Source organism: Chelon labrosus, assembly GCF_963514085.1.
Source record: "Chelon labrosus genome assembly, chromosome: 21".
In the NCBI taxonomy this organism is placed as follows: domain Eukaryota; kingdom Metazoa; phylum Chordata; class Actinopteri; order Mugiliformes; family Mugilidae; genus Chelon; species Chelon labrosus.
The window spans coordinates 4,348,661-4,411,190 of NC_140354.1; the positions used below are offsets into that span (position 1 = coordinate 4,348,661).

At 43.0% G+C, this 62,530-nt stretch overlaps 4 protein-coding genes across 5 annotated transcripts; 1 reads left to right on the forward strand and 3 right to left on the reverse strand.

Annotated features, from left to right (window-relative positions):
* Nucleotides 1-1,911: 1,911 nt before the first annotated feature.
* znf652 (zinc finger protein 652) lies at nt 1,912-15,544 on the reverse strand. Of its 2 annotated transcripts, none has more exons than XM_084571277.1 (6): nt 15,157-15,544; nt 9,560-11,063; nt 7,988-8,135; nt 7,625-7,740; nt 5,274-5,418; nt 1,912-3,546 (listed from the first exon to the last, which is right to left on the reverse strand). In XM_084571277.1, exons 2-6 carry the CDS (start codon nt 10,595-10,597, stop codon nt 2,924-2,926), a joined length of 2,070 nt encoding a protein of 689 aa, XP_084427403.1. In that variant the 5' UTR covers nt 10,598-11,063; nt 15,157-15,544; the 3' UTR covers nt 1,912-2,923. The 2 variants fall into 2 exon arrangements, with proteins under 2 accessions (XP_084427403.1, XP_084427404.1); XM_084571278.1 differs by lacking the exon at nt 15,157-15,544 and adding an exon at nt 15,034-15,128.
* Nucleotides 15,545-16,051: 507 nt separating this feature from the next.
* Nucleotides 16,052-19,514, reverse strand: phb (prohibitin; the record flags this gene model as incomplete). The annotated part of the gene is made up of 7 exons (XM_084570827.1): nt 16,052-16,958; nt 17,073-17,168; nt 17,268-17,384; nt 17,880-18,022; nt 18,266-18,427; nt 18,789-18,882; nt 19,434-19,514. 7 exons carry the CDS (start codon nt 19,512-19,514, stop codon nt 16,746-16,748), a joined length of 906 nt encoding a protein of 301 aa, XP_084426953.1. The 3' UTR covers nt 16,052-16,745.
* Nucleotides 19,515-20,185: 671 nt separating this feature from the next.
* On the forward strand, nt 20,186-31,164 carry LOC311506342 (uncharacterized protein). The gene is made up of 6 exons (XM_084570259.1): nt 20,186-20,495; nt 21,350-21,533; nt 21,883-21,986; nt 22,084-24,825; nt 25,295-25,503; nt 25,608-31,164. Exons 2-6 carry the CDS (start codon nt 21,350-21,352, stop codon nt 25,699-25,701), a joined length of 3,333 nt encoding a protein of 1,110 aa, XP_084426385.1. The 5' UTR covers nt 20,186-20,495; the 3' UTR covers nt 25,702-31,164.
* An 81-nt stretch (nt 31,165-31,245) lies between these two features.
* On the reverse strand, nt 31,246-55,273 carry vat1 (vesicle amine transport 1). Its single transcript, XM_084571459.1, has 6 exons — nt 54,197-55,273; nt 48,412-48,619; nt 38,065-38,235; nt 36,779-36,868; nt 34,653-34,894; nt 31,246-31,561 (listed from the first exon to the last, which is right to left on the reverse strand). The coding sequence occupies exons 1-6, from the start codon at nt 54,620-54,622 to the stop codon at nt 31,289-31,291; spliced, it is 1,410 nt and encodes a 469-aa protein (XP_084427585.1). The 5' UTR covers nt 54,623-55,273; the 3' UTR covers nt 31,246-31,288.
* Nucleotides 55,274-62,530: the final 7,257 nt, after the last annotated feature.

Sequence of the window (62,530 nt, forward strand, 5' to 3'; positions counted from 1 at the left end):
ATGCTACATTAAGTGGTTAAAAATACAAAGGGGAAAAGTATATTGATTTTTTTTTTTTAAAACATCTTTAAAGAATATACAATGTTATTTTTTTCTTAACTACCCAAGAAATTTAGTAGAAAGTGCATTCTATATAACAAAGAAAGGAGGAGGAGAATCATTCTGCAAACTGAAAGACAAAACGCGACATGACACAGAGGAAAAACTCCAGGAACGGACATAAATGAAAATTTCAGACATCGCGTGGAGGGGGCTAGTGTAAAGTCGCCAAAGCAGGAGGAGCATCGCTTTCACTTTGAAGGGAGCAGAAGTGGATTTCTATGGAAGAAAAAAAGAAAGGAAAATAAAGAAAAGTCCTTTGTTTGCTATGGTCCCTTCCACACTACACACCTCCACCCAGGATTCTCCTCCTTTCCTTGCCTAAAAACATCCACTCAAAGTAATCACCTCCACCCTTTCTCCCATGCAGCCACAACTGCACTCTGTTCCACAATGCATTGTCAGTCCCTCGCCTTCCCTGCGCCTCACTCACGCAGCAGTAAAGTGCAGAGAATACACACAAATGAAAAGGCTTCCAAAAAATAAAAAATAAAAAAAAAAATAGACAAGCATCCATACTGCAAAATTCTGAATCACAGCCGTGGACATGAGGGGACATGGGGATGCAAAGCAAATATTTTAGCATTATTAAGACCCACAGAAATGGCAGGATAATTGCGGGTCCGACCCCCCCCCCCCCCTTCCCCAAAATAAGTTTAAACTACTGAGCTCAACCACTTCGAACTGGATAGCACTAGAGTGGTCATGTTAAACTTACTGCTATTGTCCATATCAGGTATCCCCATATTGGGGCACACTGTGTAAAAGCAGCTTTTGGTACAAGAGCACTGGGAACCAGACACACAGACTGGTGGAGACTAATGCATGCACACATAACACATACACACCCCATCTCTCTTTCTTTCTCACACACGCACACAAATCTCCATGTTCCCCCTAAACCCAACATCAATCTGGGTGAAGAGGTAACAAACCAAGCAATCCAAATTCTGCCTCTCAACCAAATAACATTCACACTGGTAGCCATTACATTAATAAATGTAATTTCTTGCGCTGATCTGATCACACACACATTCTATCTATACACGAAGTATTAGAAGTTGTATGACCACTGCCTGTTATCCTGACATTTCCTATCATGTGCTAATAACAGTATATCTACACGACAGAACCATTCATTAGCTTAAAACTGAGCAAATGATCAGAGAACATTAAAAAAAACAAACAACATATGAATGACTCATCAGCCATCATTCTGCGTAGGCAACATTCAACAGGTTTAGACACGCGTTTGCCTGTGTGGATCAAAGTATGCCAGTACGATGAAAGTCAAAAACAAACCTTTACATTACAAGAACACCCCACACCAAACCGTGGAATATAGGCTGAGAGGAATATGCATAATTTCCTGTTAAGAACTTTGAGGAAAAAAGGTCCCAGTTGTGTATACTGTGAGTGTTAAATGACCTTTAACATGGTAACCCGTATTGTTTCGACAGCAGCGAAGGGAGGTGGGGTAAGTCCTGATGGGGCCATGTGTTTGGCCCCTCACAGTGGCAGTATTTGACAGTCATCCATTATCTAAAAGCATCTGTTGACCAACAGTACTCAAAGCTGAGGTGGCACTGATCACAGCGAGTAAATCAGTGACCAGATGGTCTTTGTATCTTTGTATGTGCTTGAATAAGTGTGAGGGTTCCAGGGCATGTCCTGCATAACTAGAGTCGTCTTGATCACAAAGTGTCAAACTTCAAACCCACAGTAGAAAAGCCAGGCTGGCAGACATGTTCTATACGATACAATACATTGTTGTTTTGTATTTCATACTTTTGTAAGTCAAATGAAAAAGTAAAATTAAGAAATATTTTATGTACTGGAATGGAAAGCACCATTATAACATGAGAAGACTCTCCAACTTTACAAAATCTTTTTCCAAGTGTCTTTTACAAAAATTCCTCCCCTCCTTCTTACTGTAACCTATGGCACTGCATCTTGCACTACTGCTGTTGTCTCTCTGACAGAAAGCCTCAGTCTTGGACACAGAAAGGCTCAGGTAGAACCAGTTACAACATTCATTAAACATTTCAGTGGAGCCCAGGGCTCTGCAGTACAAGTAGGAGGACAGGTGGAGTATTGCTATGGGGAGGACCTGCACAGAAAGCTTAAGTCTTTCCCAATGTTCCTTTAGTCACAAAGGGGACAGTCCGATGACACTGATCTTTGAGGATTGTGAAGCCCGGGTAATGCGTGTCAGCTTCCATCAGTAGCTTTTGAGGGAAAAGAGATAGTTTACACCCATCAATGTACAGATAGAGAACTCACACCAAAACCATTTTCTGTAGAAGAAAATGTTCAAGAGAGAATATCTAGAGGCTGGAAAATCTTTGTCAGTGGACATGGGGTTTGTTTAAGTAGAGGTCTTAATTGAATGATGTGTGCACTGAGGGTGCAGGAGTCAGAATCTTTAGCTTGAATTATTTACTTGTTTGACAAGAACATCCTTGTATTATGGCATGTCTACACAGAAAGCGCTTCATCTTCATATTTCAGTCACCCATCTCAAGCAACAGAACACATTCATTTTTATAAATCAAGCTGTCAACGCAGGCTTGGGGCTCGATGCGTGTGTTTTATGCTTCAAGTTGATTTTCTGCATTTTATGCAGTGCTTGTGTGTCTGGCTCTGAGCACTTCCAAAACCTACTGTGTAGACAAACGTTACTACTTGCTGCTCTGAGACTGCTGCTCTGCTAACCTCTTACACCTCCTCTGTAGACATGCCTTGCAACTAGAAAACTGAGGCAGGAGTAGAAGAAAGGGAACAAGGCGCGGTCTGGTGCTGGCCTGCAGACCTCGAGCACAGTTCAGTGGTGCTGAGGGGCTCCGGGGCCTTTGTCAGCAGGGGCCATGTGGTGCAGGTAGCTGCTGTCTTCATGCCCACAGTGGTTTAAGGGCTCACTCTTAAAAAGAGCTGGGGGAGGGGGGAGGTGAGAGACAGGGGGTACTGCCAGGTGGTGGTGGGGATGAGGTGGGGCATGTTGGGGTGTGTTTGAAAGGTGCTGTTGGGTTGCCGAGGGGTGGGGATGATGGTGAGTGGGCGTTGAGTGGAGCTGCACATGGGAAAATGTGTGTCCCACAGGGCCTTGCGTAGGAATGGGGCCTCCTGTGGGGTTGAGGCCCAGGGACGCCGAGGTGGTGGCAGGGGTGGCAGCTGAGGGTCCGGGGCCAGAGGTGGAGGAAGAGGAGGAGAAAGTGTTGGCAAATATGCGGACAGGCACAGTCGGGCCGCTCGTCTGTAGAACGACAGGGCTGGTGACCCGGAAACACTTCTCTTTGTGTGCTTTGAGCATGTTGGAGAAGCGGAAACGCTGTCCGCAGACATCACAGGGATAGGGCTTCTCGCCTGTGTGGGTGCGGCGGTGGCGCTTCATGTTGGGCCGGCTGGTGAAGCTCTTGCCACAGATCTCACAAATGAAAGGCTTCTCTCCTGCACAGAATCATAAAATAAAAGACCAATGTGAGAGGAAGACAGACACTCTAACAATTAAAGAGAGAGGATGTAGTACTAAGAGATAATAACAATACGGATCAAATATCAAAAGAGATGGTTACAACATTTTTCAGCTGATTAAAGCTTTCCATTCAACAAAGTTAACTTTTTTTTCCTTTGCAGAAAGTAACAGCTCTCTTTAAAAAATGCAAATACGTTGCCATCTTGAATCGGGGGGTCTTTGCTGTCAGTCCGCCCACACCGCAGGAAGCTATTACAATTCACACTTTGAGGAGAGGAGATGTGAAAGTGAACAACAGCAGCTCCGTTGGAATGCCGCTCTCATTAACCTCCCTCCATGGAGCCACTGAATGTGCCTGCTGCCACCCACACAGCCATCTATTAACAGGCTGCTGAAGGGCTCTCTAAATGCCTTATTCTGGCATGTTATGTGTGAAGCTCCTCTATGCAAAATGAATATCCAAAGGTGACAGCTAATGTGCTAGTCTTCTGTAACTGTTAGATTTTTCATGAATCCTTGTGAGTGAATGTAATCTGTGTGCTTGGAACCAAACTTTGGGTGTTTAACATGTGCGCTGCCTATTACAGAGAATGACTGGGTGTGTCTCCTCCTGTAGGAGGCTAAATTGGTTGGTAGGAGCAGGGAGAGGAGAGGGTAGCATAATTACACATCACAAATAGAACTGTGAAGGCCAACGGAGTGTGGTGTGTCCACCCACGACAGGCACGGATACAGAAAAACAGTCAGGGACGTGCAGGCATCACTGCTCAGTTTGGTCTTCGAAATAGCAATGCTACACAGACAGAAAATCCGAGGGATGTAATACAGCATGTCTGACTAGTCATTATGAGCCGCAATATATGCAAGGCTCTTCTTTCATGTTGAGTGTCCCTCTCATTACATAAACTGGGTGAAGTCTCCAGCTCCTACCACTATAATGTTCATCTTGGCAACTCCCTGTGTATATTCTTTTTAAGGGAGTGCATGGTAGAACATTGTTTTTGAGCAAAGTTTTCAAGACTCGCAACATGCAGAGTCAAAACCTTATATCCGTTTAACAATGAGTAATAAATAGTTTTTTTGTGATAATATAGTTATGTCTGTGAAGTTTCTCAGTCATCCAGGTCATGGTATATCCAAAAGTCATTTAAAAAAAGCATTTTTTTAAAACACCTTTTGGATATAAAGCCATTTATATGGTTTTACATTCCTAATGAAAAATAATTGCTAACACTATGAATTTCAAGCAAGGCAGACTGATAAGGGATTTAAAAAAATAAACTTTGAACTCTTGCATGATTCCTACTATTTCCTACTATGAACAACAGTTGAGCCAACTTATTTGTTAATTTACCCTACTGAGACTGTATTTATCTGACTGTATTTGAATAGAAGCTTTAACCATAAATAACATTACAAGAAGGCATTATGTCTAGATTAGAGTGAACGAGTGCCATCAAACATGCATCAGTCTTAAGGCTTTCGTCTGACCAGTTAGTGACATTTACTGAAGAATTTTAAACCTAGTTTCTCAGTTTCCTATGAAGCTTCCAGGGTTCATGGAAAACCTTCTGAAGTCACAAATATCTAGGTCTGGTTTCCTCTTGCAGAGGTTCTCAGGGTAAAAAGGCCAAATGGAACAATTGTTCTGTGTTGCGTTCCCCAGACCAAGGGTCCACCAAAGACTGAACTCATGTCTCACCTGTGTGTGTCTTCATGTGCTCATCAAAATACTGTTTCATGTTGAAGTCTTTGCCACACCACTGGCACATGAACTGCTTGTGTCCGATGTGAATGCTCATGTGGGAGCGCAGCTGGTACTTGTACTGGAACCGCTCGTCACAGTTCTACAGCGGAGACGACAGGCATTCAGATAACATGCACACACCAAAAAAAACCAAAAACATCTGGGCAGACACACAGGAACCTAGACTCCAATTTAGACTAAACATGTGTCATATGCCTCTTATTCTATCAAGTCAACTTGTAGACAATGGTTTAAAAATAGATTGTTTCATTTGACAAGGTCAAAACAATCCAAAGCAAGCTTCTCATATTTGACAATTTTTTTGTATCTTGGTCAAATCAGTCTCTCTGTCTACTTAAAGCCTTTGGGCTGTGCATCTGTCCAACATCATAAATAATACAGTTTCTTTTGAGCATCAAAAAGCACATATGTTAAGGTTATGTGACTTAATTAGAGTCTTGTGTACACTGTGGTCATGTAACTAGAGTACACAGGCTGTTCCTGAGATACAGGATATTAAATAAATGGGGTTAGCGCAGCAAACCAACAACAACCAGATTATTTGGGTGCATGTAGGAACATTGCGTTTCTACACTACTTGCTCAGGTCTTTTCCTGAAGAGGGGTATTTATAATCTCAGAGGCACCACCTGACTAAATAAATGTCTGTGGGAAAAATCTAGCAGTGCCCATATGACACTAAAAAAGGCCACTGCAGAACAGCCTATATTTTACATACATTAAACAGGCATATAATTACATACTACAGTGCAGGAGAACTTCAAACATTTAATTAGAGCTCCTCCACCCAAACACATGTTCTCTCCGTGTGCTATCCATTCAAGCTTTCGGACATTACGAGGCTTTGGGTGGGGGTAAAGAACTCCAGCACTGCTGAGCAAAAATAAACTTGAAAAATCTGACACATAACATAACGAAATGCATTCCAAAGAGAGGCCAGGGGCTACACTGAACATTTAGTTCTGCATTCATGTTATGTTATGCTCCAGTTAACTGGTGAGCATTGTGTATGTGTGGTTCTCTAATATTTGACATGGTTTGACTTTAGCACCTTTGTACAAATCGGCTGAAGGTTCAAAATACAGGGAGGATGGCAGCGCTATGAAAGGTAGCAAATGAATTAGCCACCTATTTTCAGTCAGTCACAAACCACATGCCACTGAGGTTTGCCTGCAGAACACGTGAGTGAACACTACCTCCAGGCTGCTTTTTAGCTATACAATGAGAAATTCATTGAAACTGTAACCTCCTTTCACTACAGACTGGACATCCCAACACTCAAGTACTGAAATCAGCTCTAAATTCATACATTAAGGAGGAAAAGAGAGTATTAGTGACATTTAAGTGTGCTTGTTTAGGAAAATAAGGATTTTGGGCTCACAGTCAGTCACTATACACTCACTTGCCAGTTAATTAGGTACACAAGTGAAAATGAATGCATTCTAATATAACAGTCCTGCACTAAATCACCCCCTTTATGACTGTTCCAATGTTTTATTATGTTGACTTTGTGTCAGAAATGTAGTACGGATATAGTTTGTGGCGCAGCACCACAACCTAGTCTGGTTGTCAAATAATAAAATTTATTTGGTATAATAGTTGGTACAACATAACACAATTCAAAAGTACTACAAATCACAACCTTCGATATGAAAACACAGCCCTCTCAGGTATTTAAAAACATAATGAATATCATAACCTTCTGGAGGACTGTTATATTATAATGCATTTGTTTTCACTAGTGTACCATATGAACGGGCATGTGAGTAAGTTCAAATATACAAGTAGTTTTGAGCGGGAAGATTAAAGATTAAAATATGACTAGTGGGAGAAACCGGTCATTCAGTTGTGGAATTTAAGATATTTAGAGTGTCTAGCTGGGAACTGTAATTTTAAAAAGGGTACAGTATTTATGTCTTCTGTGTTATGGAGATGGACAATGACCTAGAAACATGTATTTCAACAGCAGCAGTGTTTTTTAAAAGAAAAAAAAGACAGCAAGACAAACCACATTACGTGGTAAAATTCCTCATGGTTCCTCCTCCTTCCCCTTTCACAATACATGCAGCACAAAAGTAATATATACAATATATGAAATTGGGATTGTTTATGTGACACCAACACCAAAAGATGTTTTTGGTCTGTGTTCTAAGGAGAAGCCATTCTTTTCTCCTGGCCTGGTCACCTTTTTAACACCTGCTGCACACTCCAATTATCTCATCTAGAACCTCAACCCATCACTGGATTTCATGTCACAACAAAAGCACCACAGTGTTTGCACCTCACCTCACAACGGAAGGGCTTCTCTCCAGAATGTTGGAGTGAGTGAACTTTTAAAGACATGCTGCGTTTAAATGACTTTCCACATGTCTCACAGGTAAAAGGCATGTCCTTAGTGTGAGCTGGATGAAAGAGAGAAGAAAACAGCACTGAGAGAACCGACTACAACACGCTTCAAATAGGATACAGACGTATAAATGATGACTATCAATGTTTAAGTGCCAAACTGTAGCCTGTCTCTGAAAAAAAACTTGCAATACAATGTAATACAAAACAGGAACTCAACTGTACTGAACTGAAATCTGTGTGGTGGCTCACACCCACAGATATCCAGGTGAGGGAAGACGTGAAAAAGAGGCCCCGACTTACCAACCATGTGCTTACGGACATGAGCCATAGTGTAGAATTTCTTCTCACAGATTTCACATGAGAACTTCTTCTCTGCATAGCCGTGCACGATCTTAATGTGCTCATGCAGTGACCACAGCTTCTTAAATGACTTATTGCAGGAGACACACTGAGGACACACAAAAGGAGAGCAAAAATGTAAAGATTAAGCATCCTGTTGTTTTACATTTTCACTTGTCACGAACAGTTTCATTATATTCCAGCTCCCTCTGCTGGGGAAAACAAAATCAGCAAGGACTTCATTTGCTGAAATTCCTCTAGATCTTCTGGTGGCATGCGGTCATGACGTTAGGGAAGAAAAGCAAAGATAAATGTTTGAACTGATCAGCGCTTTGTGTGGAAAAAAATTACACCATAAAAACTTATATTAAGTATTCATAACTAAACCCTGTGTTCTGTAAAAATTAATGACAGTGAAGAAGGCACTAAAACTAATGAATCCCCCTTGAAAAAAATCCACAATTCTATACCGAGGTTCGACTATAAGCTCTGACTTGTTCTCTATAGAACATTGAATTGTTTTAAAGCCATTCCATAGCTTTATAGTTGGGGTTTAAGCATTTCTGAAAAGAAATTATTTACACACTGCAATACACAAGTATTGACACAATATGAAAGACACAACAGCAATTTATACGAAAAAAAGCATAATTTTGGTCTCATCAGATCAAAGAGACTTCTTCCAGTTAGTTTTAGAATATCCCACATGCCTTCGAGCAAAGGCTCGCCAAGATATCATGTGAGTTTCTCTTTAACAGTGTTTCTCTTTTTTTCCCCAACACCATACAACTGTTGAAGCCTTGTGGAGCCAGTTGTATGTACGTCGCCATGAACGCTAGCTCCTTCAGAGTTGCCGCCGGCCTGCTGGTTGCACCGCAAGAAGTCATCCTTTTCAAGACAGATTTCACTGTGCCGTATTAATTATTCTGATCCCATTCTTTAAATAAGGATATTCATTCATGTATCATATTGTGACAAACTTGCTTGAAAATATGAAAATATGAAAAAAGCTTCAGAGCTTTTAACTGCGAGTTATACAGATGAGTTGTTGAGACCGTGTTACAGAAAAGTTATATCAAAACAGTGTTTAGTGTGTGGGTATTGCCATCTTTGTGTTGATGACCATAAACTATTTATTAATGAACTTCATTGTGGGATCTGAGCAACTGCTCAATTTTTATTTTTATTTTTTTACCTAGAGATCAAGGCTAAATTAAACTATTCAAAGTAGCTGTGCAACCCATGAGTACTGATGTGCTTCAGTTTTACAGAAGTAAAAGTGCAACGTGCACACTTCAATGAAATACTGTCAATGACGGCATGGATGGAAAAAAAAAAAAAAACCCCTCTCTCTATTTATTTTTCCATACACTATTTTTAGGTGGGATTTTGGCAACAGAAATTTGAGTTTCTTTCTTTGTCAGTACTCAGTAGTGAGGTCAACTTATAATGCTCTTAAACATATTACTGAATGAAGAAACAAATAAATCTGTAACATTTATCTAAATTCATTGATATGATAAGTGATATTACCTGGATGTTCTTCTCACAATCAGTCTGCTGGTGCAAGGCTAGCTCACTCTCCAAGACAAATTTCTTGCCACACTTGTCACAAATCTGCATTCGTCTGTGTGTGACGTTCATGTGCTTCTCCAGGTACCAGCGCGTGTTGAACACTCGGGGGCACTTTTCACACGCCAGCATCTCCTTCTCCTCCATCTCTGCTTTGCCTCCCATCGCCGCGGTACCGGCAGAGGAGGGAGCTGACCTCGCTGACCTGCGCTTGTTCTTTTGAGGCTCCATGCGCTTCCGCCGTCCCCTGGTGGTCATTCCAGCAGTGGCGGTGCTCAGAGCTGTTCTGAGGCTCTTTCTCCGTGGCTGGCTGGGAGCTGCTGCGCTACTAGCTCCTCGACGGGTTCTCTTTGAGCGTGTTCTTTGACTTTCAATCTCCTCTTCCTCATCGTCTTCCTCCTCTTCTTCGTCAGGGCTGTCGTCGTCCTCCTCCTCCTCCTCCTCCTCTTCCTCCTCATCTTCATCGTCGTCATCATCGTCGTCGCTGCCAGCTCTCTCTGAGTCCTCAGCTGTGGTTCCGGTTTTGTTGTCACCTTTGGATACATGAAGTGTCTGGTTGTTCAGGTTGACCTCCACAATGATCTGCTCCCGCTTGAAGCCGTCCTCGCCGTCCTCACCCTCTTCTTCTTCCTCCTCATCTTCCTCTTCATCTTCAGTGTCGTCAGAGGATCCCTCGTTGCCTGCTTGTGACCCCTGCGTCCCCACCTCCTGGCCAGCTACTCCCTCTCTGAAATACTGCTGATGTTGTTGTGGAGTCACATGTTGAGTGGGACCAATGTTCTGATCTAGGGAAGTCTTGGCTGCCATTTTATTGTCCACTAACACAGAATAAGGCTTGCCACCAACCTCCCTCTTGTAAAGCTTTCCCGTCAGGTCCAGGTCTGGGTTAGCAGAGTGAAAATAGGACTGGGACACCGGCGCCCTACGTCCTTCCTCCTGTGACATCCCGCCAAGGCTAGGGACGGAAACCTCCTCCTTGAGGCTCTGGCAGGATTTCATGAGGAGGGCTGGAGATGACGGATGCACAAGGCAAAGCAAAAGAACAAGTGTTATGTAGACTAGCCTACCCTACAAGGAGGGGCAGGGGACGCCACACCAATCCCCCACCCTCCTTTTGCTGAAGAGACAGGAAGGAGGGGATGAGGTGAGAGACAGTCAGCCTGATTCAAACAGAGCATCCATACTTTCCAAGGTAAGAACCGCAGTTGGAACGACATACAATCGGTTCCGTATTTTGTTCCATATGCTTAAAATTCAGAATGCAATATCAAAGGCTCAAAATGTACGTGAAGCTAAGTTCCACTTGAGTTATTACTGGAGTTGGTGGCAGCTCTCAGATTCGGTTTCTCTGAGGGCCACTGGGGACTTCAAACTGCAGAGCAGGTAAAGATGAGCTGAACGCCATACGCTGAACTTCTGCAAGGACCTCTGTGTCTTGCTTGTACAGCCATTTACTGTGCGTTACCTGTAAGACAAGACAGAGAAGAGACGGGGGGGAATATAGATGAGATAAGAGAAGGAGCTCTTCCGCTGTTTTGAGTCACAAGAGAGCCTGTGACCTGAAACTGCAGCCATATTGCGAAGTTTTCAGCAGTGAGTGCCACATTTGCCCACAACTGTTTCAGTGTTGTGTGTAGGAGTCTAAACCACAGCTTTCACAAAGTGATGCGAGAGAATTCAATTTCACCAGCTGAGCACGCTAAATATTTTTAGACCACAAGTGAAACACCTCAATATAAAATATATCACAGACAGTGTTTGTTTCCTAGAATGACATATCATTGTGCATATTGTTCGCTTAAGGGCATATTTGCAACAATTAAGCTCCAACAAGGCACAAAGTACTGAAAATAAGTCAAATATCTTCTTAAACATGGCCAAATAACTGTATCTGCATGAGTCTTAAAACAGAAAAACCTGTTGGTAGCACAATATGAGTTGCAATGAACGATGCACAAAGATGCAATCTATAATGTGCATATTATCAATTATCTGCATCTTGAAGCTATAAATAAACAACTGCTCAAGTCAAAACTAAACTTAGTCACAGTAATGTCCATAGTTTCCCCTAGAAACAAGAAAGTTCTACTCAGATCGATGGAAAAGTACAGCAAACACGAGTTTGCCTTTTGCTTTAAACATCACACACCTCCCATTGATTGTTAGAGCGTAGTGTAACCACAGCTTAGGAGCTTGTATTGCATATACAACCACAGGAAACTGTATTTCAACCTTTCAGCAAAGCCTTACTAGTGCACTTTCTGTAAACTACAGTAATACCATCGAGTTCATACAAGAAAAACTAACAAACAGCGATGTATTATTTTGGGACTTTTGCAACATTTGTATATTCCAGGCCTTTGTGCACATGTACGTGGGTGGTTCCCTGGCTGACAGTTGGATGACCTCAAACAACCTTACACCTTACTAGCCATTCTGAGTGTGCACCAGGGCGGCTCACTCACTAGAAAACCTCTCTGAGCAATAAGCAAAAAAACATTTCCTTTCTTGGAGACGACAAACATCCTCCCCTCTGTTTCTTCACAAACATCTTATTATTCTTTAAATAACTGACGCTCAACTGTTTACAAAGGAAAACACAAATAGCCTGAGACAGACCAGCATGCTGAGACACCTCCACCTCATTCCATGAAGTCAGATTTGTTTTAGTTTATAATTTATAGCCACGATTAACACAAAAAGTCAGAGTGTAAGAATAAGGGCTAAAAGTGTGCAAATGAGGGAATTCCAAGAAACTTGATGAGCGTAGAGCTACATAATTAAGCAAAACACTTGCCGACTCCTTTTTATTCAGGGTTCAGTCTCTTTTACCTCGGATTTAGACTGAAGAGAAGCTGCACCTGCTCAAAATAATCTGCTATAATCTCAATAAAAAAAAATATATATATATATATATATATTTCAAATGACATATCTCAACAACTTAAACAACTATTTTACTCCCTCACACTTTTCTTCCACTTTGTTCTTCATGTACTTTTTCAACATGCACCTGAACACTCAGTCTAAATTCTGGCATAACTGATTCTCAGTAAATGTGATAATTTATCTTGTATATCAAAACTCTTTTCTGTGCCTCCTGTCACTTAATTTGGTTCGACCTCAGTTTGCAAGCACAAATGAAAGTAATTTCTGTACACTATTCAAACATGTAAGACACACCTGTCTTCCTGTGCATGCTAACTCTGATCCTTTCTGAGAATTGGACAGCAGCTCTGAGAGCATTAAGACCACAAGGGGAGGGCAAGCTCTGCACTGACAGAGCAACTCAACTCACATGGTTGTCCTAGACACAAAGCCTCGTAGATTATCCTGTGGCTAGATGACAGAGCAATATAAACTGCACAAGAAAACCGCTTGAAACTGACATCCAATCAGCCGGTTCCCTTCTTTTTTAATATATGTTTAAAACACACGTTTATAGGCTTGAAAGAATATACAACGGCTAACTTTCAGGATGTGGTTAATATTATTTTCCTAAAATAAAACTAATAAAAAGTGCCAAACACGATCAAAAACTCACATGTGCAAATAAACACGGTGTGGTTATACAACCCGTACAGAGTAAAATCCATCCGCCCGCTTATCATTATCACGATGAGTCATTTCGGGGTTTCACTCACAGTGAAATAATGCAGACCTTTGATGTGGGAATGAAGTGGAGCGCAGACTTCTCAAAATCACTGATAATTAGTCGACATAATCACCTTGTCAGATCTAGAGGTCAAATCTATTGAAAAGAAGATTATTGATGAATGCCTTTGTTTTAGTTTGGACAGTTTTCAAAGATGAACTTTGCACCCTGATGAAAAAAAAGAAAAGAAAAGAGTGCATCAATGAACGTCTCTCTGACAGCCCGTTTCAGTGATCCAAGGCATTACTAATGCTCTGACAAACCTGCCAAGAAATCAAAGTTTCTGCAGCAGTGGCAAATTTATAGCCTTCCTCAATCATCCTGCAGGCACATGAGAAACCAAAACTCATTTCATATAGGGTAAGCCACAAAGCCAGTCATATAACGGATAGATGCTACTGTGGCTTCATATTTACATGACACAGGATGGGAGCGTTACTGCAAAGGTCCTATACAACGCTCAAACCAGCAGCAATAAATGGTGCACATGCTCACAAGTGCGTGGCAGAACTGTGACAGTAAAGCAGATGGGACTTCTGAAGTCAAAATGCGTCACGTTTACCTCTCATTACATGGCAGCGCTACTCAAATCCATGCACCCTCTCAAGTCTAGACCTTAATGAGCTTTCCCTTTCGCAGCTTGTAAAGGACCGTGTGAGGGTTCACATTCCTCACTCTGTCCAAACTCATAAGACCTTAACCAGCTCACTGTGTGGTGCACTGCAGGGGTGCTCCGTGCCTCTGTAGGTATTTGGACCTCAAGCTCATAATCGGGTCTTGGAGCAGTATCTGTGGTTTTTGATGTAGTACATATCATCTGAGGTATTACAGAAAAGTGGGCGAGTAAAATGTCAGCTCCTGTCTCTGCTACAACAAGTTTTTTACAGCAGAAAAAAAAAGAGATTGCAAAGTTGTGAAATTTACTTCAGGCTTGACTCCAATCTAAATATGCAAAGACAACACGGGAGCATTCCTTATTAATTTGTTTAAACTCTGATTTGGACTGAAACGTGACTAAAATACAAACATGAGGAGTGGTTCTAGTAAGCTTACAATTTCTGACAAACGTGATTACAAAGTGATTATAGACAATTTTAGGAAATATTCCATCTCGTTGAACGCAACATACTTCCAGCTGTAAGGCTTTGAGTTGATGCTGAGCAGTGCATCAAGCAAAGAAGGGGTTAAAACAAAAAGGCAACATTGTACAACGGACATCAGTAATGTTGTGCAGGCCTGGCCAACTTAGGCTACTTAGCTAGCTAGCAATATTCCATAGGTACTAACCTGCACACACATGACAAGCTAACTTGGCTACATTAGCTCAAGGTGCAGCCATTACATGTTTTAGTGCTTTTAGGGTTACTATATCTGAAGAACAACCACGCTACCTTGCACAAGCTATAACATCTTAAGGTTAGTATTTGCTTACATGCATTCGCTAACATTTGCCAGAGTACTTTCACTTTTTTTTTTAACCCAAAACCGCTCAGATTGGGGCTAGTTAGCTTAAAGCTAGCATTAACGTCAGATATTTAGCTTTGGCGTTACACACACAACATCGCTGCTGCATTTTGAAGGGAAAGTGTGACAGTTATCGGACCCACATGAAGCGAGACGAAAAGCCGTGGTCACGCTTTGTTATCAACGTATCTCTCATGTCGTCAAGATAAAATGCGCCGTTCTTCTAACAAACCCCAGACTGCTGTACAGGCAAACCCACTCAACTCGACACTGTCTGTCACAAAGTCAGTGCTAGCTGCGCTCGGACAATTCTCACCGTAGCTTCGGCCACCGGCTACCGCCGTTCCGTGTGTGCTTTTCCCAGCAGCTGCCACGCTTGTCATTCGTGTAAGTGCACAAACTGAACTAATATAGCGTAGTTGTCGGTTTGCTGCCTTACCTCCGTCGAGGGCGACCTCCCTCCTGCGTTCGTGCAATCAGAGTTGCACAGATTCAGGGTTGCACGCGCACTTCTCTCGCTCGCCCTCCCTCTACTTTCGCGGATGTGCATTTAGAGAGGGCAACGCCAGTGGTCTTTGTGTGCAAAATGTGGCAGAATATTTCTCGATGCGCGGTGTGGGCTGCGGAGATACCTGCGCACCGGCGTCCTCAGCCCCGCTACGTGGCCCAGCCAAGCTCTCGCGCGTACCACCGCCGTCCCGCGCTCATCCCAGGCATTCAGGCCGCTGTCTGGGAGGCGCGCGGCAGCGTGTCTGGGTCTGGATTCCTGTCGTCTCCCCTCCAAACCAGACGGGGCACGGCGCGCGCGCACGCGCTGAGCTGAAACCTTTGATTGATGAAATCATAATGAGAAGACCCCGAGGACCGTTTTATCTTCTCACAGGACAAATTCTAAACCCGCAATTACTCTGTTCCATTTTTACCGCAGACTCTTCGTCTTTAAAAATAAATCTATTCACTATTATGAGGTTGTTTTTTAAAATGTACTTTTTTGGTCTTGACACTCCACTAAGTGTCCCAGTTTTTTGTGTGAGGGTTCATAGGAAAGTGTCCAAATTGCATAGTACAGATATATTAAGTATTCGTGTTCAGCTAAAAATAGATGACGTGCATAAAACAATAACCCAAAATTATGCAAAACTATACATCTGAAAACATTTAAAATAATGCCATCTAGCTTCATAGTTTAACATCAACAGTCAATGAAAAAGGAAAAAAAAAGCCCTAAAAAAAATGTATTTCTGAAACATCATCCTAATGACTATTCTGATTATGCTCAGAATAGTGTACGTTCACCTGTAAGTCCATGACCAACAACACTGACCACTGGGAGGTAGAAAGACAATTTTATTTTTGAGCCATTTCTGAAACATGGGGCATACACTTTCTCCACACCAATTAAAGACACAGCAACAACTGTAAAGAATGAAATCAACCTCTGCCGTCCCATAGGCACATTCCAATTTATATGGGGAGACAATATCATTCATGAATAATTTTCAAGATAGCAGTTATAGTCTAGTAAATGAATCCTCTATCAAGTAAAACTAGTTAAATAAGTCATGTCTAGCGAGTTATATCTTAAGTGTAGTGAGTATAGTTACAGAATAATGGCATTTATAATCTAATCTTTTAAAGGAATCACATGTTTTTCCTTGATTTACTTTCCACAATGCAGTGCTTTCATTCTGAAACAACATAACATGAATCGTCAGAAAATTGCTTTGGCAATTCTCATCAAAACAAAGTACTATACTTGTACAGGTTGCCACAGATTATCAATTAACCCATTTACTTTCTCACATAGGGGGTGGGACTTCATATATGTATCCATCACAGACCTCTCACTTTGTCTCCCACCTTGCTGCTATACTGCAGCAGAGCCGAGTCCAGAGTTGGTTAGAGAAAGAGTGGGAGGAATGTATGTGAAGCTGGAAGAATCTTTTACTGAATCCTCCAACCACCCCTTCCATGGCCCATGTAATAACTGGTGACAGCAAAAGTGGGTTAAACAAGGGTGAGATGCTATCACTGAGGCAACTGGAGCAATGTGCCCTGTCCTGCGGGCAGGTAAGTGACATTGCGTGAACGTGAGAGCTGGAAGGCGATGTCTTCGGCTGCCTCCAGCTTACGGAGCTCTACCAGACCATCACCAGCCGCCATCAGAGAGTTGGCAATGAGCAAGGCAGCCTGAGAATCTCCCTCTGCTGAGATGATAGCCGCCTGCTTCTGTTGTTCTGCCTAAAATGATAAAAGAAGAATTAGGGTGGTTCAACATTTATTCAACAAAGACTTAAAGACTTAAATGCACAAGTAGATTAAGGTTAAGGGACTGGCATGCCAAAAAAATATTACCTTTTCTACAACGAAACGGGCCCTCTCTGCCTCCTGCTGGGCAACCTGTTTCATCTCAACAGCCTCTGTGAACTCCTTGCCAAAGGTCAAGTGGGTCTGAAAGAACACAATTGTTTAGTCAAGTTAAGAAGATAACACAACCAAAAAGATAACAAACATTGTTGCAAAATATGGCAGAATTTTATACTTTCATACCAGTGAAACATCGTCCAAGATGAGGCCGAAAGTGGAGGCTCTTTCTGTAAGGTCCTCACTGACCTGGCGAGAAACATGTTCTCTCTGAGTGATGAGCTCACCAGCATCGAACCTGGCCTGTAAGAAAGACATATGTTAGTTTGGTAGGTGATGATTTTATGCCCACAGTCAATCCTTTGTGTCGCTATATACTAATTTTCCAGTTTATTAGGTAAACTAGGGAAAACAAATAAATCTTAGTTTATGTTGAAAAAGCGTCAGAAAGGTGGTAACCGGTAATCAGTTTAGAGGATGTACTTTGTGGTGCTGTTAAACTGGATTGAATGAATCACTAAAATGGTCCTGTTATTCATCACAGACCACCGGCTATTATAAATAATGTGTCGCTAGAACACAATACAATTCGGATGTACTACAAAACCACAGCCTCCAAAACGAATACACAGTTGAATCAACAGCTCTCTCAGTCACTTCATACCATAACTTTCATGAAGACAAGATTTAGTGCACGTCTGCCATATATGAATGCATGAATTTTCTCTAGGGTAACTAAAGAGCTGGCAAGTGAATGTATACACATATACACAAACGATCTTAAGGATTGACACTTACCACTACAGCCTTCAAGACCTCTGTGGTGATAGATGGCAGCACCCTCTCATCATAGTCCTCACCAATACTGGTGAAGATGCGTGGTAGCTGGCCCGTGACCGGTCGAAAAAGGATACGCAATGTGATGTTAACATTCTGTAGATCTGTGGAGTGAATGGTGCAAAAGTAAGTCATATTGTACATATTGGAATATAAGTGAAGAAGATTGTCCCACAGATTAAAATATGAACATATTTAGCTTTATATTTGGATAACCATCTCTATATTTATTATAATAACAAAAGAAGCAAATGCTGCATTTTCAGAGAAAGCATAAATCCTACTTATTTTATAAATGCAGAGAATGTGCACTGGCAATAGCAGGACACGGCAGATTATACATGTACCTTTGCTGCCTGTAATGACAGGGACGTTGCGTGGACGGGAACGGCAATCAAAGATGATAGGTTTCTGAACCCAGGGAATGATGAAGTGTGTCCCTTCACCAACAACAGTGTCTTGTACGCCTCGAAACCTGTCGAATATCACTGCCCGGTGCCCTGCATCAACTGCCGCAAGAGGGATAGTCAATCTCTCATACTTGGTGCAAACGTTTTATTGAGATCAAGCTAATTTTGAACATTCAATGCAGATGAATTAAAACCTAAATTATATTACTTAGAGTAACATATTTAACATGGCAGTTGTGTAATTTCATAGCATAACTTTTAAGAACACACAAACTAATTTAACAACAAAAATGTTTGACAAATATCAACCTAAATCTGTTATTGCATATCAAGGGAGGGAGTTTGTGTGTTGTGTAATAGCCGCAATGTAATATTATTACTACAATAAGTACTACCACTGAATAAATAAATGCAGTATCATTTTCCAGACTGTAACACATTTAGTCTGACCAGAACTCACCATTAAAAAGGGCTGAGTTGACAACACCTCCACCGATGGCTAGGGCAAGCCCCAACTTTCCAATAGACTCAAATAACTTGGCCATGACAGAAACCTGAGGGCAATTAAATTAAGACAAGAAACATTAACATCCATCAACAACTTTACTCCTTTGCAAAGGAACCCAACTTAAATGTTTGTGACGGTCCTTGAAAAGCCAGATTAAATCACCACTCTCTAGTAACAGTACGCTCTGGCCTTGAGCTCAGTGTTGCCAAGGCTGCGGGTGTTAGCTAGTTTAGCTCACTAGTTAGCATTAGCTTGTCGGCTAGCCATGAATTATGATAGTTGGCAAGCCAAACTGACAAACCGAGTACTGCAGTTTAGAGATTATGACACGGACAACTCTCTCTCACGACATGTGACGTACATTAAACATTGATAAATAGAGTCGGCCAAGTACAACTAGCACGCCGGGTGACTGCACGCATGCTATCTGTGACGGATAGAAATGCGAAGCGACTGCTTGTGCTCGACTTACGCAGATCTTGTGATATAATGTTAATTAAAGATAACACGTAAGTAATGTCTTATATTCACAATGTAATGATTAGTTAAACAGCTAAAAGCATATTCAGTGTCACAAACATGCATGTCATAACTCACCTCAGTTTCCTCAGATAACTGTGACCTCCACCGGACACGACGTACAACACATGAAATATCTGCTTCACTGCGCCTGCGCATTGGATGTAGCAACGTAGCATCTGATTGGACAGACAACAGACTTCTTCTTCTACGATTTGCGTCAGAATAGTTGGAATTAAATGCAACGGCGATTTGCTGCCATCCACTGGTTTTAGAGTCTGTGCCACAAAGCCTTCAGCCTGGTTCTACAGTCTGGATGGTCTGGATGGATTTCACAAAATATTCAGTGAAAATATTGATTGAAACACTACACATTAATTTACACTGGCTAGTGATGCAAGTTTGGACAGATTTGAAGTTTTTACCGATTCTTCATGATCATACTCAACATTGTATTTTAGAGATGTTCTTACCCTGCCAACCTTTTCCTGCCTGAGGTCCTAAAAACATAAACCTGAAGACAAGACTGTTCCTGTCTCTAGAGGGCCGTGCCTTTGCTGTCAGGGAACCTAAACTCTGGAATCCTGACGTCTGCCTGAGGCTCTCTCAATCTTCAAGTGGCGTCTTAAAACAAATTTCTCCCTAATTTTTATATTTTATTTACCCCCCCCCCCCATCATCATCAACAACAACATTAATAATAACCTAATATATTAGAATTATAATTTTTACAAACGCTTTATAATAATAGTTATTATTATTATTATTATTATATAATACAGTAGCAGAAGTAGTGATAGTAATTAAGAATAGTAAGTATTAAGGTATTCAACGGATGTGTTGACATGGAAAGTGGGGTTCAGCTTGCATGACTTGACACATATAAGAGCCACGCCGAGGGGGAATTCTTAGTTTCTCGGAGACATACATAGTTGTAGGTAAACCAGCCTGTACACCTGCTCACCCCTGACTCATCTGTATACAGGACGCATACATACAGTCTGGAACGACACTTGGTCGCCCCCTAGCGAGGAGGAAACATATCTCATAATAGTTGTGTAGTTTCACTTTTCCTGCATGGCTCGTCAAGAGTGACGATCTTTGAACAATAGCGAGAACCCGTCGCCAAACATTTATAAGGTCAGTAATCGTTGCAAATCTGAAAGACGTCAAAGGTGTTTAGGAATTAGCGTCAGGCTCAAATGCAAGACTCGTCGATGGTGCGATAAGCAGATTGTCAGTTGAGATGTGTCTGATTTTTTCCACTTCCTTGACACACTGCGCTGCAATGTGGCTTCCTTCTAGCTTCTAGATGCATGTTTTGACAACGCAGGGCCGTGCACTCTAAACAGTTAGCGCCTATTTTGTCCGGAAAGGATTTCAAGCAAACATGTTTACTTGAAAACGTACCAGTGTGATTATCTAACGTGCGCGATAAGCTGCGTCTAGTTAATGAATAAGAGCGGTTCGGTCTATGTCAGTTATTTGCAAATAGATTAACAGTCAGTGGGATGGAGGAAGAAAGGGAATCAAGGGGCGTTAACTTCAACATCTGTCACAATCATAGACTGTAGGTCACAGTCTATAGGCCGCACGATGATCACCATTGCCACTGTACAAAGATGCTTACGGTAAAAGACACGCTTTTGCAGAATTAGGGAACATTTAAATCAGTTTGATATTTACTCATATTCAGTAAAAAGTTTCACTGGTGACGATTATGGGCATATTTTAGTATGTTGATGTAATGTCCTAGTAACCCCCAATAGAGGGTGTTAGATTATTAAATATGCTTCTCTTCCTATTTGCAAGGGTGGGGTCTTTGTATGGTTGCCCGATCCTAAAAGCCTCATGGGTAGGCCTACATGTGGTGTTTTGGCTCTTTGTCAGCGTCATGCCGATGTTCACTCTCACCACTTTTATCTTTGTGCGGACATATTTGCGTTGCCTCGAGGGTTTCTACTTCGCAGCACTGATTGTGTTTCCTCCAGCAGATGGCAGAGCAGGGCAGGACTGTGAGGGTGACGGGCCTGCCCACAGACATTGATGATGACAGGCTGAAAGACAAGCTATCCATCTACTTCCTGAGAGCCAGCAATGGAGGAGGGGAAATAGACACTGTCACCATCGTCAAGGCAACGCCTGCCTCTGCTCTCATCACCTTCGAAGACAGCGGAGGTCAGTAGGGTCAGGCTGTGTTCGCGTCTCTGCATTTAAAGTGTAAGGGAGGGGGATATTTTCTGAATAATTAATTGATTCTATTACAGAGGCAAACTGGTGTGAAAATACTTTTTATTGAACTTAATATATTAATGCTTGGATCTCACAAGGTGTCTAAATATTCCAGGATTTAATTCCAATCATTCACAAAGTATTAGCAAGGTATAGCACTACGTCTGCTGTCACCAGTGATTTACACTGAGCCGGATTGTTGGCATGCAAGTCAGTGGAGTGGTCAACGGTAAAAACGCTTAGTCAGGATGATTCACAGACTGATTGATTTCCCTCTGATCACCCCCTCACACAGTGGCACAGAGAATTATTCAACGCAGTCGGCACATTCTGGAAGTGGACGGGAAGAAGTATGAACTCACTGCAACTGAACATCGTGAAAGCTTAGATCCCGATCAGGTATTGTTACCCACAAATTTGAGAAATATGTCAACAGATATTGAATATATAGCAAAGTTCCCATGTGTTTATTGTCTGTCCTTTTCCGTCACCATAGGTCATCTTAAGTTTATCAGCAACTGTTGATTACAGCAGGCTTCCTGGGGGAGTCATGGCTTTAACAAACCTTCGTAAAAGCCACCCTGATGTTCAGATAAACTATACTGATTCTGAGGAATGCTGTACATTGAGAGGCACCTTTTCCAAAGTGCAAGCTGCCTTAGCACAACTACTAGGCCAACCTGGAGGCCCAGAGTTAGCGGGAAACAAAGACTCCGCTCAATCTGCCTCCAGTGGTTCAGAGTCTGTTCAGACAGCACAGAAGCCTCGGGAGTCAGAAGATAGGAGCAGAAAACATAATAAGCAAAGAGAACAAAGAGAAAAAAATCTCACTGACAAGCCATCTGATGAGTACAAGTCAAGTTCAAATAGAGACCTGACATCTGGTAGTTATGGCTGGGAAGGTATTGGCCAGACAGACAGTGCAGCTCTCCAGCTTCCTACGACATCAGCGGAGGACTTCTCACTAATTGTAGATGCAGACATGTTCCAGTATCTGGAAAAACACTGCCGGAAGGAATATCAGCATATCCTTAGTGAGTATGGCATTGAGGTGGTGGACATGACAAATCAGGGACTGACCACTTTGTATCTGCATGCCTCCGCTGCAGCGAGGGAAAGAGGTCGAGAGCAGGAGCGCTTGAAGTTGGCAAGAAAGGCAATAAGTAGGCTTTACCAGGAGAATGAGTCCAAGATCCGTCGAGCCCTTCTACCTAAAGTTATCTTGTCCCCTAGTGGAGAGCTGCAAAAGGCAATAGAGCACCTAACTGTCAGACTTCCAAAGCTTATTCTAAATGAGGATGACCAAAATATTTGCATTATCGGGAGCAGTAGTGACGTGTCTGACGCCAAACAATTTCTTCTAGACCATGGTAAAGTGAGAGATAAAAAAGAGAGTGTAGCAAATCTTAGAATTCCAGTGTATGAACCAAGCCAATCAACTTATTTGGATGAGGAGAGAGTCCATTTCCCTCCGTCCTCCACTCTAGGGTCCTCAGATGATAGAATGTACCAGATGCCGGAGTCAGAGGAAGATGATAGGAGAGCTGAAGGAGCCAAAAGGTATAAGCTAGCTGCTCGGTTCAAGGACACAGGGCTGGCTGCTTTAGGCAGTCGACCAACTGACTTCGCCTTACGAACAAACACATCTCCAGGTAGACAACCCCGTCTTGGGCCAATGTTCGGGCATGATGTACTGTCAGAAACAGCAGGGACTACTGTTGAAGCAGTCTCCAGATCACAAAACACCGGAGGGGACATTTTGTTTAAGAGTGAGAGATATTCTTTGCCTTCATCTGCCTCAATGCAGAATAAAATCTCTCTGAGCTCAGATTTACTGGATGCTCGACCCAAAAATGTAGCATCCCCCTTCAGCACTACTCAGGCCAGTTTGTCAGGAAGTACTGCACCTGCTGGGTCTGGATCCACCTTGAAGCGAGCCAGCAGTTTCTCAGGAAGGCCTCAGCAGAAGGATCAAGTTATGAGTCAAGATGATCCCAGCACGTCCACAGTCAGATCCAGGGGCAGGTCTTCGAGTTTTAGCACCCAAACAGGAAGGGACAAGCAGGAAGTCTATACTGCAGATCTTACAGTCTCCAATTTGATGTGGCAGTACATAAAAGAAGCTTACAGCACCAGAGTGGAGGACCTGACTTCTGATGTCCAGATGAAAGAGAGTCGCCCAGAAGGTGCCAAGGGCCTGACTGTCACCTTAAGAGGCGCAAACCCATCCAAAGTGAGTTCATGTCAGCAAGATTTACAGAAGCTGCTTGACTCAGTTGAATCAGACTTCTTTGTGCAGCAGCTACGCTTGTCAGAGCTGGGTGTCACTGACGCAGAAGATGAAACCTTACAGGCTTGTTGTTCTGAGGTACGGAGCCGCTTCAAGAAGGTTACTATACAGATATATAAGAAGACCTTATTTCTGCTTGGTCCTAAAGAGCTGTGCTCACAGGTCGGTGCTACGCTGCGGGAGGTATTTTCTGGCAATTTGGTCCAAACACCTGAGCAGCACCACTTATCTAGCCAGGCTACCTCCATGTGGAATTCACCATCTTCTTTACAAATGAATGAGGACCAAAAAACCAGTCTGCACTTTAACAGGAATTCTCAGGTGACGCTTGAGGGCCAAACAAGCAAAGCTGATGGCAGTGGTTGGACTGGGGAATGGAAAACAACATATGGAAATGACTTTGGTGAGAAAGAGGCTCTTAATGGATCTATTAGCCAGTCGCTAGCGAGGAAAGAACATGTCATTAAGGAGAAAGTAAAAACTAAAAGTACACTTGAGATGGATGGTCAGAAGCCCGAGACCTATGTCAACCACTCTACGACAGGAAACGATACAAGCACGAAACATTTGAATGGTGTCGGGTCAGTGACAACCTCGACTGAGAAAGAGAGAAGCATCCCTGCCACCCAGACAGACAGCATAGGGCAAAAACAGGCGGGGGTCCAGAACACCTCAGAGGAATCCAGCTCAGGCCAAGGAGGCCTGGGTTCCCTGTGTGTCTGTGGGGAGAATGGGACGCCGATGACGAGAACAAAGTGTGGGGCTACCATATGCTCAAATTGCCTGGACAAGGTTCATGCCAACTGCAGAGTTTGTCAGGAGGCGGAGCGCACACCCTGGGGCATCCAGGGCAAAATGAACAAATCTAAACTACACATCAGCATTCCAGGTCACAGCAAGGACGGTGCTATCAAGATCACTTACTCCATTCCTGATGGTATCCAGGGGGTGAGTGGCTTACTTAAAACATATTCTCACTGATAAACATTGTATCTGACGGAGGCCTTGTGATTAATGTACTGTTGTGCATATTAAACTTTTTAGAGACATCAAATTAAGAACACATTGTATTTTCTTTGGTATCTTCTTTACTAGTTACTGTACCTTGATAATAATAATAATTCAAAATCAGAATAGCTTTTTATTGTTTTTATTACTAAAGGACAATGATGTGTGTATGTACAGGAATAATTGTAGGAAGAGCTTTGTGATGAATTGTCTGTTGTAAAATATACATGTACATTCGTTGCTTCTGTTGTAGTTGATTTGTACAGGATTTAGCTAAACTTCAGAGAGGACTACTATGATTTATGTTGTCCTGGAAATTAAACTGCCACACTGATGCATTTTTTTGGAATTATTCAACAGTATCTGTCTGTTTTTTGATGACTGTAGTCTTTGTTTTCTATCTACTCAGGATGGTCACCCATCTCCCGGGAAACCATTTCAAGGAGGCATATTTGAGGCCTTCCTTCCTGACAGCGAGAAGACAAGGAAGCTCCTGCCGAGGCTGGAGAAAGCCTTCAGGCAGGGACTCACCTTCACAGTGACAGGCAAAGACGCAAGGGCCAGGGTCATTTGGGACTGCATACCACACAAGACCAGCTTACAGGGAGGCAAATCAGGGTGAGTGAGGCCAGTGATGATGTCTAACAGAGCTACGCAATTAAAGGTCACAAAACACAAGTCTGTGGATCTGTGACGAACAGTCTTCCTTTTGTTTCTCCCAGGAACGGTTACCCAGATTCCACTTACTTGACGCGCTTGTCTGAAGCCTTGACCTCTCACGGGATTGCAGAGTCACCAGCTAAGTCTCACAAATAAAAAAATGCAGAGAAGAAGTTCTAATGTTGTTTGATGCCATTTGCACTGTATTTGTATATTGATTAGTGTCTGTTGTAGCCAGTTAGTGATTTCTGATTGCATATCCACACAGCAACTCAAATCTAATTAGTTATGGATGACATTGTATATATTCATAATTTTTTAAAAGTTTTTTTAATTACTTACAAGAAAAGTGACTAAAGGGACCACCTAGCATTGCTGAATATTTTCTTACAGTTTAAGCTTATTTGATAAAATATACACTTTATTTTGTACAGTGTGCACAGTACTGTAATGATTTACATTTTATACTGTCCATGCTATGTGATTGTAATCTGAACTAGTAAACTCTGGCGAAAAAAACTCTTTGCTTTCTGCTCAGTTTAGAATGGGCACAGAAAGGAAAAAAAACACATTTCCTGTCTTTTTTGTTATGCTTTTTTTATTAGTCCTGGAAAACATGTAAGGCATATGGTAACATTACACACTGAAGCGTTACAAGCTCTAAAGGCCATGTGGACAACATGGCACCACGCAGTAAACCCAGAGTCAAGCACAAAAGCAGCATCAATTCAAAGGGTTTAAAAAACAAAGTCGAGACGAGAAGTGTGTTTGCGACCAGGAAAAAAAAAAAGCAACACGAGGAAGAACAGAGCAAAAGAAGTTCTAGAAATCAACCTGTTGGGTATGCCTTGTAGAAAATGACCAGTGGAGACAGAATTCTAACAGGAGCTGCGTAGCAGGATGGATGTGAGTTTCTAAAGCATTCCCAGAGATAGGTTAAGGTGTTTCTTGAATGTACCAGCTGGCCATGGCAGTGCCCATGCTGAAGGAAAGGACAGGAACTCAGGTGGCACAGGGGGAAGCGGACTGGCTCCAGTTGACATGACTGGCATTCTCCTCCCTCACACCACACTAGTACATGACCACTAAACTAATATGAAAGAGACAGTGAGCTGTACATACACACATGCCTTATTTTCTGATTGACAAAACATGCATTCTAGTACTGTACATGACAAGCCCAGCCAGGTTTGTACTTTCTTAGCATCTCTGCACGGACTGCTAAGGAAACAATAGCTGCAGGCAGATGTGGTTGTTTGGGTTCTCAGTGTGGATGAGTGAACACTGTGGCTACTAAAGCTTACATCAAACAAGGATGGCGTAAAGGAAAGTTTGTGCAGTGAATCGATGATGCTGTGTGTTAGTAAATGCGAAATTAAGTGGTTTCTTACATGAGGAAAACTGCTGTTTGGAATGACCTGAGAAACCATATATAAGATAAAAATTCACCTCAAAGCTAAACAATGGATGCTGGCGAGGGACTTCAGCTAAAAGCCAAGACAGACAGAGAAAGTAGCTATCGGAAATACTACACTCACTGTGTTTTTTCTGACCTAAAACTATGAGTGTCAGTTATGAAATTTAAAACTGCAAACGTTCAGAAAATGACCACTTTGTTTCCTTAAACTTTGAAACACTGTTTTTCTCCTGTGCATCTCTGAGTTGCTAAGTACTCTTGCATAAGTGTCTGGAATGACTGGGAAACCATTTCAAGATGACTTACAATTCGGCTTCACCGTGGTGGAAAAGCTCTCAGACAGCAGGCCAAAGGAGGAAAGGGCGGTCTTAAGTTCGACCAACAGATCCACTTGAACCCCAACCCCAGACATGAAGCACCCGCCTCACTGATTGAGTTCATCTCAAAGGCATCTTAGCTCAGAAGAACCAAGGTGGGGAAAAAAAGAAAAAAAAAAGGATCTAATCTGTTTTCCACATGCAGATGAACACATGCAATTTCAAATTCCAGATGTCAATTATATGTTTTATTTTCTATGAATGTGTGCGCAGAGGAAAGGGGCTGGTATGGAGAAGAGTTTTGGCAGACTGATGGACTGTTGCACAGGCCAAGAGGCTCTGCAGATGCAGCACAGGAAAAAGAAAAACGACTCCTGACAATCCTTGAGTGAACCGAGATCAGCTGTAAAGCGGAAATGTAATGTCTGGGGCAGGCCTGGGCTGAGCTATCGTCAGCCAATAAGCAGGGGTTTTGTTCAGCTGAGTTACAGTATTGGCATCCCTGCGCAGCTGTGTGAAAACATCTGCTCCCTCGCTTGTTATATGAACCATTTGGAAACAAACTGAAAGAAACAGAAATCCAAAGAGTGGAATAACACGGAGCTTTGGATTTGGAGGGAACTTGCAGATTACCGTATGTGTATATGTGTTTGGTGGAGTTTTGAGTCTTCTATGCACCTTGTCCAGTTCCTTTTCACTGTGATACTGATATTCTAGTTGTAAACACACAGAGGAGGAATCAACCTGTAGGAGTTGACGTGATGCGAGAGCTGCTAAAACACAGTGAAAAGGATATAAATACAAAGAAGGGGCCTCGGATTGAGGTAAGATGTGCGCAAGGAGAGGAGAGAGGCACAGTGCAGGCCTACGCTTGAGCAAGACTACAACCAATCCAAAATTGTCTTAAACCTTTTGTAAACTGCAGCACCCATGAGGATTTGGGACACAAACCTGACACACTGTAGCAACTCATTTGTATTTTCATTTTTTCTTCAAGGTTGACGGAAATGCATCCAAAAACATAATGTACTTCATATTTCTTATGCACTGTTAATATTCAAAGCATTGACAGAGGAATATACATACAATTTGGCACACATGGTTTGGACCAACAGAAGGACTTTGTCACATTTATAAGGAATGCAGGTTGGCAGGTCCCCACATAAAGAGTATGAGCTTTGAACTTTAAACCCTTGGATAACAAAACAAACCAACAAAAATATAAAGGTAAATTAAAATAACATAGTAAGTTTTTTTTTTTTTTTTCTCTTACTGAAAGCGTTTGTTTCTCACATGGCACTCGGAACAGAAGCACCGTCCACAGGTTCACAAAGGGAGCCCAGCAGATTAGAACAGAACACTAACCAGATGCTGACAGGACACAATCACTCCCCACACCAGCGTGGCGCTCGCACTCCAGCCCAGATCACTCCATCCTGCTCCTCATTTTACTTCCCACAGTCAAGGATGGATGAATGCTTTGATTTTAGCTGCCACCCAGGAGAAGTTGGCCAGGGCAGGGACTGGCAAGCTGAAAATGAGGGGACCTTTACATGAGTGTGTGTGTGTGTGTGTGTGTGTGTGTGCCACCTGTGCTTTCAGTGAGCTTTCGCAGATACACTGGAAGTGGATGATGGGAAACAGGCTGTAAACCTGGAGCAAAATCAAAGCCTGCGTGGGACTGGAGTGTGACTGCCATGCTTGCAAGTGCATTAAGATCAGCGAGCAGAGTGCAAAATACTAATACCAACTGTCCTCATAACACAGGCCTCTTATCAGACAGGAGGGAAAGATAGAGTGAGAAGGGAGGGATGTTTTGGAGCTACATAATATTGTAGCGGAGTAGTGTAAGGGGGGTGGGGTTGTGGGGGATGTGTGGCAGGGGTAAGGTGGGTACTTTTTAAAACTCGACAAACGACCTGAGGACACACACATCTTCACACACAATGGCACACCACACACAGCACACGAGGGAGGCCACTCATGCTAACACAACAACTTTTTTTCTATCTTTTTTTTTTTTTTTTGGAAACATTTTGTTTTTTTGTTTTTTTACAAAGTCACTAGTCACCATCTGAGTCTTAACACTGAGGCCGGACTCAGAGACAGGCAGCGAGGCAGGCAGGTGGGTAAATATGTGCGGTGTAAAGTGGATATTCTCATGCATGAAATATTTAGAGTCCATCCAGTAGGATTTACGAAGGATTATCCTTACTGATGTGACACCAGTGAGACAAAATTCATACCGTCCATTAGAGGGAGCGGTGCGCTATTTAAATAGCACACATTGTCAATATTACATTGTAAATGTCAGGCTGTCAGAAAAATAGGTTTTCTACAGCAACGCAAGAAAGGAACTGATTCACCTCCTCAATTTGGCATCAGAGATTCTTAATACTTTTTGCACCTGTTGAAATACCAATCGGCAGCACCGACTGTTGGCAAATACAGAGTTAGGAGAGCAGAAAAGAGAAACGCAGGGAGAGGGAGTCAGAGAAACAGACCACAGTGCCATCTCTGACGAGGCTGACGCCTGTTGCTATGCCAACCATAGAGAGGGAAATGGAAAGAGGAGGGTGAGAGAGACAGAGAGAGAGAGAGAGGGGGGACTAGAGAGAATGGACGGGAGGCGAAGTATGGACGCCAGCTTGAACTGAATTCTCCTCTCAGGTCAGGGTGATCGACAGGCGAGTGGCCGCCGTGAAAGGGGGAGAATGCTATGGAATGCCTCGAGGAGGATCTGGGAGGAAGAATTTACAAAAAAAAAGAAAAAAAGAAGAAGTGGAATTCACCTTCTTAACTTGCTCATTTCAGAAGCTTCACTGTCTCAGCGTGACAGTGCCTCTTTCATCACATTCAGAGTGTGTATGTTTGTGTGCATGTGTGTGTGTGTGTTTGTGGCTTGTTTGAACAGAAACAAATTCTCTCTTAATTGGCACTGAGCACTTCTTGCCAACAGTTGGTCAGCTAGAAAAATCTGTAACTAAGGAGGAGGAAGCTGAGCAATGATTTCTGCCTCTCCATTCAATACTGCACAGAAAGGCTCATTATGAGGGAAATTCATATTCATGCTAGTGCAAAACTGCAGCCACTATTTGAACTTGGGAATTGGTGGGAACCCGATGCAATTTTGAGTTTTTTGCGTCCCCTCAAAAGGAGACTGCTTCGTCCAAGCTTAGACTATATAAACGATAACTGATGTCGTAGCATTAACACCATTGTCTGAGCAGTCAAACATCTTGATCGGAACCATGATGCAAAAATCTCACAGGGAGGTGGAGCGCATCAGCCAATCCTAGGCATCTCTGACTCATCCTCGGTGACATAACTAAGCGTTGGACACCGAGAGAGCAGCGTGTGGGTGGGTGTGGTTCTCGTTTATCTGCCTGCCTTTGTGCCTGCCTGTGGGTCCGGCCAGTGGGTGGGTCGGGGTGGTGGTGTGAGAGGTGTGGGGAGATTCAGCACAGTGAGGGGGGAAGTGGAGGTGGCAGGTGGAAGTCAGAGCAGAACAATTTAACACAGTGGGAGTCGAGGTGCGGAGGGGCATGGGGGTCGAGGGTGGGGCCGGAGTGCGAGCGGGGATAACGGTTGTCAAGGGAACAGTGATTAGCCCCAGGCCTGGGCCATACCCACAATCCTATATGGGTCTCTTGTCTCTGTCATTTGGAATAAGGAGCATCTTTCGAGGGTTGGGGGCGTTTTCTATTAATCTGAGGGAAGTTTGGAGCTTACAAGTGGTTATGATTTTTTTCCAGAGATTAACAGGAGAGGAGGGGGAAGGTGGGTGAAGCGAGGCCTGGGTAATCACTGCCATTGACTGAAGAGGGGAGGTGAAAGACTGACAAAGATGTGATCATTTTTTAAGCTATCCATCTAACTCCTTCCCATCCTTGCTTACCCCCCCCCCCCCCCCCACCCCCATCCATCTACATCTATCATCCCCCACCCCACACCCTGCTCCCAGGACACAAACTCCCTGCTGGTCTGCTTGACTATCCATCCCTCCCTCTCACTTCTCCTCCTTCTTGGCTTCTTCCTTCTTCTCCTCCTCCTTCTTCTCCTCCTTCTTGGGCTCCTCTTTCTTCTTGTCATCCTTCTTCTCCTCCTTCTTGCCATCGTCCTTCTTCTTGTCCTCCTTCTTCTTGTCCTCCTTCTTCTTGTCCTCCTTCTTGTCCTCCTTCTTGGGCTCCTCCTTCTTCTCCTCCTCGGGCATCGGCTCCGTGGTGAGGATCACTTTGCCGATGTTGTTCCTCTCCTGCATCTTCCTCATGGCATCGCCCACCTGCAAGAGAGACAGAAAGACAAAAGCAAATTATGTAAGGCAAGATGACAGGAAGAAATGTGACAGGAGCGCTGGGAAGCTTTTAAATGCGCCCGGCAGCCTGAAATGCGCACAGTAGTAGCCAGTTTCTTGCACAGCAACATGTGCTTCTTTGCCTTCTGTGCCTCTAATCTTCCTTTTTGATGCCACAGCTTAGAAGCAAATATTGCAGGCTTGCTCGTCAGCTATCCCTTTAACATGCGGTATATGAGGAATTACATTTGTTTAGATGAGACTTTAATAATCTCGGAGGGGAAATTAAATTGTTGCAGCGGCACACAGCTGGTAAAAAGTGACTGGAGGTAATAACACAAGCTGCAAACAGATATTTTCAATATTAGGGCATATTAAGGATATTCTGTATGTATATAATAAATATAATGAAATGTCTTTAAATTTGCAAGAAACTGGGTGAATGATGTATGGAGCTATGACAGAAATCTTTATTTAATGTCGAAATAGAGAGAAAAGTATTCCAGCCCATGTTTTCATTCCTCTGCACTGTAAGTTAAGGAGAGTAGGAGGAAAGGTTCTTCATTCACTGACATTTTGGATATCACATTTTTATCACACATCCACAGATACGACGGAGCAGTTTTTAGTTGCTGCACATAATTGTGGCTGCAACACGCCCCTTCCAGCGTATGAAATGAAGGACAAAATCCAGAGTCCTTTGTCTGTACAAATGCATTAAGAAAAAGTTTGACAGATATTTGGTCGAAATTCCATCTCCATGCTATTGCAGTTCAGCCAGGAAACACTATACACACGGATACAACAGGAGACAAATATCTAAACAAAGGTGAAAGGAAGTATCATAACTCATCCAAAGGGGCTCCCTCAGTTCTTCACACAAAAACAGAGACTTTCACAAAAAAAAAACACTAAAGCTGGACTCAAACCTTAATCTAGTACAATTCAGACGGCTAAAGCCTTAAATCCAATTTAAGAATTTTACTTACAAGGTGTGTGCATTTTAAACACCATCATCTTTCAATGAAATTGATTTAAGAAGGAATTTCTTTACTGGCAAGTAAAAAACAAGATTACAGTGGCCAGTAAAATGTGGTAATGTTCACATAGGGATGCTGTTTTATATCCTTTATATCCATATCCTTTAAAGGTGCATGTTCACAGCACTAGTCTGTCCATAGTGAAAAAATCTCTAAAGAACTCAGCCATACACTGGGCCATTTTACTAGGGGACAGATACTGTTGTAGTGACAACCCCCAAACTTCCTAGCAGTGATGGATTGACTACCTAGTCCGATCCATCATAATGACGAGTGGAGAATCCCCGCCAGATCTGCCCCACCCTCCTCAGGACCACTGAGCTCTGTCCACTGTCTGTTCCTTTTTCTCCATCACATCACCCTCCCTCCTTTCTCCAATCCCCCCATTTGTGCGAGGCGGGCAGACCACCTAACGACCAATGCCACGGCAACAGGGCCATCTCCTAGCAACGTAAAGCCTGGCTGAAACGTGGCCCTGACGATTCAGACACATGGGAAAGAGGGGGAGTGTGGGAGTTCGAAGTGGAGGGAGAGAGGAGAGGAGAGGAGGGGAGGCGGAGGGAGCAACTGGTATCCCTCGGTTGAAGAACATGCACTGAAAGGGAGGGAGGGTTGAGTCGAGGAATTATAAGAATCATCTTCAATGTGAATGAAAGTCACAGTGAGAGGCTCTTTTGACGACTCCACCCACTTCCACCCTTCTCTGTCTAAGATCTGACAACCTCTCTTGCTCCCGGGCATCTCAGACAAGAGTCTGCTATTTGTGGCACGATCATTATGCTCCTAGGGACCGGTGCAGATGTAGATAATGTATCATGAGAGACCACAGGAGGAAGCATTTATGCTCATTTCCAAACATTACTCAAGCATGTTTATTGATTAATGGAGCAAAAACTAAAAGGTGACAGTGGGGGAAGGGGAGTGATGAATAAGAGTCAAGGTGTGGCTTTTGTACCCAGGTCATAATGATTGATCAAATATTAGACCGAATCAACCAACAGCTTTGTGTCCCCTAGGAGGAGCAGCATTAGTGTAGGCAGACATCAACCAAAACTTTACACCGTGATTTGCTCCAAGCCAGACTCACATGTTCCTTCTTCTCTCCTCTCTATAGACACACTCCTTCCATGTTTCTTTCTCATACATCAGGGCCCCTCCCTAAGACCAACGCACACACTGACTAAAGGATGTCACCATAGCAACAAGAGAGAAAGAGCAAAAAAGATGCACTGTGAGGAGGGAGAAGGAGAGAATACAGTGAGACAGAGAGAGACAGAGAGGGAGTCAATAACCTAAAGACAGAGAAAAAGAATCAGATATAAAGAGCAGACAGATGAAGAGGCAGAGAAAGAGCTTCAGATGGCGGAGAAAGACAGTGGGTGTTTCTATCGGGCCACAGTCACACAGCCGAAATACTGACCGGCACTGACTTTGACAACAGAAGATGTCAGCCTCTGACTCTCTCTTTCTATGTGTGTTTTCACACTCTCTATTCATATCTGTTAGCAGTGTTAATTTTGTCAGCAACAGTCTCAGTCTGTCTGGCTGAGTGAGTTATGCTAGAGGACACACAGGGTTTCTTGTGGACAAACTGTTGAATGTTAGGCTCACTGAATCAGGGCCACACCCAGCTCCTGCAGATCCTGACTGGGATGTAATCACATTTTGTGAAAATGCCTGTAATTCAGGTGTAAGTGCAACCATGTCACACTGAATCATCTGGTCATTCAAACTGAGGTGCACAGGGATGGATTTAGTCACGCTAACAATCAGGGGAAACAGATCTGAAGTCAACACACAGAGCCTTTATAATGGAAACTTACTTTTGAGTATGGAATCAGCCAAAAAAAGATTAAAACAAAGACATGCACAGTTCAAATTCCAGCCAAAGGAAATGTTTTGATGAATATATTTCTGACTGGAATGTCGGTTGTAGGGTGGATGATAACAATATGATCTTCTGTTGGTTAACCCAGGCATAGTCCACACTGAAGAAAAATCATAATCCAGGCGTAGGCAGGAAACAGATAGACACAAACCTGCTCAAGATGCCAAGTGGAGTCAATGCGGGGTTTGACCTTTCCCTGCTTGTAGAGATCCAGAATGGTGTTCATGGCCTGGCTGATGAGCTCAATCTCCCCGTCCAGGTAACCCAGGTGGAAGCCGCACACTGACTTGTTCCCCTGGATCAGACTGAGTGTGTGGATGGAGAACTGGTGGTACCAGTTCTTGGCCACGGCGATCAGATTCTTCTTCTGGCCTGCCAGCATGTTAGCCGCACCTGACAAAGAAGGAAAGTGAAAGGACAGAAAGAGAGTTAAGAGAAAGCCTAGGAAAGACTTTTGATCAGGTGAGTGTCTTAATCCCAAGGTGTAATTAATTCACTGATGTAAACTCTGGCTAATTCACTGTCAGACTATCTTTATGCTCTACCACTTTATCCCTCTTTCCTCATTGACCTGATTTGCCCTTAACCGATCATCAACTTCTCTCTTACTGGTGAAACAAACACTCAGTGAATTGATAGAAAATGATTGACCAACATTTGGATGATCATTTACCAAGGGAAAGTGGCAAACAGACTGCTGCTGAAATCAGAATGTGACATTTTGTCTGTTGTATGTCACAATATATATTCTGCCATTGTTAAAAAAATATGTAAAAATCGGACGAAATCACCTCCAACTTTGTATCATTTCAAAGGCTAACAATTATATTTATAAAAAAGACTAACAATAGAATTTTATTCTGCCTGTCAGTTCTGGTTTATGTGTTTGTCACACCTCCGTCTCCCTGTATACTCACACTCTCACCTACACCTTCCACCTTAAAAACCTGTTTAGCACTTCAGCTGTCGCTGTCACCATATTGCCTTTCTATCCCCCTCCTTCCTTGTTCACGTAGTTGCCAGTGCTCTTGCTGTCTCTGTCTCTCTCTAGGGGAAACAGGGGGCACAAAGCGTGCTCTGAGAGAAGAGAGGGATCCAGGCTGCTACATTCAGACACATTCCAGGTTTCGTGCAGATAGAACGCCCATTGTTCCGCCACGCATACTTCTGATAAGCTGGAAGAGAAGCAGCCAGCAAAGGAGGACGGGGAGGCTGGGGTGGTGGGGCTCTATAGGGGTGAGAGAGGGTGAATGGGCGAGGGTGGAGGGCACCATGCTGAGTAGTAGGTTTCTGAGCAACATGCAAAGGCAAGGCCCTGTTCTCCATGGATGCCGACCCCGCCCACTGCATGTGTGCTGGTTCCAGCTTGGCACTGCAACAGAGCGAGCGTAAAGCGCTTCCCACGGATGACACTGAGGACATGGACTTCTACTGAGAGGCCACACTGCCCACTGCAACGCAGTTTTCTCTGCGGCAAATGTGAAACCCACAGCTATTTCATCTGGTCTATTGTCCTCATTTACTAATATACAGTTTCCTCCATCTTCAGTTATCTTTTTATTTAAACCAACTAGGATTTTTCAGCTGCATTTCTCATGTAATATGTAGAGAACAGCTTTTTGATAATGTTAATATATATATATATATATATATATATATATATATATATATATATATATATGTTAATATGTATGAATATATAAACGACCCCGATGAAGACCACGAGCAATAACGTCTCAATCTAATAAAGTTGTTCCATTAACTACAAGTGCTGCTGGAGTCTTGACCTTCATACAATTTCTTTTCCTCCTCTATGCACCCTGGTAGCAGCTGAAGTCGTGCCAGAAATACAGCGATATGTTAAAATATCCTGCTGATGAAAGAAACAACAACTGTGACCTTAGCTATTAGCCAGCATTAGCCCTTCCTACAATGCCGTAGAACAAGAAGCTGAAAGAACCACATTTGGTAAAAGGCGTCACATAAAAAGTTCTGTCACGTTTAAAAACTTAAAATCGGGACCTGCTTGGTTGGAGATTTTTGGTTATTTTTTAATCCAGGGGAGGTATTTGCTTGTGAAAGTGGAGGAATTACTTTACTTTAGCACATTAAAAGGATTCTGAATTTAATTTTGCGTGGAAAACTGATTAAACTGGCAAGCATCCTTCCTCTGAACAACTTCAGCTAATGTATTTATTGCTAACTATTTCTTCCCATTTTCCCCAGACAGGCACATCGATGGCTGTACAATGCTATACTATACTATATTATACTTACCATAGGTAATAAGTTTGCCCATGGGCTTCAGCAGGTTGTAGGCCTTGTGAGTGTCTGATCCTCCGAGAGGGTCCAGAATTATGTCCAGCCCTGGAGCAGAGGAGAAAAGAAGGGGACAGATATCACTGGTGTGAATTCGGAGAGCAGCCTGCCAAGTCTCCTCAGCAGCCTCCTCTGCATGCCAAAGTTCACTAGGAGTAGTGAGCGTAGCCAAATTCTGCCCTGTTTACACGAAGAGAAGCCCATACGTATCCCAAAACAGGAGAGGAGGAGAGTGGTATAAGATCCTGCTTGTTTTCTGTTTTTTCATTCTTGTCACTGATAAGATAAGAGGGATGAAATGTTTCTCCATCATGTCAGTTCCATTCCTAAGTGGACAGAATAACAAACCAACCTCTGAACAGATGGCGAAGCACAACAACCTAACTATGAGGGTTTCTTTGTGGCTTATTAATGTCCAGCCATGTAGGCTCAGACTTAATGATGCTCTTCTGTGCCAGACGGGACTCCTCAAATTGGGCTGGCCCTCCTTGCTCTGCTAAACCCTGGCTCTATTGATCGTGGGAGGCTCACAGCAGGACTCTGACTTGACCACAGCACAGATGAATTGACAGAGCCAAAGACAGAGAGAAAGGTAGCGAGCAGGGCTGTACATCGATCCAGGCGTCTAATTAGATACATTCTGTCTAAAGTGTCAGTCCTCACTCTCTCCCTATCTGTCTCAGTAATGTCTGCCTATCTCACTCACTCTTGCCGGTTTGGAGAGGGGACTATGAAATGAGCTTTGGAACACAGCAGCAGGCGAAATGTGAAACAGGAACTGGACATTGTTTAGCTTTTCTGAAAAGCTGCATTTTCTTGTGCCCCTCGTAGGGAGTCCATTAACATAAAACTCTGTGGATACATTATTGGTTGTGGTGAGAGTCTCTGTTCAGTGAAATGAGTTTGCTTGGTAGGGATAATGACTCCCTACATGCTGTCAGTCTAGTGCACATTGCATCCAGCTCCTCGGAGAAAGTGTATGAAAATGATCTCATCTCACTGTCTTCAGTTTGTTCAACACCGACCAGCGAACGCTGCCGCCACATAGTATTGCTCTGCGCAAGTGGGAATATATCTATCTGGATTATTTGCCTTATGAAACAATCTCAACGGGGAAGGTGTATATTACAGTAAAAACCTAACTTTATTGACAGCATGCTTGGGCCAGTTATTTCCTATTATTTACAATCACACGAAGTCCATATTTAGAGCACGTTCTCAGTACAGATGGATAGTTTTCTCACCTTTTGGACTGATCTTGCGGACTTCCTCCACATAGTCCTTGGTGCGGTAGTCGATGGCGTGCGTGACTCCGCCCTGGCTGATGGTCTCATGCTTGCTGGCTGATGCAGTGCCGAACACGGTCACATCCTTCACCGTCTTGCACAGCTGAGTGGCTGCAATGCCCACGCCACCTGGAGAAAAAAAAGAAAAAAAAAAAGATATACATTCCAGTATATGACTTGTAATTGATTCTAATGAAAAGTCAACAGGCAATGATTTAAGCCTGACTGAGTGTGATTGTTCAGGGCGACACAGCACGGAGCTCAGTTCTAAATAACCGAGCACCCAAGAATTCACATTCACAAGAATACACATATGTTCTATGGCAGGTAAATGCGATTTGCATTTTTTTTTTATTGTCCCAAACAAGCAAGTCAATAACAGGGTGAATGTGTTTAGCTCAGGGGTATGTAAGGAGCGCATTAAACACAATCACATTACCCCGGCTGGCCTGGGGAGAATGGACGCCCACACACAGATGCACAGACACACACACACACACACATCGAACTCTGGAGAAAGTAGCCATTGTAGCTGGAATGACACATCTCTTTTACTGATTCCCTCATTCAAGACAAATGCCACATAATAAAAAAAATGCAGCTCTGTTTGTTAGCACAGGATAACTGGATGATATTCTAACGCAAATTACAAGCTTTTTATAACCATGCCAGCTGAAAACTAAATGCGCTACATTGTCCAAGACTTTAAAGACAAAGTTTTGAATATATGCATTTTTGCTCACTGTGTGTGAAAAGGGTGCACATAGTTGTGGTAAAGGGCCTCGGCCAGTGTTTGCTAAAGCAGCCAGAGCAAGGAGTAATAGGTTACTGATAAGCAGTGGCTTGTTTGAAATGGAGGCCGACTTGAGGACTTGAACTGAAAGGCATCCATAAAGGTTATTCATGCCTGACCAAGCAAGGCGTACATCTTATCTGATCCCAGAGAATAAAGCAACACAAGGCAACATGTGCGTTTAAATAACATCCATTTTTAATGGCGTAGCTGCGCTGCCAGACATGCAGCAGGGTTTGGGGAAAATGAATGATTCGCTCGCTCGTGTGGCCACCTAAACTCAAATATTTATGTACACCCTTTAAGATTATCCGTGAGGCAGATAGACAGGCACATGAATGAGAAGGTCTTTACACGTTTGATTGGACTTTTTGCAGAAAATAACCAAATGTTGACATCTTTAATCTGGGAAATCATTCGTTATTATCTTTATATTCTGTGAACAAACACACAGACAAAGTTGCAAAGTTTTTCTATACACAGAATACATGTTGCAAAGAGAGAATGCTGTGCACGGTTTGACATTAATGTTATTGCAACCCACATTAAAAATTATTTTGATGCAACTTAATAGTTTAAATTTAGTACAGTTTCCTCTCCAACATCCTGCATGTCCCGGTCTTAAGCTACACTATCATGAAAAACCGCACTGACACTGGCCAAAAAATGAAATACGATCTAATTCTAAGATTAAGCAGATTTAAATTATCTCTGACCAGGAGCTTCATTACAGAGGCCTCTTCCTTTGCTTGTTACAAAACTTGTACCCAGAAGAAATTAAGCTATAGGCAGAACCTTAATCATTTAAACACACATATTTTCAGTTCAGCGCAGAAATTCATTTGTGGCGTTCATCTTGAGTCCACGTGAGATGAATAGACCACTCCGCATTACTATAATCACGCCTGCTGACACTCAGGGTAGAACTGATGAGAAAACAAAATCAAGGCTGTTGCTGTTGGATGTGAGTGCTGTCACTGCTGTGTTATAACAGCACCATCTCTCCTTGTCCTCAGCGAGAAACCAAGTTTGTGTTGCCAAGGAAACCTCGGCCAAATTGCCGGCAATGACTGAGCAAAGGGAGCCATTTTGTTTCCTTGACTGCTCTTGCTTTGGGCATGTAAGAGTCATTTGATAGCAATCACAAGTTTGTCATCAGTTCATGTTTGACGGAGAAGCGTTGCTGTTAGCTTCGGATAACGTGTGAGGCATTTAAATGTGATAAAGTGCTCATCACTAACATAAATGCATGTTTTTACACGTGAAAACACTGCACAGCAAAATGTGTTGTCTTCTTGCTTCTGACACATGAGGAAAACGCGAGCATCAGTTTATGCGAGGTGGAGGGGAAGACAGAAAAAAGTGAGAGGGTTTTGAATATGTGCTGTCTGAGTGGGAGGTTTAAGAGCGGCTTTTACTAAATGTCTCTGTCACATAGTAGCAACCCTCTCATACAGGTGTTAAAAAGCGACAGGGTGATGCATGCATCCTTTAATCACACACACTCCCAGGCCGGCTCTCACATATTAATAATTAACTAATGCTGTTGTCATAAACTCAGTGATTTCCCTTCTGTTGCAGCTTCATGGAGAGAGTGAGCAACGTGGAAGAAATCACCCTTTCATTTTTATAATCATATTAAAAAATGAAAACCATCTTTTCACTTTACTCCGTCAGTAATCTTTTGTAAGGGTACCGAAGAAGAATGTACCTGTTCCTGAATCCCGTGAGTATAAACTCCTGATCTTCCATCACAAGACTATTAAGCTGTGCCAAGAACCCCTAACTGCACCCCTCACTTCACAAATACACACTCCCACACAGACACACATCCATACATACGCAGATCACACAGAAGAGACGAGCGGGGCTGCTCGCTCTAGCAGTCCAGAGTGACTTTTAATCTTCAAAAATATATTAACTTAAAATACTAAGCCTGTTGTTTGAGTTTCTGTTCTTTCCTAATTTATAATTTCATCCTACACGTCTATGATTTTAGAGCAGAATAATCTTTTTTGGTGGAGACAGAGTGTGATTTAAGACTGGCCACAAACACTTACCCATTGCTCAGGGAAGAGAAAGCAGCTTAAGCAAATTCTTCCAGCTAACTGCATTTGCTCTCCTCAAGATTCAATTGAACTGTTTACACTTGGAATCGGTAAAAACGTCAAAAAGCATCCACCACATATCTATTTTGTTTTCGTCTCTCTCTGGAGAAACTGGATACACAGGAGGGTTTTGTCTTTCCCCCCGAATCCTTACATTCTCGCATTTTGGCACAAATTGCACTTGGCTTCCATAAAATGCCTGTTAGGAGAGAAGAGGAATTTTCCCCAAAACACAGAGGAATCCAGGCTGACACTGAGGCCACTATTATTGCTCCACACCCAACAGATCAACAGCGAGGGGTGGGTGGGGACATCAGGACCGTTTATCATATTATACAAATAAAAAAATGACATCTGCCTCCTCTTCATCTCTCAATCTAGTTACATCCTCCTTATCAGCTTGGGTTTCTTGTCAAAAACAAGATGACAAAAGATCGTCTGACAGTATTACTCAGCTGCATGAGCTAGGCGATATTCTCAGGTGCAAGGAGGGGGACGGATGGTGACCATATGGTTACTGTCAACACTATAAAATGACTGGTCCCTTGTTTCTAAGCTCTGTGCTGTTTCTCCTTTGATAGCGTGCATGTTTCTGCACATTTCCTCAAGGACTTATGTCTTTCTTAACCCATCATTAGCTTGTGGTGGCAGTGGCTCCGAAAGAATGAAACTCGAGCGTGGACGCAGGCATCTTTTTTTACCCAAACTCGCCGTGGCAGTGTTACAATATCAACAAGCTGAACTGGATAAATGAGCATTTTATTGCTGCTCGAATAACAGAGTTCACATTTGAGTCCTGTAACGATGGTAGGAGCTGTGGTTTGCTGTTTCTGAACATGCATTACACTGAATTATGTAACCTTGGTGTTTTTCTGGGATGACTGTGTGTGTGTGTGTGTGTGTGTGTGTGTGTGTGTGCGTGCGTGCATGTGTGTGTGCGCACACTGTGGGCTTGAAGAGCAGTTTATTGTGCTCTCTCTGATAGTGGATTTCTCCATGTAGCAAAGAGGAAGCCCATTTTTAGTTACCGGGTGAGTGAAAGAAAAACAACATCCTTTGCTAATGTACAATTTCCTGAATAAGGATTCTCACACTGCTAACACTAAAACAACACGAGGAGAACATAATGCACATGTTCAGACACAAAATATATCTTGGAGATAAACCTCTTTCCTTCCTGCCGTAAACCTGCCTGCAAAATCAAACAAAAGCTGGTGCACACTCCTCCCATTAACATCCACACATACAGACAAACATACAGACACATGAACAGGTGTCCTGAAATAGGCTTCACGTACACCTGTGGTGGTGGTTTGGGTGGGGGTAGGTGGGGTCATTCGTCAACGGCTGCAGCAGTGAGAGTGCGAGCAAGCGATGTGATTGGCGGCTTAGGTCGGAGGTTGCCCTGGTTTCCCTCTCCTATCAGTGCAGCTGATCTGCCGCCGGCAATGCCAGGCCTGGAGAACGCAGAGACGGTTCAACCACGCAGCCCCGACTCCCGCTTAGTGGTCAGAGTGAATTAGCATTCTCTAAAGTAGGGTAAGACCTCCTGAGCAGACAGACTGGTAGGAGAGGAGAGGAAAATATTTTCATGGCATGGACTTTTATCATGGCTTCCAGGAACAACAGATCCACAAAAGCATGAGATGTAAGTACACATGAGCTAACGCCGAAACAGCAAGGGACTTTGTTAGCTTGTAAATAATGAATGAGGACAATAATCCGAGAGGGAGTCCTGGGACAAATAAGACACACAGAAATAAAAAACAATCTTTATTTGCTTCCTTATAACTCACAAGTCACTTGCAATCATCCAACCTCCAAAACAGTTTTTGCCTGTCATTTATCAATCCCATCTGGAAATCGACTGCACACTGAGGGCTCATGTGCCTGAGGCCTCGCCTGCAGGTCTGACAGCAGTCACGAAGATCTACACAAGGATTCTCATTCACAAAACCCAAGAGATCTAGCCACCTGTTCTGCTCACTTTCATCATTTAGAATACATTTACAGTACACCGAGCCACACGTCGGCTGCTTCTGACAACTGCAACAAACATTACTTTGCCCAGTTCCGCAAGCAAAAGTCTTTTCCATGTTCTGCACAGAGAATATGACTGACTGAGAGAGTGCTTCTAACGCAAGATACCCTCAATCTTTAATTCTTTATTTAAAAGCCACTGGGAAAGTCTAAGGCTAACATTTTGTGTGAATAAAAAGGTCGCCTAAAGATGACAAGAAATATGTCCGAAAGCTCAAGATTTTGTTGTTTAGGCAATTTCACTTTCAGATTCTTGGGAAAATGTTCCGGTGCCACCCGTGGCACGTTTGATTTTTTAATTATTATTATTTTTTTTGTTTCTGGTTCCAATGTATTCTGACTTTGCTACAGCTGGATTTGTGTCTCTAAATCAGACAGCAAATAGGTCCTATCTGCCTCATTTCGATGTTGAACAATGAACGAAAAATGAATTAAAAGAAAACTTTTAAACTTCAAACATCAGTAAAATGACAGGCTGAGCTCTACGGATTACCGATAACAAGGATTTAACTCTTCAGCTGTGACTACTGTCACCCATCTCTCTGAAGGTTGGATTACATCTACATCTGCAGCAGCTGGAAGCCCCTCACTTCAAGTCTTCCCAGCTAATGCTTAGTTTCACCTGGTGTAACTCTATCCTATACACAGACCATCCAGGAAGAAGCAGCTGCAGAAGCCAGCATAATTGGCTGGTGGGAAAAATAAAATCTTGCATACAGACCTCAAACACACTGCTGTGGAGCTTTATGAGAGGAGATGATTGATAACATGTGTTATTTAGCAGGCCAAAGCACCTTACGCTGTCATTAGTGAGTGTGTTCCGACAGTAGGGGAATATCCAATTGGAATTTCTGGCTGTGTTGGTGCCAAAATATCACAAAATCCTGACATGCAAGGGGGGACGGCTGGAGCCTGAAGCAAAATCATCAAAAAAAATGGATGATACACACTCCAACAGCACCACCTAATTCCTATTATGAATTCCACATCTGCAACACAATGCGTGGTAATTAATACTGGCTCGTAGTCACTCGAAGGCTCATAAATAAAACAGAGGTAGACGTCAGCACTGGAAGCAGTGGAGCTCCATATGTATGCAGGAATGTGTAGTGTGGGTGTGGTGACGGGGTGGCTGGCCAGGGTTCATAAACATTAGGACCAGTTCAGGGAGAGGTCAGAGGAAAGGCAGTTGGCCGGGTACAGTGGAAGACCCACGAGACGCGTTCAAATGTCGCTGGACTCCTTCTCACCCACCCAGGCCCTCTGGGGAAAACAAAAGGGGAAACGTCTACACGTTCCCCGATGACGGGGAATAGAGCACGGATATGGGGAGGTCAAGCAGAGGGAGCGGAGGATACGGAGGGCCAGAGGGGGAGGAGGACAACGGAGGATGCAGATGTGCGGTGTGGTGGAGAAGAGAGGCACGATGGGAGGAAATACAACAAGCTATTGTTTGGAGAGAAAGGACAGGAGCGGACCCACGAGAGAGGCAGCTGAGGACTATTCACCAGAGTTGCCTTACGCACTCACATAAAGGCATGACTGGCTGATGGAGTCTAAACAGCAGTCTAACATTCTTAACTGGTCACCTGATCCTCACGGGCAAAGGTTGCCATACTTTGGAGGAAATTCCCTCTTTATGTTGATGTGACATAACCTGGAGAGGCAAAGGCAAGAAGACGGCTACCCATCATCCCTCTGTTAATACCTTCACGACGGTTCAGCAGGTTGTTTGCAGAGTTGCTGAAGTTTATATCAGCAAGATGAATAAAACACTCAATCACTGTGTATTTAATGCAAACATCTACAAAAAAAAAAAATGGAAACAGGAAAAAGGAGCTAATTTGGCTCTGTTCAAAGGTAACTAGATCCATCAATTGAAACCTCTTAAGCTCACAGATTTTGTTTGTTTAATCTGGACATGTGTAAATATGACTAGTCACCTTTTTACCGGGGGTTATGCGCCAGACTACTTCTTGGCAGGCACCGCTAACTTCCTGGATTCTCTGCTAATGCTGGATTTAGTTTCATATTTACTGAGCAGATCTTATTATCTAACTATTGGCAAAGAAGCAAATAAGAATATTTCCTCAAAATGTTAATATTTACTTAATATTACTTTATATTATATTTTATGACTTCCATTTACTTCAAATCGCAATTATTGCTCCATTTTGTAAATCTGCTCTGTCTGCTCAGAAAGCATGCTTTCTGCACGGCTGCCCATGCTTTAAAAGTGATCTCGCTCTATCATTTTTTTTAAAGTAAAACCAACATTTGCATTTATTAAGACAGATTTACAGTATTTGCAGCTATTCTGTACAGCTTGGCAGAAATGCTACTACCTGTTGAAGGTGATATGATTAGATTATCACTACATTTTATAATCAATTTAGAACGAATTATCCGAACGCTCCAGGAGCTCTAGGGACACAGAGTTCTAAAAGTAATTGAAGGAGCCTGATTATTTTCCAGACACGATTAAATCCATGGATTTAATTCTTATTATTAGAATAAACACGTCAGCAGCGAGATAAGTCAGCAGAAGATGAACCCCTCAAGCGTTTACTTACTAGAAAGACATCCTGAAAAGATCAAAAGATCTGTGACAGTAGAAGAAAATGAGTGTATGCTGTGATAAGGAGCCATTGATTAAGGCACTGAATGAAAATAACTCTGGTTTAAATCATAATTACCACCGTACCCTGTGACTTCAGGGTGAAAAACAAATTAGCGTCTTCCGCACCGCTGCTACTCCTCGGCTGGCCCAATTAATCTCATGTTAAAGCTCAGTCCCAACATAAACTGATATAACAGGAATGCAGGGTAGAGCAGGCATGTGTGGCACACAGGATCGCTGCTGTTTAGCTGGTACAGCGTATATGTACGCAATTGTCAGCTGCAAGGTCTTGTGAGACCGTCTAATGAGTGGAAGCAGAGCCATTTAACCACATGTGTAATTCTGTACGTGGCTCAACGGGGTGTTCACTGGAGCTGCGGGCAGGGTTGTAACACAGCACTTCTACTTAATCATTGTTTCGTAACCGACATACAAAACACGCTCTGTATTTTAATGTGTTGCGTAGAATTTATTTATCAATTCTTGGGAAAACTTTTTCAAGTGAAAACGAGGAATTTAAGCTGTGGAAATAGTGGGTGAGTAGAGGCTGAGGTTAGTCTGAAGGAATGTCAAAGATTCAGAGAAAACTAGATCAGCAGCTCCAAACCAGAAGGTTGGGAGACTCCTTAAAGTGATTTATAGAATAATAATAATAAAAAAAACATTAATTATTAAATAGTACTGGAAGATTTTCCTCACTTAATAAAATTATATAAATGATATAAGATAATGTAGGATCATTGTAAATATTTGAGCTGTGTTCTCTTTACTAATCTTATGGGATCTGGAATCTCAAATAAACACTGCTTTATTCTGAGAAGCAAAATGAGAATTATGCAGTTAGATTACAGCACATTGTCACAGAGCTAAGACAGATGGTTTTATAAACAAACTGTTTGCTTTTCCCGACCAAAACTCAAAGGTATTCAATTTAAAATTAAATAAAACGGAGCAAATCTTCACATTTATGAAGTGGAAACAGGTGAAAGTTGGCTATTTACATTTCAATTATCAATTTAAACATCATATTTTGTGTGTGCTCTATAAGTAAAATAGGGGTTTTAAAACTAAATGCATCTGAGATATATGCAACTCTGGCTGCAATTTCCTTCACAGTATTAAAAAAACATCCGACTTAAAAGCAGAGACAGACGCAGACACAATCACAAGTCTGTTTCTCCCACCTCCCCTCCCCTCCCTTCTCCTCTCTCCTGTCACAGCAGACACCTTTGATGATTTCACTAATCAGAGAACACGATGAACAGTTTTTGACAGACTCGGGAGTGAGACCCCCCCTCCGCACACGCTCAGCATCCAGCACCGTGCGAGCCGTGCAGCCCCGCGACGCAGGGAGGCGATGCTCAGGCGACTACGTGCACGCCTTTCACACCTTTTTCACGAATCTACGCGCAGACTGCTAATAGAAGCGAGGTCTCAGCAGAGCGGCGTTGCAGAGCATACAATATAGTAATTATTTACACATGCGGAGAATGACAGCGTGCCGGCAAGACTGTTCAGCAAATGTTTTTGTCATAGCCTCAGCAATGTGCTTTTACAATCCTGATGTCCGGACAGCTGGCGAGCCAAGACTGGCAGCCTGCCCTGAGAAACCAGAGACGCCGCCTCAAACCAAACCAGCAGGGAAAAGTGTCTTACACCACACTTCCACAGCATTCCTCCTATAGAGAACATACTCTCAGAAAAGCTCTAGCTGTATGTGTGTTCACAGGGATGAGTGACATCAACTGGATGATTTGGGATTCCTGCGTAGACCACCAGTCCCACAACTATGAGCGTACCAGCCATCGTCCAGCTCTATGCAGTTTGATGTTCATCTTACAAATTCAAGGATTTTTAGCATAAATGTCAAGGGATACATCCACCTGTGCTGGCAGTGTCCCAATTCTCTTTTGTCGTGTTTTTTTATATCCCAGAGGGAAAACAGGCCAAGGTTTCATTATGTGCTCTACTTCTCTGAGCAACCCACACCCACACGGTGTCCCAAATGCAGAGGGATCCCTTTCTGGAAAGAAGTGGGAATGAGAGAAAAAGTGAGAGCTGTGCACCGGGAGACAGCGAGCGAGAGAGAAAGAGCGAGGGGACAGTATCTTTTGGCTAATGCTCTCTCTCTCCATTTTCTCCAGCTGGCCAAGTTGTGTAAACACGGCAAAATCTAACGCTCTCAGGCTCAGGCGCATCACACCCCAAAACAGGTGCTTTTAGTCCCTCAGTCCCCATCTCCCTCCCACCCACTCACGCCGAACTTCGGCCTCGCGCTCCAGGTGGCAGTTGCTCCAGTATTAGTGCAGTCCTGGAGAGAGCAAAAACACTGAGCCATATGTCAAACAAATGAAGAGCGGGACCTCGTCCAACCACCATAATTCATATAGAAGAGGAATGCATAAACAGGAGGTGCAGGGAAGGATGACGTCTAGGCACCGAAAAAAATCACGGGTGTTTCCTTAATGCCATTTCATGAACTTTGTACTTTTGCTATGAGTTTCTGCTCTAGAGGCTGGTTTTCAGCTGTGGGATTACAATTTACCATATTTGAACTGATAGTGGAATGCATGCACCCATTCAAAGCCACAACCACACTGAATCAATTATTAATCGATTTATACTGACTCACACCATCATATGAAGTTACGAACATGGATTTAATCCCAAACTAAGACTGACAGAGTGCTCCACATCTTCATGCATGCTGCGTATTCTTTCCCACGTATTTGTACATGTCATACCTGCGGCGGCATGGATGAGGACGCTCTGGTTGGGCCGTAGGTTGCCAAAGTCGAACAGCATCATGTAGGCAGTGATGTAGTTGACAGGGAGGGCCGCCGCCTCTTCAAAACTCATCCCCTCTGGGATGAGGAAGGTGTGGCTTGCTGGCACCGTGGCCACCTCCTGCCACAGCCCGAAGCGGTTCAGCACCATCACCTTATCACCGACCTGGAAACAGACAGGGCAGGAGACACGAGCTGAAAAAATAAAGCTGAAAAAGGGCTCTCAGTCTTCCTATTGTTTGGTCTGGAACTAAAGTGCCCTTATGCAGTAATTCACAAGGAGGGTGCTGCTGTAATGGATTAAAATGTATGCACATATTGAGATATGTAAATAGAACACATGAATAAATCCACATGAACCTGAATCTGGATTGAACTTGTGTCAATCTGGTATACAGGAACAACATGATAGGTATGTAGACCACTTCTAAAATCAGTTTAGAACTTGAAAGCTTAAATTCTTGAAGTTCTGGGGTTGCTGGTTAGGCCACGTCCAGCCATCGGAACTTCCTGGTTTCTTGGGTGCAGCGTGAATTATGCAAGGGAACAGTAAGAACGAGGTTTATTGTTTTTGCTCAGGACAACAGCAGACCTGCAAACATGCAACCACCTCTTCCACCAAACCTCAAAGAGTTTGTTCTTAAGGAGTGCAAGCAAACAAGGAAAAAACAAAACAAAAAACATATGACCCACAGCAGAGTAAGAATAGTAACCAGAGCTGCGTTGACTTGACAAAAACAGAGAGTCGGTAAAAGAACCAGGACAGAAAAGGAAGTGGATCATGTAAGATGCATCAGGACTAGTGCCAAAATAGAGAGCTGTTTCTCAACTTGTAGTGGAGCTGCTTGCACAGCTACAGATCTGGTTTGCTTGGTTGTTTCTTCGTATTTGATTAACCAGATTACTACTTGTGCACTCTCTATGTGAGAAAGAAGAATTCAAGTTTGATGATATATGACAGAATATATGATTAGGTTTTTAGCTATTTCAAGGCTTCACTGTGCTTCATGAAACGTCTTGCATCACCATCTCATCCTTTTCTGCTCTCTATCAATCCTTATCAAAGCAGGATCCTCCCATTCACAACTGTCCGTTCCCAGAAGAATGAGCCACGATATAAACTTCCCAACCAGCGCCTGAACTAACCAATCAGGTGGAACTCACTCGAGGGACACAGGAAACAGAGACGACCGCGGCATTATAACTCTCTTCCTGTTTTCTTCCTCCCCCTTATCCACTCCTCGCGACACAAGCTCACCCTCCCACCCCGTTTCCATTCTCCTCACTTTTTCTCTTCCCTTCTTTCTCTTTCACTTCCTGGCTCCTTTTCCTTTTACAACTTTAGAGCGTCTTCCTTCCCCTTCTCCAATCTCTCTTCTCATCCTGTCTGTGTCTTCTTTGACGCTCCCTCTGACATTCCTAAGTCTTCATCTTCTTCCGTCTCATTCTGTCTCTGCCATCCCCTCTCTTCTTTCCCTTGTGAGGAGTGTCCTGCATCCCCTCTTTCTCATCAGTGAGACAGGACAATGGGGCCCATCTTCTCCCCTGGCTTCTCTCCACTCATCAGAGGCTCTGCCAGATTCTTCCCCATGGCTGAGCATAAGACAAGCTCTCTCCTCCTGGGAACAAACCCTCTCCACCCGGGCCTCTCTAATGGTCTGGAGGGAGCCATGCGCCTCGCTGTCTATCCACTCCAATTAGAGAGATCTCCCTTTCTCTTTCTCTTTTCATACTCTCATCTTTCTGTCTGAGGCCGAGTCATTTGGTGGATTTCAAACTTACATTCGGGCCGACTAGCTCGCTCACATCTCCATCTCTTTTTATGTTCCTGCTGTTGCAGCCTTTAAACTCATCAACCTCACTGGTGTAATTGGGGGTACAGTGTGGTACAAATCGATACGCGGGGGAGTTCAGCCTCTTACAGGAAACAAGCATGACTCACAAATTCAAACGCAACGGCAGCTATTCTTCCGTGCCCATGTGAAGCATGTGAGTTTCTGTCAGTCACACAGAAGCGGGGTAGGAACATTCAAGGCCAAGTAAACAACCCTTGTGACACTTCTGTTACAACATCTTCACAGTGTAACGCACACACAGGCTCTGCTGTGCACATCTTTTCTCGGCCGCCACACTGCATCAAATATAGTCACATTTGGGGTCAGAAGTGCAGGGCCACTGAACAAAGACACTTCCAGTTAACTGTACATGAATGGACTTAATCAGAAGGTGATTCAATTTTGGGGTATGCAAAGACCTCCAAGTCAGCTGCTTCGTGGCCTGGAGCTTTGATGATCTCAGCAGAATAAGAAATCGGGTAAAGCAGACCAGAACAGAAATTCTGATAAGAGTTCCTGAGTCAGGCCAAGTGCAAAGGAGGAAGGTTAAATACAACACCCACGCAGCTCACGTGGCTCCTGTAAATATAATTAAAAGGAAACATAATACCGCCGCGGTGTCAGCGTAGGTGGTGCTGTGCTTTAACACGGCGTGTGTGATATTGAGATGAAGGCCACGCCCAGCTCACATACAGCATACAAGCTGCCTTTCGCACTCTACCCCATCTTAGATCTCATTATCTGTCATCTTGCTTTTGCAGCTGGATTAATGCACTTCAGTCATCAGTTTCACTTCACTTCCAGTCTCAGAAATTTCTAGGGCCGAGAGAAAATCAGACACAGAGAGCTTATCTTTTTGGCAACAACTGCTAACAAGCCAATAGTGAAGGAGTGACGCATGATAGAAGGAACCACTGTCAAAGGACAAATCAAGAGATTACATGAAGGAAAGAAGCTATAGATGGGGGGAGGGAAGGATTGATGGAGGAAATACCAGACTGACAATGTGCGCCAGAGAGAGGTAATTGAGAACATATGGGTCAGATCCTACCAAAACTTACCAAGGGAGAACTTTTTTTTTTTTTCAAAGGCATGCACAGAGAAAAAAAAAGTGCTGATGTTTGGCGTCAGGGGAGCTTCGGTGTGACTTGTGATATTTCCGCCCCCCCCCCCCCCTCGCCTACTCACTGTTGCGCTTTTCCCCACACTCCCACTTAGGTCATTTCAGGTGACTTAACCATAGTATTAATTCACTCTACTTTACTATCCCTTCCAGGGATGTTTGTTTTGCAGCAGTTACTGACTGGACGAGACGTGCAGTGGAGAATAAATGAGTAATAGAAAAGCCCGCAAGAATCAAAACAAGAAAGGAGCCAAACACAGAAGTTGCAATTGTTTGCCTGGATTTTTACTGTTTACTATCACAGCACAAGCGTAAAAAGAGTTTATATTTCTTTTTTTAAGAAATACAAACTGTTTTTTATGACAAGAAATATTTTTCATATAAAAAATGTAACTCAGCCTGTTTGAAAAGCAGACACAGTAGAGACCAAATCATTTTCTATTTTATCAAAATGTCATAAAGATTAAATAAAAATCAATCACATTTTACTTAGCCGCTGATGTTTAAGTTGCATTACCTAATTAAAAGGCATTATGTGTTCATAGCTTTGTGTACACAGCATGAGGAGCAAACACTCAGACACACCCACCATTGTAAGTCTTTGTGCGCTTATGTGTATGTGAGAGGGATGCAGAGATAGATAGATAGGCAGACAGAAAGCAAAAAAGCAAGACTGAGTGATGCCACCCCCACCTAAAAGAACAAAAAAAAAAGAAATCTGTGCCATCAAGGTCAGCACATTCCCTCTGAGTTAGCTGCCAGTAGATCTCAGAGATCTCCATCCATTAGGAAGATTGGCTCTTAATTCTGCAAGCTAAAGGCTGCTGGCTGTGTGGCAACAAGCTGCGTGTTTCTGCGTCTGTGTGTGGTTTGTGACCTTTAAATCCAATCAACATCACTGACAATGTGGAAAGAAGCAATAAAGTATTCTGGAAACACGAGGGTCTTAACCTTTGATGTCTGGCTGCTGTTGGCTGACCCGGCACCAATCTTTTAATTAATCATATCCCCGTTAAAGTGCAGAGAGTCCTCGTCCATCGGTGGATGTACTTTACAGACATATGTGCCACTCCCAGTCAGATGCACCGATTCTGCTCTTGCACCACGCATGTGATCAGCCTGGTGTTATCCACTGATTTCAGCTGGCCGATGTGAGGATATGTGGTACTCTTACAACAAACAGCGTGAGTCATCAGTGTGTAACATTTGGGTTTTGTAGTTTAATTGCCTCTCAAAGGCGTTACCGTGGTGATGCCAGGCGGCCAGGAGACAGACGTATAGGCCTGTGACTCATCATGCAATGCAAGAAAGACATAATCCTCTCGTAATCACCGCATCATTCTTCGCGGTTGGACATTAAAGAAGACTCTTATTTTATTATGTTTGATTGACTTGCTTGACACGGGGTTGAACTTTCATCTTGCTATGTGGATAACTGTAAATATTACATATTACATATTTTCTGAACACAACAGAGGCGATGCACTGCATCTGCTGACAAAGGGGGCGAGTGGTCCCATTCCCCTCACCACGCTGTGTGTTGCGTCGCGCCTCGCCCTTTGCATTTGGTGCGCTTGTGCGCCACCGCCGCTCCCGGTAACAAAAGGCGTCGGTGACTCCGGTTTCTGTCACCGGTGTCAAGTCACATTAATAACAGTGGTATTTTTTTCTCCACGCTTTTCAAAATAAAATCCATTGTTAATTTAAAAACAAAGTAGAGGACTTAGTGGTGGATGGTGTCCAAATGGACATCTTGTAATTGTCATCCAAAACGTTAGGATATTTTTTAGAGCTGAATTCAGAGAAAAAGCAGAACGAGACACAATGCAGGCATCGTGTAAACGTTTTCATAATCACAATTTTTGCACATCCAATAGGCAAAGTAAAAATTCAAAACTGCATAATCCTCATATGTTCTTGTCCTCTGCGCGTTTTAATGTCTGACATATATTTTCATTTTCACATCTTTTCTCTGCTTGGACACAGTTTCAACACAAGGGCCACCGTTCACAGCTTTCATTTTGAAGGCGGAACGCTCTCATTTCCGGTCTTACTGCCGCTATCGCTGGCTAACTTGACGCAACGCTCCGCACCGTGGCGCACATCACCGCTCAACACGGCGTGGGTGCAGCAAGGGTGGAAAGCATCCCACGGACTTGCATTGATTTAGATTTATTTATTTATTTATGTTTTACTTGCCACATGTCTTGTGCGAACGGTGAAATTTATCTCAGAAACTATTCTGTACTTTTGAGTTGCTCGGTCTGAGCGCGCACAGGCAGCGCGATAAGAAAGGGGAGAAAAGAGGGGCGACGCCTGCTGCTGCTACTGCTGCTTGCTTTGTACTCAACTTGTGCCATTTACCCACGCACTTTCGGCTTCTTGCAGAACTCAAATCCAACCTGTGCAAACTAACTGACTTTATTGCTTTCAACTTTTATAGAACACGCGCAGTATCTTTTTTTTTTATTATTACGCACAACATAATGAATGAATAAGAGCGCCATCATAAATCGATTTTATATCACTCCATTTTATGTGTTAACTGCCCCACTTAACAGCTTATTGGCATCAAATTCATTCAATAAATCCTAAAACTGTTTGACACATTGTTCAGCACCACCACCTTCGCCTGAGCAGCGAGCAAAGCCTGACACGCCCATATCCAGATGTAGCTGTTCAGCACCAAAATGAAGCGACTGCAATCATTTGAACAATAAAACAAAAGCAGCAAAAAATCTAATGTCGTGTGACACTGTAAAGGCTGAGTGCCTGGGTTGCTTACTTTTCTGTCTGTTACTTCTTCCCCTACAGCCTCCACCACTCCAGAGCACTCCATTCCCGGGGTGACCGGCGGGGATGGCAGCCGGTCGTACAGCCCCTGTCTGGCCATCAAGTCTGCGAAGTTGAGCCCGCAAGCCTTGACGCGCACCAAGACCTCGCCAGCCTTGAGCGCCGGCTTGCCCTTCTTCACCTGCAGCTTGACTTTATCATAGCCCCCGTAGCCGGTGAGCACCAGAGCGCGGTAGGTAAACGTCTCCTCTTCGGGGACCTTCTCGGTGGTCGCCGCAGGGGTGGCCGCTGCCTCCGCGGCGCCTTCGGGTGCGGACTCCGTCTTGGGCGGCTCGGCTTTGGGTTCTTCGTTGGGTTTAGTCTCTTGCTTCTGGTCCACGGCGTTTTGCTGCTGGGCAGGTGCGTCCTCTCCAGACATTGTGCAGGGGGCTGCGAGACAGTGATGAGTTTAGAAATGTACTTTTCGCTACTTGTACCTTTATTGCCGTGGACGGGCTCGTCGTCTGCTGCGTAAGCTTGGCTTGCAAATAAAACAAGTGTGAGAGTCTGAGTGCTTCTTTTTCAGCAGTCTTGCATGGAGACACAAACCTAGACAAAGTGGGCTGATCAGTGGCCAGTAGCTGTCAACGCCGCGCTCTGACAGAGAGTGTGAGTGGGACGAGACAGAGGCAGGCTGGAAAACACGGAGCGCAGAAGAAATCCATGGATTGGCTTGTGTGATTTAGTGAACTTGGCTGTTAGGGCAGGGCTATAAAATAAGCCCACATTGCATCAAGCAGAGGAGTGACTTACAAAAAATATCCATTAATGCTGGAAGGCAAATAAAGTTAAAAGCGCTTTCAAACCCTTCCTCAGTAGCCTGCCTGTTCATTTCTCCAACTAGAACATTAAAGTATGGCTGGAGAAAAGAAGTAGGGTGTCATGCACAGAAACACAGAAGCTACAGCTCCTAAAACATTATTTGAGGACTGATAATCACGATAAAGTCACTATTGGATATTGATGTTTCATCTTGCTTGAGCCATTCAGAGTACATCACCCTCAGATTCAATAAATTACACAAGTTACTAACTAAATGAATGGCTTAATATTTCTTTCAGCAAGCATTTACTGACTGTTTACTGCAGCATTTTTAACATGTTTTGTGGAACACAAGGAGCCAGAGGAAACGACTGTTTATGCTGCCTATTCTGCAGTGGGATTTGCAGGAACTTTGGGCTTGCGTGCGGCTCATTGTTGTAACTTCCCTGCGCAGGCAGCTCAGAAAAAATATGAGCTTGTGTTGAGGTCACGCCAGTTTTTGATAGACTGATATAAAACACTTTGTATTATTCAGCTTCTGTTAGGGGAATCCGGAACCACCGGGCAGGATGACCTCCATCCATCTAAAGCAAGCACACGTGGGACAGGGGCTCTCATAAAATTCACAGCTTTATTGGGAAGATCATTTATTGGGACTTAAGTTTCTCATGAAGGCTCGTGTAAAAGTAGCATATTTAGATCACAGTAACTGGCAGTATCATAAAACAAAACCAGAGGACATTTACGTTTAATAGCTCTATGCATTTAGAGATGAGGGACAGGCCCAGTGTCCATTCAGAGAGGCGTAACCACAATAGGAGTGGTGAGACACCTTGTGGCCGTAAAGTGCCGCTCAGCACTTCTCTGGCCAAAGTCAGCAAAGTCCCAATCAATATCCCACAGGGGCTTAACGATGTAAGATGCAGGCGTTATTGATCTGGCGCTTTGACAACGCAAAATGTTACAAGGTAGATGTCTGTCGTATTCCGTCAACCGCACTGAGCCACTCTGTATATCAAAAGGCAGTTCTTCACTGAGCTCTGACAAGGCAAGCCAGTAACAGCAAGGCCTAGTCAGGAAAATAACTTGTACTGCAGGTTGCACAAAAAAAAAAAAAAAAAAACATTAGAAGAGAGGCATAATACAATTTCCTTCTATATTGCTGGCCAAGAACAAAATTTCAAAACCTGTTCCAGCAGCTAAAAGGGTTTTGAAAGTGTGTCCATCCTGGCTATCAGCAGCAGTTAAAGGAAAGCAGGAATAGGACACGGGGACAAAGATGCACTGCCTGGGACACCTGGTGTATTTTGAAGACTTCCTCTGTTGTCTAAGTAGGTTACTTAGTGCATAACGGTGCTCGCTGGTGTAATTTGGCCTGGATAAAGTACTGTGTCACCGCTCTGCCGGGCAAATAGACTGAGTCTGCAGGGAGTCTGGAAGGTCTCTGAGGGCACTTGTGTCTCAACTACAAACACACACACGTATTTTCATTTCAGTTAGCAAAGACTGGGATTTACAGCCAATCGACAGAATGGAAAGATAAATGAGAATATATTCAAATCCTCCACATGGCTGGGAGCATGAATTATTATGGCAGATGTAAGAAATATTCATACCTGTATGTAGCGGTGGCAACTTAATCTACTTACTATAGAACATATTATGATGCCTAAATGTTTTATCCGTCTATTCAGCTACATTACCACCTATACATAAAGGTAAATGTTAGTTTGGGTGTTTTATATCATTTAGAAACAGATTTGCTTTCAGCATGACTATATTGTTAAATTCGGAAAAGTTGTTTTTCTGAATCCATTGTTAAATTCCCGTATAAGATGGTATTGTTTGAATCGTCTCCTGTGATTTAAAACTATACACTGACTTTAAGATCCCACAGCCACTATGCTAATATGACCTTATGAGTTCCTTGCAGGCGGCAGTAAAGGGGCAGATTACGCTGAAAAGCATTTGCATCGGCTTTACTGCACCCAATTTATTTTCTCATCCCACCAAACTTGGAGCCAGTAACCCAATAAAAAAACAGTGCTTGGTCTCTGCATTGCAGTGTGCACAGGTGCAACTACAATAAGCATCAATCTGGACACAGGTTTGATGTGTCATTGTTCCAATGCATACACTAAATATATGCTACACGTTGCTGTTGGATTGAAATTCAAATGCACGGTGTATAATATGACAATAAATTCTACAGGCTCAATCAATTCTACTTGGCAGTGATACAGAAACTGAGAGCTTAGAAACCAGAAGTCACTGCATACTGGCTCCTTACCAGTTCAGCCACTGCCTTTTACCCTGCTGCTCATCTGATGCTGCGCCTCTGGTCTAATAATGCGCCGGCATAACGTGTTTACTTGCTGAGTACCATGCATGTAACAGATGTACTGATAAACAGGTGATGACGATCCTACTCCCACTTGCTGGCGGGTGGAGCAGGCTGTCAAAGAGTTAGCATTTCAGCCCTTTTAATGTAATTGCAGATGCATTTACAGATGCACAAATGTATTTGCAAACATGTGTAATGTAGTCAAGATAATGGAGCACTGCCTGCTCGTCTTAGAGGCGTCTTGTGTCCCTCCTATTCTGTTTGAAAAAAAATCTACTTTCTCAGCAAGAAAAGTAATGAGTAATGTGGTGCAGACACATTTTTTTTTTTGTTGTTGTTTTTTGTTCAATAAAATGCACATTGATTCACAAAAATGTATACAAAGAAACAGGGCTTCTGTGTTAAAATAGACCAATGCCTGCCCCAGTCGTGAATGCATACTGCCACCTGCTGTTCCATTGACTGCAAGGTGGAGGACTGACTTTAAGAATTGAATATGCTATTGGCCTGGCAAAAAGACAGTGGTCTTCGCTACATGCAATACAAAGAATATGGAAGTATATTTAAGTATTTATACAGTCTATGGCCTCCACAGATAAATCACCTGATCTTGATGTCCATTAGGACTTGTATCTGATACCGTTTCCGTTTTGTGAAAGCTGCCAGATCTGCTCTTTCTTTGGAGTTTCATTTTACCCGTTTTTTTCACCGATGCCTCTGTGTCTTTGTTTCAAGAACAAAGCGGGACACTCATGGAACAAGGGCAGGATGAACAATAAGAATCGGTTTAATAAAACAACCGGGGAACCCACAAACGACTTAAAGGTGCTGCAGAAAAAAAGGGGAACTTAGTACAAACAAAAGATACTCCAAAAACTGAAATATACCAAAAGTACAAGGAATCATGCAGGATCCTCATACAAAACACAACAGACAAGAACGCAAGAAGAAAGACAGAGCTAAATATACACACACGCAAGAAACAGGTGAACCCAAGGAGAGGGCAGCACGCAGACTATAAACAAGGCAAGACAGATGAGAGCAATCACATGTGAGCGAAAAAGCCAAGGGCAGGATGTAAAACCAGGATGTAAAAGACACAGGATATGTTCTTTTTTTTTTTTTTTTTCAAAATAAAGCAGGAAACCACAAACTGTATGACCGCAAATCCAAAACACATCATACATGATGAAACAGAGCAGATAAAGAATACTAACCAACATCGGGACACTCATAATAATAATCTGTGTGATATTTCTCACTGTAACCACACTACTGGACCTACTGTACATGTTATACAAGTTCTTGATTGTGAATATTTTCAGAATGATCAGTTTTACCCACAAGACCAAATTGCTGCAAAAAGAGCATTATTTGAACAGTTTAACAGGCTAGTTGTGTACCACTTCGTGTTGTGTCATTATCATGATTTTTGGTACCTCTGTTGTAGTCCCGTTTGGTTTCTTTGTGTTTTCTGTTTTCATTTTGTTAGTTCTTCGTTGGTGTTTCATTCCTGCTTTACTTCCTGTGTTTTCTCTCTTCGATTGTTTGATTGGTTTCTCCTTGTGTGCTCCGTCCTCATTGGTTTCACTTTTGTCTCTCCAACCCCTCTTCCCATGCCTTTCCCTTTGTCCTTTTTCAAGTAGTCTGTGAAGTCACCCCTGTGTGTGTCCTCTTGTGTTCCTGTTCAGTTCCTTGTGTTCTTGTCTTGCTATTGATTTTTGGATTACACCTGTTTTTGGATCTGTGTTTTCGGATTTTACCTGCTTCACAACTGCAGCACTTTTTATTCCTGTTTGCATCCTATACTCACAACTCAGAACGTGACAGTCATTGTTGTTTTATGTCTGTAATGGAAGAAATACTCTTTGTTTCAGTACAAATAGCAATAACACAATCGAACAATTCTCTGTTGCAAGTCAAAATCCTCAGTTCACATACAGAACAAACAGAGCAACTGATGATAATGACATTTCCACAAGCCTCCATACTGCTTTTAGCTCCCTGGAGTGTTCGGGGACATCTGCAAGTATACTCTCTGTCGACTACAGTTCGGCTTTCAGTACCATCATGCCTGACATCCTTGTGAAAAAATTACTGACATGGATTTCCCCCTTCCCACCCGTGCCTGGATTAAAGACTATCTTACAAAACACCCACAGCACCTTCACTCTTTTGCTCAGCACTGGCTCCACTTCTGTATGCCATCTACACCCATGACTGCACTCCCACCCACACAATAACATTTACAGATGACTGGGTGATGGGTCTCATCACAGGAGAAGCTGGCCTTGTTTTTAGGTATTTTCTTTTCTTTGGTACAAGGGATATACAGTCATCCATTCTTTCACATATTCACACATCTCAGGATTCGGTGTCTTGCTCAAGGACACTATGGCATGTGGTCCACCGGGGATCAACCCTCCTAACCTCTCTTTGGTGGACACCATCTCTACCCTATGAGCCAAACTGAGGAGCAGCAGCTGACAGAGTAGAGAGCAACTTCTCTCTCAACACATAAAAATCAAGGAGGTAGTCAATGCTGACCTCGCCACATAAATAGTGACTGTGACTGTTACAGCTCCAAAGATTTATCCTGGTCAGTCAGCACCATGACAGTGATGATGAGGAAGGACCGGCAGTGACTCCACGTCCTCAGAAGGAACAGACTGGAGGAGAGGCTGCTGGTGACCTCTGACCGTCATGTCTCAGTGGTGAACACTGAGAGTGGGCTGGCATCCTCCATTACCCTGTGCTATGCTGACTGCCCAGCAGCTGACAAGAAAAAGCTGCAGAGGGTCATGAGGTCAGCCCAAAAGACTACTGGCTGCCCTTTACACTCTCTGGATGTCATTCCCATCACTCGTCGCCTCTCCAGGACCACAGAAATCACTGGTGACCACCTCCAACCTGAATACCACTTGCTCAGCCTGCTGTCCTCCTGCGGGAGATACAGGAGCTTCAAAGAAAATACTTACAGGCTAAAAAACTATTTTTAACCATGATTTTTATCCATGGGCTAGAAGGGCACTCAACTTCAATGTGAGCCACTAACTTCCTCATGCCTCTGATTAACATTATGCAACATGTGCAATATATTGAACTTATTATCTCAGACTGACTACTTAACAGTTTTTATTTATTTATTCATTTTGTCAAGGTAAAGTGTATGCATGTATTATTGGCAAAATGTTAAAGTATTCATCTCACACCAACAGTATGTGCTTGCCCAAAATAAAAAAGTCGCCACCTGGATTTAACCAGGCAAGTAGATACAAGCCTCCTATTGGATAATTACTGCATGGGAGATTATCTTTCAGCTGGCAACAAGTTATTTAACCCCAACTGAGGCAATGAGTAGCTTCTCATTTCTTCAACAACCATGTCTAAAGACACATCCCGTGGTCGTGGAAAAGATGTTAGTCTGTTTGAGAAGGGTCAAATCATTGGCATGCATCAAGCAGAGAAAATATCTAAGGAGATTGTAGAAACTACTAAAATTGGGTTAAGAACTGTCCAACGCATTATTAAAAGCTGGAAGGATAGTGGAGAACCAGCACATCAGGGTAAGAAGAGAGGCAGATGAAGGTATGCACCCATCATGCCTAGTGGATCAAAGGATTTATACTTCCATGATGGCACGGACATATTCCAAAATGACAATGCCAGGATTCATCAGGCTTAAATTGTGAAAGAGTGGTTCAGGCAGGCTCAGGGATTGCCCGCCACAGAGTCCAGACCTTAACCCCATTGAGAATCTTTGGGATGTGCTGGAGAAGGCTTTGTGCAATGGTCAGACTCTCCCATCATCAATACAAGATCTTGTATTGATGATGGTGTTCTGATCACTCACTCGAGTGTTTTCATTTACTGTTTCTTGTAGTATTTTGTAATATCAAGTCCTAATCTGCTATAAAATAACAATATTTTTTTCCCCCTCATGCTCTGAGGCAGGAATATCCACTTTCCAATTTTGTTCTATATTCTAAAGGTTTATAAAGAGAATTTTTCAAATTTATGCAACAAATAAATACATAAAACACACAATACTGTCTGTAAAAAAAAACTTTCATTTGTTAAAAAAGAAAAAAAAAAAAGAAAAAAAGAAAAAAAAAAGAAAAGATGATGATTAATAATGAGTTTTTGGTTTTGGTTCTCTTGATTTAAACATTAGACGCTCACCATGCTCCTTAAAATGTCTGTACTTGCACGTTAAGCTGCTCACTTGTGCCTTAAATTGTCCCCCGGGGACAAATAAAGTCATCTGAATCTGAATCTGAATGTAATATGATGTGCTACCGCCTGTGTCCAGAAGGAGGCAGTGTCGCTCTTCAGCCAGGGGGACATGACTCAACACTGCTGGCCTGTCATGGCACGTGGTGCCGCGTCATGTTATTAACTCATTCACAAAAAAAAAACTCCTCTGCAGGACTCTTCCAAGGAAATCAGCTAAATTAAAATCTGTGAGACTCATAAAGACGGCCCAGTCAGCCCTAACTACTTAATTTGATGGACTATTTTATCTATGAACGCTGCATTTATTGCATCTCCATTAAAAGGTCATGCTGGCGCTAAATCAAGAGGCACACTGTGCTGAGAGTTTATTCCGCTTTGCCAACAGAGAGAGAGAAAAATAGGTCTTTAAAGTCAGTGATTATTTTAGGACAAACAGGTAGTTAAAAGTAATAAGGCGAAGTAGATAATAATTTAGAAACACTTCCATTTAATATTATGTGCCCTCTAAAATTTCATATGCACCCTCCAAATGCACATTTATGAGTTATAGAGTTTGCATATTTAAAAGGAGTATTAAAATGTGCTTTCTTCCATCACATTTCTAAATATCAGCCTCTGCACAGCTGTCCATAAATAGTGTGATTTCTTTATGTGTTTACTGAATCAGTCATACCTCTTCTTTTTTTTCCTCCGTAAACCACATTAAATATCAGAACACAGTCACAAACAGACATAATTAACAGAGGAATGAAGTCAAATCAAACGCCATCAGATATCACACGAAGTTAATAATGAGATAACAAAGTAGCTCCTGGCTCATTACTGAGAGCAAACACTGACTAACTCTATTAGAAACATGCAGAGGTCTTGTGGTAATGGATTTCAAAGCCACATTACAGACACAGTGGTAACGCGGGAGGTTAGTAATAGAAAACGTGACAAGAC

Bases quoted from the DNA above. Each gene is read 5' to 3' on its own strand.
- znf652 (XM_084571277.1), bottom strand. From the start codon at position 10,597: ATGAAATCCTGCCAGAGCCTCAAGGAGGAGGTTTCCGTCCCTAGCCTT. The intron at 8,136-9,559 runs GTAATATCACTT...GTGTGTCCTCAG, and splicing joins ATTGTGAGAAGAACATCCAG to TGTGTCTCCTGCAATAAGTC. The intron at 3,547-5,273 runs GTGAGACATGAG...GATTCTGTGCAG, and splicing joins GCACATGAAGACACACACAG to GAGAGAAGCCTTTCATTTGT.
- LOC311506342 (XM_084570259.1), top strand. From the start codon at position 21,350: ATGGCAGAGCAGGGCAGGACTGTGAGGGTGACGGGCCTGCCCACAGAC. The intron at 24,826-25,294 runs GTGAGTGGCTTA...CTATCTACTCAG, and splicing joins TTCCTGATGGTATCCAGGGG to GATGGTCACCCATCTCCCGG. The intron at 25,504-25,607 runs GTGAGTGAGGCC...TGTTTCTCCCAG, and splicing joins TTACAGGGAGGCAAATCAGG to GAACGGTTACCCAGATTCCA.
- vat1 (XM_084571459.1), bottom strand. From the start codon at position 54,622: ATGTCTGGAGAGGACGCACCTGCCCAGCAGCAAAACGCCGTGGACCAG. The intron at 38,236-48,411 runs GTATGACATGTA...TTTTTTCTCCAG, and splicing joins CCTCATCCATGCCGCCGCAG to GTGGCGTGGGCATTGCAGCC. The intron at 31,562-34,652 runs GTTTGTGTCTAT...TCTCTCTTGCAG, and splicing joins CCACTTGGCATCTTGAGCAG to GTGGGCGATGCCATGAGGAA.